Source organism: Camellia sinensis, chromosome 3 (assembly GCF_055761805.1).
Source record: "Camellia sinensis isolate YWXY chromosome 3, ASM5576180v1, whole genome shotgun sequence".
In the NCBI taxonomy this organism is placed as follows: Eukaryota; Viridiplantae; Streptophyta; class Magnoliopsida; order Ericales; family Theaceae; genus Camellia; species Camellia sinensis.
In genome coordinates this window covers 169524059-169596147 of record NC_138963.1, presented here as the reverse complement: position 1 = coordinate 169596147, position 72089 = coordinate 169524059, and the positions used below count along the sequence as shown (strand labels likewise).

General features: G+C 35.0%; 3 protein-coding genes, 1 long non-coding RNA gene and 1 other non-coding gene across 14 annotated transcripts in view; 1 reads left to right on the top strand and 4 right to left on the bottom strand.

Moving 5' to 3' along the window:
* Window positions 1–9599, bottom strand: part of LOC114301106 (uncharacterized) — an 11812-nt gene extending 2213 nt beyond the window's left edge. For 3 of the 6 annotated variants that reach the window (XR_014364740.1, XR_014364739.1, XM_082921364.1), the window contains exons 1-10: window positions 9253–9478; window positions 9073–9138; window positions 7871–7936; window positions 7667–7742; window positions 5592–5669; window positions 4999–5096; window positions 3018–3091; window positions 2048–2135; window positions 1786–1940; window positions 579–621 (exon numbers count right to left, since the gene is read on the bottom strand). Coding sequence is in view for 4 of the 6 variants with exons in the window: in XM_082921364.1 (XP_082777490.1) it covers window positions 579–621; window positions 1786–1940; window positions 2048–2135; window positions 3018–3091; window positions 4999–5096; window positions 5592–5669; window positions 7667–7742; window positions 7871–7936; window positions 9073–9138; window positions 9253–9351 (843 nt within the window). In the remaining 2 variants the exon portion in view is untranslated. Of the gene's footprint in view, window positions 1–578; window positions 622–1785; window positions 1941–2047; window positions 2136–3017; window positions 3092–4998; window positions 5097–5591; window positions 5670–7666; window positions 7743–7870; window positions 7937–9072; window positions 9139–9252 lie in introns of all 6 variants that reach the window. The other 3 variants (XM_082921362.1, XM_082921365.1, XM_082921363.1) reach the window with 2 other exon arrangements.
* A 31191-nt stretch (window positions 9600–40790) lies between these two features.
* On the bottom strand, window positions 40791–42269 carry LOC145822897 (uncharacterized). The gene is made up of 2 exons (XR_014364738.1): window positions 41241–42269; window positions 40791–41160 (listed from the first exon to the last, which is right to left on the bottom strand). It is a non-coding gene; the product is annotated as an uncharacterized LOC145822897 (long non-coding RNA).
* A 6567-nt stretch (window positions 42270–48836) lies between these two features.
* LOC145823160 (small nucleolar RNA snoR118) lies at window positions 48837–48923 on the bottom strand. The gene has a single exon (XR_014365394.1). It is a non-coding gene; the product is annotated as a small nucleolar RNA snoR118 (small nucleolar RNA).
* A 16550-nt stretch (window positions 48924–65473) lies between these two features.
* On the bottom strand, window positions 65474–71360 carry LOC114301089 (tubby-like F-box protein 8). 5 transcript variants are annotated; one of them, XM_028246001.2, is made up of 5 exons: window positions 71222–71360; window positions 69746–70188; window positions 69535–69622; window positions 67734–67866; window positions 65474–66419 (listed from the first exon to the last, which is right to left on the bottom strand). In XM_028246001.2, the coding sequence occupies exons 2-5, from the start codon at window positions 70091–70093 to the stop codon at window positions 65711–65713; spliced, it is 1278 nt and encodes a 425-aa protein (XP_028101802.2). In that variant the 5' UTR covers window positions 70094–70188; window positions 71222–71360; the 3' UTR covers window positions 65474–65710. The 5 variants fall into 5 exon arrangements, with proteins under 5 accessions (XP_028101802.2, XP_028101815.2, XP_028101810.2 ...); XM_028246014.2 differs by having other exon boundaries at window positions 69746–70108; XM_028246009.2 differs by having other exon boundaries at window positions 71129–71340.
* A 436-nt stretch (window positions 71361–71796) lies between these two features.
* LOC114287745 (uncharacterized) overlaps window positions 71797–72089 on the top strand; it is a 3670-nt gene continuing 3377 nt past the window's right edge. The window contains exon 1 of the mRNA XM_082921358.1: window positions 71797–71929. Coding sequence (XP_082777484.1) covers window positions 71920–71929 — 10 coding nt within the window. The 5' untranslated portion in view covers window positions 71797–71919. The remainder of the gene's footprint in view (window positions 71930–72089) is intronic.

Here is a 72089-nt window from a genome sequence, read left to right as displayed (position 1 = left end):
AAGGTCTTTGTAGAGTAGATGGAATCGTGTAATGAGATATTGTCAAACTTTCAACACCAAAGCCCAAAAAAACTACCTCTCTAAAGCACTATTGAATTGACAAGGAGGAAAAAATATGACAAGGAGAAATGAATCAAAGGAAATACTAATGGATTCTATCTATGCAGGGTAGACTTCTATTTCTTTCCTTTTTCTTCGATAGAAGTGCCAAATTTAAATATGTGAACAACAATGCATAGGCAGGAAACATACCTTTCGAAATATGGGTTGTTAACACTTCACATTTGTTATGCAGATACTAAGTTTTTTTTCTTTTGGATTGGTATTGATTATTAAAAACATTTATGAAGCATGTGGACTACTAACAATCCTAGACATCTATCCCTACAAACGTCAACAAGACTTAACGATCACAAGTATTTTATTCTTCACTGTTATATTATAAGAATCAAGACATTTGATTCATCATTGTTAATGCAGTAAAATCTGAACTCAACCATTGACAACTTTGTTCTCCTTATAAAATCTAGCCACTGCTGAAGAACATGGAGTAAAAGTTACTGAGAATTTTAAGCGACCTCATATTTTGAGCAGTGCACCCATCTCGATAGCGCTGACCACCTACAGTCAGGATGTAAAAATGAAAATCAACATATTAACCAATGCAAGATTAAGTGGAATTTAGTACTCCATTTTCTTTCAATCTGTCTGATTGCAAATGAAACTAAGCACAAGGGGAAATGATATAATATACTGAAAAGCATGAAATGTGACCAAGGTTCTGAAAAGCGGTTGCGGTCGCCGTAACGGTAGCGGTGGCGTGGTTGCGGTTGCGGGGTATAAAGGCCATAGTGTAACGGTTGCGGTAGCCGGAACAGTGAATTTTTTTATTTTTCGCACAATTTGAAAAAAACTTACCGATACGCATATTTTTTTTCCATGATCATATTTATTGGGTTAAAAATAAATATTGACCAATTTTTGTAAATTTTTACGTATGATCCAATATATTTCATATTTTTAAATCACTATAAACTTAGTTTTTTACATTTTATTTTAATAATTAATAACTTTATATTATACAAAAAAACAATCACTAACTATTATATATAAGATAAACAATGACAAAGTAAGAGAATAAATAAGAGCCTAAATATATATATATATATATATACACATATTTTAACCAAGCTAAATAGTTAATGACCACACTTATTATTATTATTATTTTCAAACAATATATAGATAGACACAAACAAACAAAATGGTTGAATGATAGCAGTTGAATAGAATAACATAGGTCTTACAGCTTCAACAAATCAATAACATGTTCTTCATCTTCCCTTTTCTTTCTCTATCTCTTGCTCCATTTTCTCTCTTTATCTTCCCTCTTCTCTCTATCCCTCTTTCCCCATTTTCAGCTTTTTTTTTTGTGTTTTTTCGAAAGAAACAGTTTGAAACTGTTACGTAACGGTGCGTAACAGGCCGTTACAGCTGTTACGGCACCGTCACGACCGCTACGGCAGCCGCTACGGCCGACACACCTGTGAATCTCAATCACTCTGCAAAAGCGGCCGTAACGGGTGGCGGTAACCGCCAAAACCGTTACGTAACGGCGTTACGTAACGGTTGCGGCCGCTTTTTAAAACCTTGAATGTGACATTTGGACATACCACATATCCTCATTCTTAATTGCTCAACCACAAACAGAAGAAGACCACTAATTCTGAAGGGATACAGAAATGGCCATTAATGGATGAAATTATGCCTGACACGGTAACCAACCTGCGAGGATCGTAGACGGTAACAGTACGATCAGCTCCTCCCACTGCAATACTAGTTGAAGAACTACAGACTGCATAGAAGATATCTCCAACAGAACCATATATCCTATGCACACAACCACCATTTTCTTTCATTCTCAAGTCCCATATGGAAAGCTGCAGTAATTCAAAAAGATGGAAAAATGCTAAAATGTGTAAACAAAGAAATAAGCTCAAATGTTAAATTTAAAAAAAAAAATGTATACAAAATGAAAAGGCAAAACCTGGCAGCCTTCTGTGACGGCTAATATAGAACTATCATTTCCACTACACAAGCTCTGCATAAAGCTTAATGAAGATGGATACCATAATCTGCAACACAGCTACATCAATGGCAATCAATATTCTGAAAAAACTTACATATTCAAGCAATTCATAGGCAATTCAATGACAAGGTTTTTAGAGAATCAGAAGCTTTGAGATTGCCTAGTGTCAAGAAATATGAATCACCTACAAAACATTATTGAAAAATGAAACCCGTAAACAGATTCCATGTCAAATACAGAAGAAACAAATATTTCCGTATTCTGAAATCTGTATGTAAATCTAAAAAACGAGAATAAAATATGGGTTCCCTCAAACTAATTACTTATCACTTCTAGTTATATCTTCATTAAAAAAAAGATGTAAACCAAAACATAGCAATCCCTTTTCATAAGGAAACAACCTACTAAACAAAATCCATGGAAATCATTTCAAAGATCAGTTTAAAGGAACAGAGTGTTTCCACTGAGTACACATCAAAATTTCCTGAACCACAATTTAGGAAAGACAGTCATTTCAGAACATTCAACTTTATAAACTGGAAACTTGGTTGCAGTAATTTATGGACAAACAATTATTAATTACATCCTTAAGGGGATAGAAAGCACATGGAAAAAAATATGGGAAGAATATCAATCATAAGGATTCTGTTTCTCAGCCAAATCAGTTCACTATAACCTATGGGTGTTAAACAAGTCCATCAATGTCAACCACAGGCATCCACAGCAGTACCCTACCCAAATTTCATCGTCATTAGATGATATACCCTCACATGAAAGTGACAAGGAACATATTTTAAATAGTACTTGTAGATATTGAAGTAGAACAAAGAAAACAATTTGTCTAACATTTTTAATAGCAACATTTTGCCAAGGTGCATATCTCTATAAATAGCAATTAGATGGCCAGTGAACCACACACAGTACTTACGTACGTAGAGTCTGGAGGTGAATATCTTGGTCATATACATCAATGCTTCTGCAGAAGCTGTGTGCAACAGCTGCCTAAAATAGAAGAGTCAGTGTAATGGGGAAATCTGATTAAGGACAGACAACAGTTGAAACACAAGCAGAAAACATGAAATGGTTTCCAGAATCAACTGTAACAACACAAACACACACACACACACCAAAAATAATAATGATAACAGGAAGAAGAACAATTTCAGGTGTTGAGAAACCAAAAACCGAAGAATCACTTTTTCTTGAATATGTTTAAACCAAGCACTCAGTTTATAAATCCAATGCCCCAACAATTATCATAAATGTGCCCCCCCAAAAAAAAAAATCAACAGTAGCCGTCATGATATGTGAAACCTTCTCCAGTTCAAGTTTATTACCAATGATATCTTTAAAGGTGGTCAACAGTTTCAATGCCACAACTTTGTTGAACTTCCTTATTACAATATACTTCTAGGAACAACATGCCCAAAATTACCTGTGCTTTACAGCAAAGGTGTTCTAACACCATGATGCAGCCATGGCATCAAAGAGGGAGGGGTAGGCTTGCAGGTTCAATTCTTAAAAGAAGAACCATGCAATACATACATACATACATAGGCATGTACACACACACACACACACAAAAGAGAAACACTTAGTTCTTTTTGAAGAGAAAAAAATCCAGTAAACATAGTTGCCCACATATAACAGATCTCGTCAGATAACCTCTATGTGTCAACTCTTGACACCAAACCCCCTATATCCATAGCACAACCACCTTAACCATTTTATCACAAAATGCAACAAACAAATAGGAATATCAATATCTGAGAGTTCTGCAATATGTGCCACAACCTGCAAAGAAAATGCCTCACACAAAACAACAACCGATAGATAAATTGCAATAACTTATCTAATAAGGACAAAAAAAGAAAAGAAAAAAAGAAGCCCCATTTAGTAGCACTTATAGGTCAACTTATTTAGCTTATTTGCTCAAAAAAAAGTTGACTAATGGTGTTTGGTTGCAATATTACATTATAACTTTTTCTTTTATAAAAAAAAAAAAAATTGAAAATTTCAGCTACAATCTGTAACTTTTTTTAATTACTTGAAACCCTTAGATTACGAAATGGTAATATGCTAATTTTTTTAGATTACCAGCAATTTGTAACTTTTATTTGGGCCCAATATGGTAATTTGATTATAAGATGACTTGAATTGAAAGTTTCCCAGCCACGAATTATGACATGCTAATTTTTTAAAAAATCTCTAAGGACATGTTAACAAAAAAAAGAGAACAAAAAAAAAAAAAAAAAAAAAAAAACTTTGAACCAACTCAATTGTTTTTCTCTAATTAACTCATTCCATTACAAAATTGCTGGCTTTATTAGTTCAGGCCTCCTTGAGATGATATTTGACAGATTACTCTAGCTCATTTTCAATCAAAGTTTGGGTTCAAAATAACAGATCAGTAAACACATCAAGAATTATTATGAATATCATGGGCAGCTTTTAGGGGTTTCTTTGGAGACATACTGATCCTTCTACTTTCAAAAATATGCCTAAATCAGATAAGTAATGGTGAAACCTCCTTCATGTTGACAAGACTCAGAATTTGGCTCATTGAATTGAAGAACAACAATGATACATCCCTCTAAAACTAGAGCTCTAATTGAGCTCTAGTGAGGTGGAAAGTAAAAAAAAAAAAAAAAAAAAAAGGCCAAAACATCACATCAGATGGGTCCCACATACGAGCGCACAAATTAGAGCTCCAAAACATTTTTGATTGAAGAAATAGAAGATAAACAAAAGAAGAATGGACAATGGAAACAACATAACTTAGCACACAGATATCAGCTACTTATGTTACTTCCAGCTTGTCAGTCATGGACAAACATCATGACTCTCTGACATTAACAAATTGTCATACCACATAAGTTGAAGTAATACATATGAAAGCGATAAGATACCATGGACCATTGACTTGGACTGAAGCAAAGCCCTGCCCAACCACCCTCTCCAACACCACAATCTCGAGGTGATATTGAAAATGTAAGCCTATCAACATCTGAAATAAGTAGGGAGAAGTGCAAATCAAACATAAACCCAAAAAAGAAATCTGAAGGAAGCTACTAAGGCACAAAACTTTGGCTATTGTGTTGTAATTCAATTTCTAACATGGTACAGATGTCCATGAATATACATTAGATATTGAAAGATGAAGGTAATACAGGACAAAGGTAGTCAGCTTATTAGCTGTGTCCCTAGTGGACTAATGGAGACATATATTGAATGAGCATTACATTTCTTTTGAAAATGCAAAATAGTATAGGTAGAAAATCAATGCATTTAAAAATGTGGAGCACGTGGCTGTTACATAAAAGTATCAATTACAAACCCAGGCCCCTCCTAGGGGGAAGCAGAAAGTGTGACCCACCTTCAGAGAGGTCTGCACTGTTAGATTTGTCTCCAGAATTCTATTGGAAATGAAACTAGGACTATTGGAAAGAAACATAATAAAATCAAAGCCCAAAGGAATATACACAACCAAAAAGGAGGGTACCTTTACCACTAGTATCCAGCTTAGAAACAATAAGGTGACCATAAGAGTCCACACTTCCCAAAATCAAGTAACCACTGCCTGCATACATTGCAATTGCATGAAAGCACTAAAAATGAAAGACTCACCAATGGAAGCTACAAAAGAAAGAAAAATTCATGGATTAAAAATTATTAACTAGTGTGAAAAAAATTATCATATCAATTCCTGCCACTTCTTCAAGATTCTTCAAGAAAAAGAGAAAAATACCATAAAGTTTAGAGCTTCACATATTTAAATGATTGTAGCCACCATCTTCCCAAATCATATGCTTTCATAACAAGTTTTGTGCTCTTTTTAATTGTTTTCAGCAACTAAATCTGTCCAATGCCCCTAACGGTTCTAACCACACACATCTACAATCATAACTACTGGGATGACAAATAACTTCATAGATCTCTAGTTTATGCTATGTCCACTGGTGAAGAAACTTAAAAATCAACACAGATATGTTACAAGCATGAGTAATGAAGTAAACAGAAAGAGGAAGGCCACTCAGCTATCCACCACCACTATTTAGGGTCATTTCAATTGTCAAGAACATCTTCCATTGAAAGAAGTTCAAAAGAACACAAAAATTTCACAAAAATCAGAAGCTTACAGTAGGGACTAGGGAGGATATTTATTTGTTTACTTGGTCTCATTCATATCCAATTACACTATGCCGCCGAAAAATCATTGGTACAAGGATTCAGTCCTGTGGTTTGACACATGTAGGCATCATTGACATCCCAGGCTTACAGGACACAACAAGCATTATAAAAAAGTTGATTACAAGGAAGCTAGAATTGATTAGTGTTGGGTTGGGCACTTGAGAAACTGAGCATATTTGAAGAAAATTATGAAACAATTCCTTTTTTTGTTTTGTTTTGTTTAAGAGCAGAAAGTAATGCTAAAAATTGTTCATCATTCTTGAAAACTACTTTCAGGAAACTGAGATAACAATAGCCAAGTTTTAGTGACCATCAACATACTGTTTCTTTTTTCTATGGTCCAATGAAAACATTGTATTGCCAAAATTTTCTCTACTCTAGGAAAAGATGTTGTAGAGGACTCATTTCCTAAAACTGTGGTAAATATAACTCAGCTTTCCCCTGTTTTCACTTGTATTTGTAAATACGAAAGCAATGTTTCTCATAATGTGATGAGAGAGAGAGAGAGAGAGAGAGAGAGAGAGAGAGGCTGGGGGGGGGGGGGGGAGAGAAGAAGAAGAAGAAACTTACTTCTAGAAACTCAATTTTTTTTGTCTTATCACCAGTATCAATTGAGTTAGTTTCATATCCATTGAAGCAAAACTTCCAAGGAAATAATCTGTCAACCTCTAAAGACAAAATTTTAGAACTCAACTCATCGCAAGAAGTCCTTAGTCTCAACTAAAACCTAAGTTCCACAATGTTTTAGTAATCACATCTGCAGTTTGAGCAGAAAAGAAAATTGTTACCTAATGAAAATGGTATAATAATCAATCAGTTATGGAAATCAACTGAATACTAAAGTTTGTCAAATTCAGTCAGTATAGCTTTGATTTGGAAACTAAGCCAGTAGTGACATCTCTACATCTTGTAAAATGAAATTTCTTGACGATCACTAAAGTTTGTGGCATTATGAGAACAAAACAAACAAACATTAAAAATGAAAACTTGCTTCATCATACCATGATTGATTCAGTAATTCCAAGAACCTAGATGTCAGACATATGTGAAGTAGCAAGATAAGTCCACTCTCATGAACCTTACACACCCTGATGGCCAGGGAATAAAGGTTACCTAGCCCTCATATAAATTCCTATTATTCCAAAGTATCACTTGAATTCCCATATTATGTGTTTATTATTTAACCCCAAGTCCCTGACTTATCCTTGAGATGCACGGAAGGAGATTAGATACTGTGGTATAAATACAACTATACATAAACAATGTAATATTATCAAAATTACTTTACACAAGTAGACATGAAAGCTAATAATATGCTCAAAAAGTACACTCTTCAATTAGTTCTTAAAAAGATATAAATGATTGATATGACAAATAGTCACTCACTCTCTGTTTCAGCAAGTGCTATGCTCTGAATTTCTGACCGATGAGGGCAGCGATTAACTATTGAAGAGCTCATAACCTTCATATACACGATAAAATTGAAAAATAACTATGAAGTACACTACAGAGGTACAATCACGAACATACACAAACAGAAGCTAGGTCAAAATGTTCATTTTGCAAGTGGAAAGCATTACAACCACACACCTGTGTTTGCTCAGGAATCAAGAGGCTTTCTTTTCCTTGATTGACCAAAGAATCTTGCATTGATATCTACAAATATATATATATATAATTAGTAAGATTCACTACTATGCTAGCTCCAACATGGGTTCAGCCAAATGCATACAAGCTACTAGTCTGTCAACACAATCAGCAAAATGATATTTCTTGATCTTATTAGCGACCAACTCCTTCATATCAGTCAACTAATTCAAAGGACATGTCTTCTCCTTTTTGAGATACAAATTGTTGTTAGTTTCGTCCCAAAAGAAGGAAAACCACTTCCACAACGCTAACATCAGACAATACCCTGGTAACCTACATTGTCCTATTCAGAAGTAAGTTTTGTTGCACTAAACAGCAGGAAAAGTATTTCACAAGATTGAGCTAACGATAAACTAAAGGTTGTTTTGGCAACTTAAAATAATAGCCAAAACGCCAAAAAAAAAAAAAAAAAAAAAAAAATCGTTAAAAAGGCCAAAAAGCCAAAAAAACTATAAGTCAAAGATTTCCTTTCCTCCATACTTTTTATACTTCTTTTCGTAAAAAGTTAAAAATTCATCACAAATAAACTAATTTTTTTCACTTCATATTTTAGCCAAAAAGTTACTAAAATAGTCTATTTCAAACCAACCCAAAAATAACCTATATATTTTTTGTCTTTAGTGATTTGTTTTTTCAAAATTATGTCAATTTTTTACTTTTCTAGTCTATCTTGTGTATGTGAATCTAATATATATATATATATATATATTTGAAAATTAAAAAAAAAAAAACTGAAAGCCAAAAAAATTCCACTATTTTTGGCTTATGTTTGTATCTTCTAGACTTTCTTTTGGAATTTTAAAAGTAATAATAATATTCTGATTCTTTTCGTCAAGTAAAGCTTTTAGAAAATTTGTTTTAACAAAAATTTCCCCAAAAAGAACAAAAAAACTACCAAAAAACAAACCCCCAAACAGTATCATGAATTGCCTCACCCGGTATGGCCAAAATACACCAAACATTCAAACAAAAATCAAACTTCAAATATCAATTCGCAGTAGTAGATATCCATATTTACAGATAGACACATCATTATCAATAATCAAGACCCTTCAAAACCATAAATATATATACATATATATATATATAGAGAGAGAGAGAGAGAGAGAGAGAGAGAGAGAGAGAGAGTGCAAAGACTAAACCTGGAGTTTGTAAATGCGGCAACCAGAAGCGATGTAGACCCAGCACGAAGAATGGTCGGCATTAACCTGAGAAAGCAAAAGCAAAAGCAAGGTGAAAAACAGAAAGACGATTAAGATTGGGATTTTGATAGAGACAATCATTATATATGAATAGTATAGTATAAATAATAAGAATAGGACATGGAGGGCGAGCCGAGTAGACTGAACGCTTCCGGGAGAGGGATGTTCGAGCAGTGAACAAGGGACCATCGCCTTCCTCAGACTCTTTGCTTCCAACATCTCTCTCTCTCTCTCTCTCTCTCTCTTCAGTGGTAGTGGCGGCAAAATGAACGAATACCCAACGCGACCAAGACATGACCCCGTTTAACGACCCTGCCTTTAGGGCTTGTTTGGTTTATATTATTTCGTTTTTATTATCACTGTGATGTGATTTTTCTTCGAACAATGAAATTCCAACGTGTCCAAAACAGTGAAATTTTTAGTTCAGATGTAATCTTTGGGACAATTTTAACCCAAACGGGTATTGTAATTTTTGCCTATCAAATTATTTTGCATTCTCTACGAAACAGCCGGAAAAAAAAATTGACAATAATTATGACATAATATTCCGTTTTTAATTTCATATCTGTCATTATATTATACACTAGTGAGAGTCAGTCAGGTATGGAATTGTTGTTGTATATTTAGTAATTGGTGTGCCTCAATTTGAAATCTATTATAGATTTATTTTTATGATTTGAATCGTTTATTTTGTAAGATTTATGCATATCAAAAATTATACATGATCAGATTGCATATATTTTTTATACTATTTTTTAAAAGAAAAATAAATTGTTTATTTTTGTTATGACAAATGTAATTCAATCACATAGTTACTATTATTCGATTAATATGATTTTTAACATTCTTGAAATATTCGACAAACTCTACAAAATAAACAGTCAGATCATAAAAAATATACCTATAATAATCTCAAATTAAAGTACAACAGTTACTGATGTACCAAGGGCACAACAACAATCCTATTTCCGAGTAAGTCTTTGTGAATAAAATGAAAGGTTAATTAATAAAGTATGTGTTTTATGATTCTATTTCCACAGCGAAAAAAAGGAGAAATTATAAATTAGCTAAACTTTTTAAAAATAATTAGATATACATAAATAAAAAAATTGACTTTAATAATTAAAATTTATAAATTTTACAATTAATTCAAAATTTATTTTTCAACCTTCAATTGATTTGTTATTTTTTTCAAAAACAAAATAAATGTTATGGGAATCCGATGGTCCTAAGACCACACATTTGTTTTTTATTAATTTGTGAACATGTTGCATTCAATGGCGAGTGCAATTTTGTTCACGTAAATATCAATAATACACACTACTTTCTACTGGTTATACCAATGAGTGAATCCACCAAAAACTGAAATAAACCAATCAAATGGTGTATATTTTTTACATTGTATGAACAAATTGTATATTTATTCAATGCCACGGCGGATATAGAATTCTGATTAAAAAATGCAGCGATGAATTTTGCAAGATTATTGGATATTCCACTACCAACAGTTTGTCTTGGCCTTGCAGACTCACCACTCTTTCAACCACGCACACTTTTGCCAAACTCAATTTCATCTAGGATGATGGAATACGTAATTTGATTGCGGATAAATTATCTATTTTGAAATTTATTACCCATTAAATTCTATTAATAAATTTTTTTGGTATAAATAAATTTATAATAATATATTTATCAATCAAAACATATAAATAAATAAATTTAATTCATAAGATTGATTAATAAATGCCTCAATTGCATAAGGTAGATGATGCCCCCAAAAAAATGTTTAGAAAGAGAAGTTGCGCATCACAAGTTGAGAGAACGTTTGGCATTGGTGGGCAAATTTTGAAAGATACCTCAATTATTTAAATCGTTTACTTTTTAATATTTGTTAAGTAAAATATTCATGTCAAAATAAATAACTACTAAAATTAAAATTATTGTCCATATTTTAAAACAAATGTTACTTTAAAAATTATAACTGTCGTCCATATTTTCAAAACAAATGTAATTAAAACATATTCGATCATTTTAATTTTTTTGTATGAATATTCACTACGATACATAAGACTTTTGGCGACCAATTATTTTGGTCCCTAAAACCATTATTTTGGTCTCTAAATGATTTTCGTGACAAAATTGAATTTGTCACTAAAAAAGTCACTAAAAGTGCGTCTAGAAAAGTCTTTAGCGACGAATTTTTGAAAGTGTCGCTGAAAATGGCAATTAGTGACCAATTTTATATTGTCACAAAATGTTTAATATAAGCAAATAATTCATGGTTCAACATGAGCAAAATGAAATATTAAATATTTAAAAAAATAAATACCAACAAACAATAATATTCTATTATAGACAAATAATTTAAGATTCACATAAACACAAACGTTTAAAAATAACGACAAAATCGAACAAGATAAACATAAAAAAGGAGATGAGGGATGAAGAAGAAAGACAACGATAACTATTAGTCGGCGCTTTTCCGTGACTATGCCATTCTCACAACTTTATTCCCACTCTAGGGTGGGTTTTTTTCTTTATTCTCATTATAGGGTAAAACGGCTTTACCAATGCCCTTTTTTGTGAATAAAAAAATAATAAAATTTTCCCACACAAAACCAACTTTTCAAAAGTCATTTTTACTTAACGTGTAATTAATTCTAAGTTAATTAAAAACGGTTTTGGTGAAACCGTTTTTTTAGTAAATGTTTTTTTCCAATTTATATTTTCAACATAAATATTGTTTGCCAAAAATATTTTTAATACATAAAACAGTTTTAGAAAAGCCGTTTTATAATACGGCTTTACAAATACTGTTTTCACCATTTTTTTTTTTTTTTTTTTTTGAGGTTAAAAGTGATATGTACCCACGTTTTTGTTTTGCTCCAACAGTTCAAAACACACACACGCTGCAATTCAACAAACAACGACGAAGAGAGAGACGCAAAGAGCACCGCGGAGGAGGCGAAGAAGACGAAGTTCACCGTGAGAGCTATAACAAGAACGAAGAAGATGAAGACCTGAAAACATCCTCACACATTTCCCTTCCATCATCCACATTGAGGTTTGTTTTGCATAAATTAGGGTTTTCATTTTTGATTGGGGATTTTGAAGTTCAAAATTAAGTTTGTTTGGGAATCCAGACATTGACAACAGATTCTTTATGTTGTCTTGTATGAGATTGTAGTTGTACTGTACCCGAGCCCTCATCTCCTGAACCCCAAGCAACGGTTGTTTTGGACTGAGATAGGTGTTATGCTTCTTGTGATCTAGTAGAGAGTTTATCTTGTGTCTGTACTGCATTGGCCCTCCTACCGAATGACCGACTTTTCTTTTTATTTCAGCCCCCAAATTTTGATTTTTGTGAAGCAACCATTCCTTCCCAAAACTATGGTGTCAGCGGATCACCCACTTGCCTTTGAGATTCTTTTTTCAGTTCCCAAATGTTATTTTTTGTGAACCCCCAATTTCTTGACTTCTCATCAGTGTGGTCCTCATTCTGATTGGACTTGCAGGAATTGAATGGTGACTCTTATTGCTTTCCTGATAGAGAGCCCCAGTGAAGGAAATTTTTTGACGGAGCTGCCCATTATGTTTCTTATGCCTTTATTGTGGGCACTTCATCTGTCTGAACGTTATTAGTTCCCCAACTGGACCAACCACTTACCTTTGAGCTTGTTTTTCCAGTCTCCAAGTTTAATTTTTTGTCAACCCTCCATTCTTTACCAGAGTCCTTATCTTCATTGGACTTCTTGGAATTGAATGGTGACTTTACCTTCTAGAGTTTTAGAGATTGAAATTCTTTACCTAGACCATCATTATTTGAAAAAGCCCAGTTAAGGGAAGCTTCTGACTAAACTACCTGTTCTGTTTTCTATGCCGTTGAAGAGGCCACGTCATCCGTCTGAACTGCATTACCCCCCCAACTGGACCAACCACTTGGCTTTGAGATTGTCTCACTAGCTCCCAAATTATGTTTTATGCCAACCACCCATTCCTTACCATCAGTGTGGTCATCATTCTTACTCAATTTCTTCTAGGAATCGCTTGGTGAATATTTCTGCCATCCTGTTTGTGACTATAATTCAATTTTACTCTAGTCCTTTTCAATCGAAGGACCACATCCCCCTTTATTGGACCCCCAACCATTTCCTTTGATGTTGTATTGTCCCTAAATTTTGTTTTTTGTGAACAGCCTACTCCTTGCTACCATTGGACTCACTTTTTTTTTATTAGAACTTCACATATTAGTGGGTGACTCATTCACATTCTCGGTTTGAGATTGTATTTTAACTCGACTCCCCTCAATATTGGAAGAACCCCAAGCAACATAAGTTTTGCACTGTTACATGTTCTATATATTTTGACAGGATTGTTTAAGCCCCCCAATTGGACCAACAAATTGGTTTGGACATCGTAGGCCCTGCCCTCCAATTATCTCTTTTATCCACATGCCAACTGGGTTACGAGCTTCCAGAATAGGTTCATCTGTCACTATGAACTGAAGTCACGGTTGTGAAGGACTAATATCTAAATGAAGTTGCATGAGTTTTTACAAAGTTTATGTATTAATGTATTTGTCAACATTTTTTGATTTGTTTAAACAATTGTGCCAGTCTTAATGAAGGTGCTTTTTGAATAGTGATCAATGTTTGACAATTGTAATGGTGTAGACTAGTAGATTGGATTGTGGAATTTCTTGTGGTGGGCTTGCTTTCATTCTCTATGCTATATTATTATAAGGTGTTTCTATTTCTATATTTATTTCTTGTCACCTACTTTTGAGGAAATTTAATTTTAACTTTGTTAGGTTTTTATTCTTGGCAATCTCGTTTGACAAAACTCATTTCAGTTGTAATTTTGTTCAACTTTTATTTCAGTGAGGCTATGAGTTTTTAGATGCGAATCCAACCCGAATTGTGCCTTGCAGAGATGTTTCAGAAGTTAATTCTTTCATGTTTGCCACTTCGCTGACTATGTCGGGGATCGAGCTGCCCAGTTAGCTCACGGGGGTCCAGGGCAGTGCTCAAGCGAGGTCGAGGGGTAGTGCTCCCGAAGCCAGAAGTAAAAATGCAGTTGAAGTTACTTGTCTGCTCGAGCGGCCATTTGTGCGCTTGAGCGGAGAATCTTTAGTTCTAGAAGTTTGAACTGTCTACAAAAGTACTGAAAGTTGTGTTTTTGCGCTCGAGTGGAACTTCCTGCACTCGAGCGTCAGTCCACTCAAGCAGCCATTCTTGCGCTCGAGCGGAGGTTGCAGATCAGTTTTCTATAAATATATGGTTTCATCCGTTTTTAGGATTACGGTTTCCAGATCTTCTTCTTGGGTATTAGGGTTTTCATCTGAAGCTTCTTTGCTAGTTTCTTTGATGTTTGTTTGAGTTTAACTCATGGTTTGAGAAGTATACATCAAAGAATTGTTTGTTTCATTTAATACAAAAGAGAGAGTTGTTCTTCAGTGGATTTCGTGGAATTTGAGCATGAAGTTTTGGTGGATTCTAGAGTGGTTCATCGTCGTTGATTCAACATCGGCGTTGTAGATTCAACATTGGGTAAGACAATTTTGAGGTGAAGACCGTGGTGGAAGAGGCATATAGGGGTCGGTTTAGTTCGGATGTGGATTTACTAGGCGCTCCAATTGTTGTTTTTCCACGTTAAAACCGTTGTGTCAATTTTTCTTGATTGTTTGATTGAGAATGTTATTTACTAGTTAAAATTGATACATAATCACAAATTAATATCTAGGGGATTTCTAGATTTTTTAATTGGTATCAGAGCAGGTCGCTCTTTTTTTTTGAAAAAAAATCTTTTAGAGCGAGATCTTGTTTGATTTGTGATAAGGGATTCAATTCGTGAGGGAAATTCTATGGTACGACCACCCTTCTTGACAGATCTAATTATTCATTTTGGAAAGCTCGGATGAGATTGTTTTTAAAATTTATTGATGAAAAGGTTTGGCAGTCTGTCATGTATGGGTGGACCGAATCGATGATTACCATTGATGGAATATCTTTTCCCAAACCTATTGATAAGTGGGACACAATTGATTACCAAAATAGTAGCTGGAATAGTGAAGCTATCAATTCTCTCTTTTGCGCCGTCACACCTGAAGAGTTTAGTCGTATTTGTAATTATGAAGTCACAAAAGAGGCTTGGGATATCTTACAAACTATTCATGAGGGCACTCCTTCAGTTAAACACTCAAAACTTCAAAGGCTCACGTTTAGTTTCGAAAACCTTTCAATGAAAAATAGTGAAACCTTTGATGAATTTTATGCGAAGTTGAGTAACATTGTAAATTCCAGCTTTAATTTTGGTGAAAAAATACCGGAATCCAAGATTGTTCGAAAAATTTTGAGGTCCTTGCCAGATTGCTTCCAACCAAAAGTTACGGCTATTGAGGAGGCTCAAGATGTTGACAACCTCAAGCTGGATCATTTGGTTAGAAATCTCCAAACTTATGAGGCACAAAGGAATTTCAAAAAGAAACAAAAAGATGATATTGCTTTGAGTAGTGCTCATAGAGTTGGAAAGGAATCTGATAAGGATTGTGAGATTGATTCCAAGATTACGGAGGCTTTTGTACAACAATTTAAAAAGTATTTTTTGAAAAAGAATCCTAATCTTTCGGAATCAACTCATAAATCCAAAGGCAAAGATAAACTCAAAATTAATTCTATAACCAAGAATGAGAAAAGAAAAATACAAGGTAACTGTGAAAGAGTCCAATGCTATGAATGCCAAGGATTTGGTCACTTTGCTTCAGAATGCTCTAATCGGTTGAGGAAGAAGAAATCATTTGCTATTACTTTGGATGATGAATCCGAGTTTGATAAAGATAAAAGTGACAACGAAGCACATGGTGAAGAGAGGCATGAACAATTCCTTGCTTTCATAGCGGCTTCCAAAACTGAAGGACAAATAGAGTATCCGAAGAGGCCGGTTGAGAGTGTCACAGATGATGAATCCTTGGGGAGTGATGATGAAGAGCTTCAGCAAGCTTATGAAAAGTGGTACAAGGAATCGCTTAACTTATCTAAATTGAATGACAAACTCACTATCAAACTCAAAGTCTATGAAAATGAGAATGTCAAATTAAAGAAAGAGATTTCCGAGGCTAAGAATGATGCCATTAAGATTTCTAGTGATCGACAAGCTCTTTGTGTGAAACTCTTGACTTGTGAGATAGAGAGGAATGAGCTACAGCAAATCTATGCAACGTATGAAGAAAAGATTGAAACTCTCGAGATGTCTCAAGTTGCCTTGGAAGAACTAATGATCAAGAAAGAAGAAGAGCTCAAGTGTGCTATGGCTACCACTGGTCTTTGGAACAAAGGATCAAAGACTTTGGACAATATCATTGGGTCTCAACAAATTTGTTCTGAGAAGAGCGGCATTGGCTTTGGTGGTAAGAAAGAGCAAAAATAGAGTGCATCCACATCTCACGATATTAGAACTCAAGGGCAGGGGGAGCAAAAGATTCAACGAGAGGAAGGACTTCTCAAACTTTCTAGAGTTGGTAAGGCCAAAGAAAAGAAGGTACACCCTGTTTTTATTTGTTATCATTGTGATATGTATGGTCATATTCGCCCTTATTGTTATGAGTTGCATGGAAGAGTATTTCATAGAGATGGAAGAAATTTCAACATCTCGTGGGATAGGAGACACTTCATTGGTCGTAATGATGTTAAGGGTCATAATAGACCTTGCTATTTTGATTTGCTTGAGACCAAACATGAAGCGAGTTTGCATTTGCCTAGACCTTGGAGTAAGAGGTTGGAAACCAAGTCGAGACGTGTTCCCATTGAAGCGGAAGGGAACCACAACGTCAAGACACCACGCAAGAACTGCAATTCTCACAACTTTGTTCATACTAAAGCAGTTTGGGTGAAAAAACTCGACTTGTGTTAAGTTGTTTATTCGTTTTTTTTTGTTTTTGTTTTTGGGTTTCTGTGTGTTTTCTTTCTTTTTAGGTCATGTAATGTGTGGTATCATTTAGCGCGTGCTTGGTCATTTTATGTCTTGCTTTATTTTAGAAAAGAAAAAAAAAATCCAAATAGATTTTCTTAGTATGGTTTTGCAAGCTTGAAATTTTTGAGAAGTTTTTGTCACATATTGGAATTGATGAGAATATCCATGTTAATATGTGTGTGCTTCATGTGGTCATTACTCATTTCGGAGTGTGTGTTTTTTGATTAGTATGTCTCATTCTGTACACACTCTTAGATTAGCAAATATCGGAGTCTTCCCCCTTAGTGATCATTTTTCTCTATGGACTTCTGGCACTATATCTTTTTCTTTTCTAGAGGAATTGGCCTATACTAGTACATCATGGGTGATGTTGAGTCTCTTAACCACCTTCCATCTTTTTGTATCTCCACGGATTTCCCCTCAATTCTTTTCAATAAAGGCATGAGAAAAGGGCTACCTCAGAGTCACCAACCAGGTTATCCTTATTGTATTCATGCTTCTCTGGTTTGGTTTCCATACTCTTGAGCATGTTGGCCGCCAATGAGTGTGCAAAAGAAAGGGGAAAAAAATGTGCAAAAGAAAGAAAAGAAAAAATGTGCAAAAGAAAGAAAGAAAAAAAAGATTTATTGATTGGGGGGGAGCCTCCGCTTTTACTCAACAAATACCCGTTGATTTCTAGTGGTATGACTTTCCTTAGTTGTGCTAAGATTCTCTTGCCGGAGGTCCAGTTATCAGATCACTACTAGGATTTGAATCTAATGTTTGTCAAACTCCAAGAGTCACACACACACTTTTATCATGGGATCTATGCTTTTCACAGAATGCATCACTTTCTTTTATGAGGAATCTTCTAGAGGCTGTGCACATTGTGTTTTCAAGTAATTGTGTTTCTTGGATAATCTTGTGTGTTTTAAGGTGCAAATTTGAAATTCCTTGCTTGCTCCACCATGTTATTTTTGTTATTTTCTTCTTGTTCACTGTTTTCAGTGTTTGTGGTTGCTTTTAGTGAGTGGGAGTTTGGTTCATCTTGGATTGGTTTGGTAAGGGAGTTTGGCATTAGTTGGTTTGTGTGTTGCTATCCACTGCTTGTTTATTGCTTACTTCTCGCAAGTTATTAATTTTTCCATCATCTTGTCCCTGCTTGTGTGGTTTTTGATCTTACTTTTTTTGTTTGAGCTTCCTTTGTCAATTCGTGACAAAAGAGGGGAGAAATGTTTTCGGGTGCATGTGTTTTAGGATTTCATGTATTCATGCCATGTGTCAAGTGCATGTGTCTTAGTTTTCATGTTTTCATGCTACATGTTCTTAAAAACTCTAATTTATATCTATTCATATTTCCATCTCATGCTTCAAGATAATCTTGTAATATGTCTATTGCTTTTTTATATACTCTTGTGGCACTAATAGTTGTTTTGGAGATTGTGACACTAATAGCTGTTTTGCAGATCATGACCTTGAGAAAAAAGTTTGTTTTTGTTGGCTGTAATGGGTTGGGGTGATTAGGATTTTATTTGTTAGGTGTGTTTTGTCACGGTATTGCCAAATGGGGAGATTGTTAGGTTTTCATTCTTGTCAATCCCGTTTGACAAAACTCTTTTCAGTTGTAATTTTGTTCAACTTTTATTTCAGTGAGGCTATGAGTTTTTAGATGCGAATCCAACTCGAATTGTGTATTGCAGAGATGTTTCAAAAGTTAATTCTTTCATGTTTGCCACTTCGCTGACTATGTCTGAAGTTGCTTGTCCGCTCAAGCGGCCATTTGTGCGCTCTAGCGGAGAATCTTTGGTTCTAGAAGTTTGAATTGTCTGCAAAAGTACTGGAAGTTGTGTTTTTGCGCTCGAGCGGAACTTTCTGCACTTGAGCGTTAGTCCACTTGAGTGGCCATTCTTGTGATCGAGTGGAGATTGCAGATCAGTTTTTTATGAATATGTGGTTTTATCCGTTTTTAGGGTTACGGCTTCCAGATCTCCTTTTTGGGTATTAGGGTCTTCATCTGAAGCTTCTTTGCTAGTTTCTTTGATGTTTGTTTGAGTTTAACTTATGGTTTGAGAAATATACATCAAAGGATTGCTTGTTTCATTCAATACAAAAGAGAGAGTTGTTCTTCGATAGATTCCGTGGAATTTGGGCTTAAAGTTTTGGTGGATTTTAGAGTGACTCATCGTCGTGGATTCGACATCGGTGTTGTGGATTCAACGTTGGGCAAGACAATTTTGAGGTGAAGACCGTGGTGGAAGAGGCATATAGGGGTTGGTTCAGTTCGGATGTGGATTCGCTAGGTAATTGAGAGTACACTTGTGTAATTCCTTTTATTTTCTTAGTTGATTGTTTTGTGGCTTTTGCTCGAGATTTTTTTTATCACAATTGGAGGCGCTCTAATTGTGGTTTTTTCATGTTAAAATCGTTGTGTCAATTTGTCTTGATTGTTCGATTGGAAATGTTATTTATTGGTTAAAATTGATATATAATTACAAATCAACATCTAAGGGATTTCTAGATTTTTCAAACTTCACGACATAGCTATTGGCTGAATAGTGTTCGTTTTGGTTGAAGCTTATATCACTTAATATTTTTTGCTATATTTTGGCCGACAAGTAGTAAAATGTCACTATAATTTCTAGTATTGCTCTAAAATCATGAATAATAATAATTTCTTCTTATTTGAACCCTTTATTTTTTTGTTGCCAATGTATAGCAGTTAGCTTTTTCAAGGATAGGCTAATTATTGTCGGTTTGGACTAATGTGATTTTAGGTTGTTCATGTTAGTAGGAAAGTACACAAGTGAGGGAGGTGCATGCAATTCTTAACTCCTTTTAAAAGTATAAATGACACTGAAATCCTTTCAGATTTAGAAATAAAACACACTCAATTATCAATTGTATCGTAAGTACAGTGCATTCTTTTAAGGGTTACAACACTTGCCTTCTTTTTATCAATAATTTGTTAGTCATGAGTAAAAGAAAATGATTACATTGAAATACATAGCTTGTGTTTGGTTTAGCGGTGGAATTATGATTTGAGTATGGAGTTGTGATTTAATTGTCAAATTGTGAGTTTAGTTTTGAGTAAGGGAAAATTTATTTGCTTAAGAGTTTTCAAAAGAGTTTTGAAAAGAGGTTTCAGTTTCGAAAAGAGTTTTGAATTGTATTTTGAGTTTTGAGTTGTGCAATTTGGAGTTGTAATTTGAAGTTTTTTGATCTATTTTTTTGAAATAGTACAAGATGTTTGAAATAAAAAATTGTATTTTTGCAAAATTTTAATATTTAAGAAAATATAGCAAAGTGCACATTAACATAAATAATGAAATAAGAAAATTAAGAAAATTTGTAAATATTGTAAAAAAAAATAAATCCAAAATATTTTAAAAGACAACCCAAAAGTTAAAATACAAGTCAAAACTGTTTTGAGAATTGATAACCAAACAAATTTGGAAGGTTCATCTTTATTTGAAAGTTTCATCTTTAAGTTAAACTTGTTGTATTGGAAGGTGATCATAAATAGATACATACATAGATGTGTATATATATATATATATATACCTGAACTTTAGCAAAAAAAACATAATCAGAATGAAAGAAGCCAAAAACCTAACTGTGGGCCGTATTACTTGGGATTGAGTTTGCTTTTGTAGAAAGTGCACTAACCTCAAAGTAACCAATATATGTTTACTTACAGCAGTATATTTGTTGTGTTCTTCGTTGATCTCATTCAGTCGTTCCCACAGACGGCGCCAATTGTGAGACCATGAAATATCCTCTCACATGGATTGTTGGTGAGATTCAACGAAGACAGCTCCATGAACCTGCAAGAGATAAATCTGGTTGATGCCACCCAATCGGGGTTACCTCCTAGGGACACTCCAATGATGAAGTTAGAATCCATGAATCAAGAATAGTAAAGTGTATTTGTATGCTGTGTGGAGCAGAAAAGAGATCATACTTGTATGTTATGAGGTCCCCTCCTTTTATAGACCGGGATGGGCCGAATAAGCCCAATAGTTGGGCCCTTGGCAGGCCTTGTTTGGGTTAGCCCAGTAAGTTGATATATATATTTTTCTGGCTCCTACACACACACATATATATATTCCTAAGTTGGACGGTAATATTGGACTCGTGGGGGCCCACCACGAGTCCCGTTTTGATAATCCGAACCGTTTGATGTGTAGAACTCGTCCATTACTATATGCTTATAAAAAATCATGTTGATCGGATATCACTAACTATATGATTAAATTAGTTTTGTATAAAAAATGCATGGTGTTATAGTTAACGATTGACAAAAAAAACTAATCTGATAAGATAGTTATAGATATTCGATCAATGTGATTTTTTATAAACATATAATACTTAATGAGTTGTATACATTAACGGTTCCGATTAGCAAAACGGGACTCGTGGTGGGCCCTCACTGGCCAAAGAGCACTGTCTAAATGGTTGCCCGAAAAGGAGGCAACCATTTCCTAAAAGCTTGCTGCCAGTGCCACCGTACAGCCAACCCCCTCCACTATAGTATTAGCTTGATCAAAATTGAGCTGTTGCATTGCATCTCCTACTTAAACGCAACTCAAACGGATATATATAAATATACAAACGGTCATAATTCAAACGGTTATAATTCAAACTACTATAAATATATTTTATTTTTCAAAATAAATTTCACAATAAATAATTCTCTCTCTTTCTCTTAAACTCCCTTTCTCTTAAACTCTCAATCTCTCTCAACTCTCAATTAATTTTGAAGTGCCATCCCTAAGTGGCTATTGCAATTGTTTAACAAGAAACTTTTATCAGAAGAAGAAAATTTCTATATCGCATTCGCTAGTCGGTAACATTAATTAGCTTAATTAAATTTATTAACTACTCATTTTTTTATTAATTACTTATGCACATATATTAATTATTATTTTTTACTGATTGAATTTACACATTATTTAAATTAATTGTTAATTCTTATATATTTTTTTACTTGCATTACTATGGATCCTCATATGCCTAATTTTTATGTTGATATTGATACACATACTACACAATATGAATCTGTTGATTCTCCTTCTAATATCCCTCTTCCAACAGTTGGATCATCATCTAGGAGCAGAAGTAGTAGTGTTTGGGAACATTTTGAAAAAATATCTATAAATAAACCTAATGGTACAATTACATTTAAAGCAAAATATAAATATTGTGCACGTTTTACTTAGTGTTGTATCTGCAGGAGGTACTAGTCATTTAAAAAGGCATTCTGACAAACATTTACAAAGTAAACAACCTGATATTCGAAGTTAGATGCAATTACGGACTTCATCAACTGGTAATTTGCAAACATTTTCATATGATCCTATACGTGTACAAAATTCTGTAATTGATTATATTATTAAAAAAGAACAACCTTTTACTACTAGTGAATGTCATGATTTTACCGAAATGATTTACGAAAGTTTTGCACCGCAATATCAAAGTTTTTCATGAAATACTACTAGAAACAGGATTTTAAAGAAATATGAGGATATTAAAAGTGAATTATTTGACATCTTTAAAAATTTGAATAAAAGAGTTTATTTAACATCTGATTTGTGGTCAAATAATAGTTTTGAATATCAATGTATCATTGCACATTTTATTGATAATGATTGGAAATTAAATAAAAAAATTATTTTATTTAAATTAGTTGAATTTCCATACACTAGTCATTCGCTTGGTGTAGAAATAAGAAATGTATTATATGAGTGGGCTTTACAAAATAAAATATTTACGATTAGTTTTTATAACACATCATATTATAATCAAACTGTAACACATTTAAAATCAACTTTGCAATTACTTGTTAATAGTAATTTATTTCATGTTCGTTGTTGTACCCATATTTTAAATTTGATTGTTAAAGAAGTTATGCATGTATACGAAACTTCTGTACTTGTAATAAAAAATGCAGTTGTGACTATTATGTCTTATGGTAATTGAATTTTAGAATATAGAAAAATTTGTCAACGAGAAAATATGTCATTTAGAAAATTAATTTTAAATGTAGATAGTAGGTGGAATTCAACATATAATATGCTAAACATAGCTTGTAAACAAAGAAGAGTAATAGATTTATTTTTTGCAACAACATCAATAGGAGAAGTACTGACACCCACAGAACTAAATTGGCGCCCAGTAGCCTTATATAAAGATTTTTTAAAAATTTTCGATACTTCAACAAAATTATTTTCTTATATATATTCCTATTTCACCATTTGTTTTACATATACTAGCAGAAATAATTAAAGTTTTTATAAAATATATCGGTAATGAATATTATGTAACCATTATTACTTCATTGAAAGATAAATTTGATAAATATTTTCATCATTTGCCTCATCTATTAGGTTTAGCCATAATAATTCATCCTAGGTGTAAAGAAATTAGTTTATAAGAATTTTTAGAGCGTATTTTCGCTGATCAAATACAGTTGGCCTCTATTATGCAAACATGCAACAGATTATTTCAAGAATACAGGGTAGCTGCATCTGTAAATACACCTACACACACTACACTAGCAGTCTAATCTTGAGGCGGGAGATTAAGTATTTTCACAACAATAAAAAGTAGAAGAATATCTCAACATACAAGTGTACGTAGTTCTGAACTATGACGTTATTTGGAAAGCCCGTCAGTGGATGATTCCGATAATTTTAACATTTTGGAATGGTAGAAACAAAATGAATCTATGTGGCTTGTGGTTTCACAGATGGCCCGTGATATACTAATCATTCCTATTTCTACAGTTACTTCGGAAACAGCTTTTAGTGCAGGTGGACAGGTGCTGAGTGACTACAGGAGCAGGCTTTCACCCGAAATGGTTGAGGCACTGATGATATCCAGAGATCATATGTATGCGCTTACAAAAACACAAAATTATAGTGAAAATGAGCGAATTTAATATGATTTGGATGACATATTCTCAGGCAATGCGACTGAAATGTTTGTCTCCTCCGATGATTGATCAACAAGTTTGTCCACAAGCAAGATATTATTTTAAAACTATATGCTGAAATAAAAAAAGATATCCATGTTTTTAATTATAAGTAAATAAAATTGGCTTCAAATTTAAAGCCCCAATCAATTGCAAGTGTATGAAAAGTAGGCATTAAAGGAACACAAACATTAGGTTCATGAAAACCAAGTCACAGGCTAGACAACAGTTGCTACTAGAAAAACATCAAATTCAAGAAGATGAAGCCACTGTATTTCAATACATTGAAGGAGTAAGAAAATTACCAACCAAACATCGAGTACTCATGCCAATATTAAAGATTAAAAATGTTGTAGTACAAGGTTCAAGGTCGATAACATGCTAAGATTCCATTTTGTACCATTTCTATATAGGGAGAAACCCAGTACTGAGTATGAAGAAAACAAGTTTTTTTTTTTTGTTTGGGTAGGAAGGAGTTTTATTAGTACTTAATTGGTTATGGATATGGAATATTTTTGTGTCATTAAGACATTAGGGTGGGTTTTACTTCTAGTAAGGTATATTATGGCTTTTGGTTGTTAATGATTGATGGACAAATTAAGGATGTTTTTGGTTAATTGTTTTGTTTTTGGTTGGGGTTTGATAAATTAACTGATTATGAATATTTGATACTTATGTTTTGTATATAATAATATGCTCATTTTATTTTTGAGTAGGTATGTGATTTTCTGTCTCACATCTTCTTGTCCCCATGTTCCAAAACATTCATGGTTTGATTATATCTTGAGATTTCTATATTTCAAAATTCTCACATCATCTAATAATTGTATGCTTTTTGAGATAAGCCTCATAGTAACAACTTAGCTTGTTTTGCTATAGCCATTAATGCATGTTAATCAAAATGACAAATCACATTAATACTCCTTGCTTTGTATCTGATGTCAATTTTGGTCTATAGTTTTAAGTGTAACAAATTTGTTGTTTAATTTTGCATATTTGTATTTAATTACTTCAATCGATAATGGCCACTAGACATTCTAATATAAAATTTACTTGTTTGGCCATTTCACACAAGGCGTAGGGGGAAATAATTTTTTTCACCATCACCAAAAAATCCTTTCTACAACCATTATCCGTAGCACAAGAGTGTTTTTTTCATAAGGTATAGGGGCATAATTGCATAAAGTGGATGTTGACAGAAATATTTAGAGTGTATTTGGAAGGTTTTTCAACCTCAGCATTATTCTCTCTTCTTTGCTCTGTTTATCTTCTTGTTCTTCTCTTTGCATCTTTCTCTAACAAACTCAGGACCTCCATGGCCATTGCCACTTTAACTCACCACCACCATCACCCCAATATGCATCCACCATATTTCCATCTCTTCTTAATGTAGTTCAAATTGTAGTTGAATTAGTTAGTGTACAACTATGCTTGTTTATTATGTTTATCCCCATGCCTATATATAGGTGTTTAGACTTATAATAGTTTTTTTGCAAGATCAATGATAATGCTTACCAAGTCTAGTTGCCTTCCCATTGACTATCTCTAATATTTTCAATGTGCAAAAACTTGTGCCTTAATTTGTGAGTGACTCTTGAGGACAAGTTCTCTTAAGAGAGGAAGTGCTGATGTAGTTCAAATGGAGTTGAACTATTGTACAAATGTGCTTGTTTAGTGTGGCATATCTCATGCAAATAAATAGACATTTACACTTCTAATAATAAATTTTATTTTTTTCCCCCAAGATTTGGGATTTTATCTAATACATTGAAATTCTAGATTTGATAGATCACTTTCTCTTTCTCTTGTCCATTTCATTCCCTCACTAACCAATCCCAAATTTCTCTATGTTCTTGCAATGAAGAACACTAGAACAGAGGGGCCTTTGTCACCATGCATTCCTAATTTTTCACACAATGCCGCTCTTTTCCGTAGCCATGACCGCTTGGAATGAGGACAGGGTACTAGTTATTTCTTTTTTGAAGCTTCAAGAGCATGTATTTACTTTTCAGCATAAAATGTTATATTTAGATCTGATTTGATGTTTATTTTGGGCTGATTTTTGTGCAGTCCAAAAATAGGTGAGTTAAATTTGTTGATTTTCCATAAGGATTTTAGTCTTGGGTTTGTTGTAGGAGAAATGCTATATATGTCACCGTTTTTTTTAATCTTGTTTGGAAATATATGCTATATGACTGTTTTTGAAATTATTTTACCATAGAAGTTATCAGGAGAACTTTGGACAGACATTGGGCCTCAGATCCATATTTTTCCACAACATAGAAAATTGCTCATAACAGACAATATAATTTATTAGTTAATATGAGCCAAATTGCACATAACAGACAATATAAATATTAAACTTTGGTCCAAAGAAAATATACCATCATGAGTCCGGTGGTAGTAGAGAAGGCTACTACATCTGAAGCATGAACAGAATCTCAGGAAGCTGGAGAGAAGACTGGTCCAGGGCATGCTCAATGCGTTCAGAGGAGCCTCTAATGCAATAAGCCGAGCATTAATAGACGTCTCTAAGTTAGTGAGACGTGTATCGTATACATCCATCCGAGCGTCTAGGCGATCAAACCATGCAAACATGGCTTGCTCAAATTGGTCAAGCTGTCCTCGAACAGTATGAGTAACAACAGGCAGTGCCCTCTCACCAGTAACAGCAACATCCAACGCAGCCTCTTCATCCATCATATCCTCACCTGCACCATAACCACCCACCCTTGACGAAGTCTCCTTCACATGCACCTCACTTTGGGATATAATATTTTTGGTAATGGGTTTGATAAGAGACACAAACTCATCATCTAGAGAGGAAGGACTACGATAAACGAGAGTATCTTATTCACAAGACACTCAAATGGAATACCTAAGGATTTTTTTCCTTTAAAAATCGAAATCATCTTTTCCACGATCATTTCCGGAAGATCAATAGGGAGACCACAATCTATATAGTAGAGCACATATCCTTGGTCTTATGAGATGTTAGAACTGTGGGTAGTGACATGAACATTGGCATAGACAATGATGTTTGAAAGACGAAAGTGAGGAATAAGTTCATGGTGCTTAATAAGAGTCTCGTCAATCCAACTTCGGGGTGTGCCACAAAGTTCAGAAGCCACCATGTCAAAGTCGACAATTTGTTTGGCAAGGAAGGGAATGTGACAGTTATGAACTTCAAGAATACCAAGAGACGACCGAATATATTTTGCATTGACAAAAATTGGCTTCAAACAGACCCATGTCTTGAAAGAAGTAGAGACGTTATGAATTGAGTGGATGTTATAATATAATTCCTACACCCAACTCAGATTTTGAGGGCTAGAGAAGAGTAGGACACGGTCACCACCTAAGGTATCAAAAATAGAACGAATGGGGATTGAGTCGAAGGTATTGGGTTCGACATTACGCTCTAGATGGACAGTCCTAGACTCGTACAAATCCCGATACAAATTGGCTTTCTCCTTAGACTAGAATTTCTTATTGTTATAAGAAGTACGGGGCACAGTGGCCTTTCTCCTTAGACTAGAATTTCTTATTCAGCCATGACCAAAACCCTAACAACACACATAAATCCACCAACGACGAAACCATAAACAACCCCCCCAATTGAGAACCCACCAACATTCATCACAACCCCAAATCCCCAATCACAACCATAAACCATAACAGAGAAAAGAAATTGAACAAAAAAAAAAATTTAAATACCTAAATATAGAAACAAACGAGAGAGAAGTGAAAAAATAACAACATAAATACCTAAATATAGAAACACTTACCATGTACCGATGAAAAACACGTAATAAGGAGGTAATCGAAGAGAGAAGGTTGAATAATTGGCCGAGCACAGCAGTGACAACGATTTGCCGTAGCAAAGAGAGAAGAAATTGCACAAATTTGGGGAAAAAATGGGAGTATAAATAATGGGTTGCGGTTTATGAACTCGTATACCGCTCGAGCCATATCTTTTGTGCTCAAGCGAAGCCACGTATCCAGAAGCTATCCACTCGAGCCAATAACTAGTCGCTCGAGCCCACAAGTGGAGTTCTCAGCAGTTGGTTGACCTGCAAATATATTGGATTGCAGCATTATGCACTCGAGCCATCACAATGTTCGATCGAGCCATCATCACGTTCGCTTAAGCCCTCATTATGTTCACTTGAACGTACAATGAAAGGCCTCAGAACTTTTGTAGTTAGGGTGCAACTTTTGGGACCATGGAATGTTGGCTCGAGCGGCCAACAATGAAACATAGCAGATTTAAAAATCAAAACCAAACAATCCGTAGTATAATGAGTTTTATGGGTGCTAACAACTAATCTAGCACATCAGATAATAAAATAAAATGATACAAATAGATAATTATTATAACATTATTTCATAAATAATCTACAATTGTGACTCATAAGATAAATGATGCTAATTAACAAAATGAATATAATTGTGGGACTTAAGATCCCAACTCTCTAAGGGACGAAGACAAGCTATGTTCAATATTTTCAATAGACCTACTTAAGTTTTAAAATTTTATTATTATATGACAGATTAGCTTGTAAAAGGGGACTCAAATTATAAGTCCAATTTTAAAAATGGCCTTAACACAATAATCCCAAACTCTATTCTTTTAATGCCAAAAGGACAACATAATTTAAAAAATTATATTATCTCTATCTATCTATTTATTTGTCCACGTTACTTATCTGTCCACCTTATCATCATAAAACATCAATTATTGGACATAATACCATATCTCTCGTAGTAATAGACTTATCACCAATAAACCCTTTGTAAAATAATTTATAAGAAAAGTTTATGTCATACCCCAAACCCGTCCCTAGAAGTTTGGGCATGACCACTTCAGAAACGGACACTTAACCTATTATATATATATATATATATATATGGGGCCTGAATGGAAGTACTAAATATCAAAATTTGACAATGGAAACAAACTCCATCGAGCTACTACTATCATGCCAGGATCACAAACTTTTAACAGACAAATAAAATCTAAAACATACACCTGAACATCGGATATATACATACATATATACAGACCCAGCCTTATCATTGGGCATATACAAAAACATAAAAGCTATATACATCAATCTTAGATAGACATTCAAAAAGCAAGCCAACATCTTATCAGTTTAACAAAATCAATGGCTGTGTATAGTGCCTGGACACACGAAGGTTGACAAAAGAAAGCGGCATCATGGCTAGGACTGACCACCTGATTGGTGACCTACAGAAACAGACATAACAGAGAGTGAGCCAGGCTCAGTGAATAGTAATACATAAATAAAACGATGCTTAACTTGAAACATAACACATAGCAATGCATATAAAGATGTAAAGTTCACATAGTTAGTCTGATTCTGTGCTAAGTACATAACGGCCTTAGGTTCAATCTTGCAACATAAACATGGTGGGTATAAGCCCTTGAAACATGGTGGCACAAGGCCCTTGAAGCATGTGGCATAAAAGCCCTTGAAACATGTGGCATAAAAGCCCTTCAAGCATATGGCATGAAAGCCCTTGAAACATATGGCATAAAAGACCTTGAAGCATATGGCATGAAAGCCCTTGAAACATATGGCATAAAAGCCCTTGAAACATGCATGTATGAACCCAAGAGGTGTCTCACACGGATTCTAGAGGTGACTCACATTGTAGCACTTAGTTCCGTGTAGCACTTTGTTTCATTTCATAACAACTTATATAGATGGCCATAAGCCTCATAACTTTCATGGAATGGCTTTCAGCCTCATAATTTTCACATATGTATGGACTCAAGAGGTGGCTCATACAGATTCTAGAGGTAACTCGCACTGCAGCACTTAGTTCCGTATAGCACTTTGCTCTATACCATAAATTAATAGGTTTTCCAGACCAAACCGTACATATCATGTCATATCATAAACGGAATCAAATCATACATATTTTTTTTTATACTTAAATCATAAGCATAAATCAAAAGTCATATTCGTAACATACTTGAATTTGTAACATACATGAACTTGTACCATGTGTAAACTTATAACATACTTGAACTTGTGCCATACTTAAACTTAGAACATACGTAAACTTGTAACATACCTATACTTGTAACATGCTTAAATCTGTAACATACTTAAACTTGTAACGTACATAAACTTGTAACTTAATTACTTAAACCACGGTATTATTAACCCCGGGTAAGGGCCGTGTGTTACGGATGTCATGAATACTTTACATTTATGGTCAACTGGTCATTAAGTCAAAACGTAACATATCAGAACATAGAGCATGCTTAGCAATGACAGAACAGTTTACATTCTAACGTGGGTTACATAATGATGTTAAACCTTTGTTTTCATATCATAGATTCTAAACGACCTCGAATCCATACGTAACACAACAAAATAATCTTGGACTCATACAGGTATCATTATTCATGGATGAACATAAGCTCCATTTATTTTTAAGAAGTACATAATACACTGATAAATAACAGAGGTTTAATACTTGTTATTGGCAGAACAAAAGGGTTCCAAAGTCATACCGACGTACGCAAATCTTTCCATATTCATAGAAATTCATATTGATTTCCACTTGTCATAAACGTTGATAACACTTACAAAGAACAGAGTGTTAGTGACAATAATTATCAACGATAAATAAGATGTACATTTCTGTACTACTACTCACAGTGTTCAGGTACTTGATCCGCCCCTGTAGCTGACCCTACACAATTCACGTAATTCAAACATAATTCATCATAGTACAACACCATTCAATTCACTATGAGTCAACACAACATAATCCAACAAAGTCAATATCACTTAGTTCATCAACACCATTTGTAATTTAACATAATTCAAAATAAATCCTTGAATTCCATTTCAACATTCTAAAATCGAGTTCATATCATCCATATTATTAATAGATTATTTCCCCAATTTTCCCTTCACATTACAGCATGAATTACAATGTTCATAACATAGTTCATTCGCAAATTTTAAACATAATTTTCAAACATTTCCAAATTCCAATTAAACTTGAACACATATAACTCAATACCTCAATTTCATTACTCTACTTTCAATTTGGGCCAATTCATTGGTTATCATCATTAATCAACCTAGGGTTTCAAGAAAATATTGAAATTTCAAGAAAAATTCAAACTTATTAACCCATTACTTTTTATTCCAATTTTCCCAATAATTATACATCTAGGATTCACCATCCATCATTTTAACCCACCAATTTAACTTCCAACATCTCCAATTCTAAACCCCCAATTCTCATAATAAACACTACACTAGATGTTCAAAAAAAAATATGGGTTTTACATTTATATACTCCAAAGTATCACAAATCTATCTATCAATGAAAGCATGAAGGAGAACTAGGACCCTACCTCAAGAAACAAGCAAAGAGACGAAGCTTTAATGAGAATCCTTCGCAAATCCAAGTTCCAATCAGTTAAAAATGTTGATCCTTTCTTGTTCTCCATCCTTGATGCAAGAACCATGGTGGATTGTTGATCAAAGTAGAGGAAATCAAGGTTTGGGGAGCTAGGGTTTCGGACATGGAGGAGGGGAGAAGAAGAGAGGAAAAGAAAATGTAAGAAATGGTCCAAAAATCACGTTTTTGAGCTGCTGTCCCGCACAGTCCCGCACGTGCGCCGCTATTCCCCGCATGTGCGGATCTGCTTGCAGCACAGATGTGAAAACTTCAAATGGGTATAACTCTCTCATCCGGACTCCGTTTTTGGTCATTCTTGTGGTCAAATTGAAGCCCCGGAGATAAGCTTTCCAATGGTTCTAACCTCATATCCAAATTCAAAGTGTGGAAAAAGAAAAGGGCAAATGAATGACGGCTGATCGTAGATTAACTATCCGAATTATATTCGTTGGTCCAATCTTACTTTACCATCATACCACCACCTCCAACAATACCCCAAAAGAAGGTAAAAACATTCCAAATACACTATTAAGAATGTCAAAAATGAGCCCACGCTCGAGCGGAGGGAAAAAAAATTTCTAGCCGATACAATAAAGGTCGCCATAACTCAGCAGATAATTCTTTAATTCCAATAGATATAGTTGAATTAAAACACATTAACCCCTAATTAAATAAGGATGACTTTTGGAGTCATTACATTCTCCCCACCTTAAGAAGTTTGGTCCTCCAAACTTGATTCATCTTGTCACAAGTCTAATTTTGTCCTGGATATATAACATTTCTCAATCATTTGGCCATTCACAATCCTATACAGTCAATTCCGATGGAATTTGCTCCCAAAATCACAAGTAATTCATCTCTACTAACTACTTGGTAACCCAATTAATAATAATACTTATTAACATCAAAGCATCGTCTCATTATTCATAACCTTGTACATTTTAATTTATTACTCCACAAATCATATCTTTCACATAATATAACAACTTAAGGGCATTCAGAAATGAATTCATTTCAAGTATTCGTTTGCATACGACTCATAAGTTATCAAACATAATTCAAACTTTTAAGGTCACAAATAACCTCCATTTCGTACTTCCTCAAAGGTTAGGAAACATTCACGACCTAATCATGTTTCAAGGTATATGCTTTTTACAACAATTAGACCCATAATAGCAATCAAGTTCTAAATCAACGACTTCATGGCTCTTTGCTCATTATCTGAATTAGACTTATCAGTTCAAATCAAATTTCTAACAAACTCCAAATACCAACTTAAATCTCATATCAAGGAATTGCATGTTCATAAAATCAAACACAGATCAAGCCTTAATGATCATACTTCCCAAATTGCTATAAGGTAATAAGAATTTAAAATCCATACTGGTTTAGAAGATCTCAAAATCAACATCATGACATTAAGCACATGATACATTTATCATAAAGGTATTATATTCTTGTTCCATATTTAGTAAAATGTTCCTATCATGGACAAAAACATTTTCCAAACATACGTAATACATAAAGTTCTTTAAACCCTCCATAATTATATACAATATGTTGTTTAGAGATATTACTTAGAAACTTATCAGACCTTGCAAAGATATTAGATGATGGAATAATTCCCAATAGCATTAAACTTATTTAAACTTTGACAGAACAATCTCCGATCCAACTTATAACGGATAAGACAGAATAACTTGAAGCTCAACATAGAGCCTTCATCAAGCATGGCACAATCAATTATTAAATGAAGAACTCATTCATGCATAGGAAAATATCTCTTTCATAAAACTTGTCATATCTTGAACATTCGGAGTTTCGTAGCGTATTTAGTCATTTTGGGGAAATTATTCGGAAAGCTTATCATATCATAAACATGTCGGATGTTCATAGTATATTTTATCCTTTCAGAAAATACTCATCATATAGAACATTTCGTAACCAAAATATAGATTTCATTGCACACCGTCTGACATAGCCATTTTCAAAATCATTTACACAAAAGTATCTTTTACAAAGGTATTACTCACTTAGGTCCATAGTCAATTCACACGAGAACACACATTATTCATCTATGTCGGAAGTACTGAATTGAATTGAGGGTATGACCTCTTTGAATAACACAGATCACATAAGTTTTTTTTTTTTTTCTCTAATAAACATTCTTTTCCGTATCATAATAAAGGAACAAGCCTTAAATTAAGTCTCATACAAATATTTCATCCTTAATCAATAAAGGTGGGTTTATGATAACAATACGTTAGGTTCAGAATAAAAACACATTAGAACAAAATTATGTCCTTCAGTCAAATGGCAGTCCACAAAAGAAACACAATTTCCCTATATCATTAAATTTCCATAAAATTCTACCGAACATTATGTGATCACAAATCATGATACTTGTATTTATTAATATTCCAGGTAACAATTTCAACATTCTAACTCTTGATCACCAATTCCATGCTCGTTATCAATCATTAAATATGTTAATCATAATAATTTCATGAATTGTCAGCTACCATAATTCTAATGTCTCTCATCATTTCATGTTTCCAGAACTCAACATGTTTGTACTTCCCATTATTTAAGTCAAAACACTACAATTTCATAAACCTTAGCCTTTTGTTTCCTTATACATATCACGTAGAGAAATATTGAATACACATTACAATTTACACATAACAAAACAGATTACAAATGGTAGAGTGAGATTTCAGATTTCAAAGTTCAAAGTTTAGCTTACAGGTTTCCATAAACAAATTACACTCACTAAGAGAGGTCATTATATGCATAACTTCTCCTTACAGCCAATTGTACACAATACAATTTCAATTCGTACGCAAACACATTTTATCATACTACCCAAATGCAGTACTCTCTCAAAATCACAGATCTAAACATGATCATGGTGAGGAAAAAATAACTCCAGCTTAAAGTTAGAGTATCACACGTAGCATTTCCTTTGTTCTTAGAAATATCCCATGCTTAGAGTTTAATCAATTCACCAATTCACGTAAAGAAATACTAAAAAGCCTGATTATATCGTCGCCATTTCTCACAAATGACTAACAACCGACAATATACATTTTATTTAATCTTTACATAAGAATCGTCTTACCAACCAGTGAGGGTTCGTACCCTCACCACGCTTCCTCTGCGTGACTTTATTGATTTAATCCCATCTACAGGTCTTACCATGTTCGGCATAGCAATCAATCACAATATATACAAGAAATGTATAACAGACATGAATAATAACCATTGCGGTTAGCGTCATTACATATACCATTATCGTTGCTATTAATTCCTTTCATATGTACTAAGGATGTCATGCATGATGCCTAAGTCTTTTCTAGACATCTTAAAGCTCAATGGAGTCGTGTGTGAGATAGCAACTCGTGCTCTGATACCACTTGTCATACCCCAAACCCGCCCCTAGAAGTTTGGGCATGACCACTTCAGAAACGAACACTTAACCTGTTTTATATATATATATATATATATAAACTCCATCGAGCTACTACTATCATGCCAGGATCACAAACTTTTAACAGACATATAAAATCTAAAACATACACATGAACATCGGTTATATACATACATATATACAAACCCAGCCCTATCATTAGGCATATACAAAAACATGAAAGCTATATACATCAATCTTAGATAGACATTCAAAAAGCAAGCCAACATCTTATCAGTTTAACAAAATCAATGGCTGTGTATAGTGCCTGGACACACGAAGGTTGACAAAAGAAAGCGGCGTCATGGCTAGGACTGACCACCTGATTGGTGACCTACAGAAACAGACATAATAGAGAGTGAGCCGGGCTCAGTGAATAGTAATACATAAATAAAACGATGCTTAACTTGAAACATAACACATAGCAATGCATATAAAGATGTAAAGTTCACATAGTTAGTCTGATTCTGTGCTAAGTACATAACGGCCTTAGGTTCAATCTTGCAACATAAACATGGTGGGTATAAGCCCTTGAAACATGGTGGCACAAGGCCCTTGAAGCATGTGGCATTAAAGCCCTTGAAACATGTGGCATAAAAGCCCTTGAAGCATATGGCATGAAAGCCCTTGAAACATATGGCATAAAAGCCCTTGAAGCATATGGCATGAAAGCCCTTGAAACATATGGCATAAAAGCCCTTGAAACATGCATGTATGAACCCAAGAGGTGTCTCACACGGATTCTAGAGGTAACTCACATTGTAGCACTTAGTTCCGTGTAGCACTTTGTTTCATTTCATAACAACTTATATAGATGGCCATAAGCCTCATAACTTTCATGGAATGACTTTCAGCCTCATAATTTTCACATATGTATGGACTCAAGAGGTGGCTCATACAGATTCTAGAGGTAACTCGCACTGCAGCACTTAGTTCCGTATAGCACTTTGCTCCATACCATAAATTAATAGGTTTTCCAGACCAAACCGTACATATCATGTCATATCATAAACGGAATCAAATCATACATATTTTTTTTATACTTAAATCATAAGCAGAAATCAAAAGTCATATTCGTAACATATTTGAATTTGTAACATACATGAACTTGTACCATGTGTAAACTTATAACATACTTGAACTTGTACCATACTTAAACTTAGAACATACGTAAACTTGTAACATACCTATACTTGTAACATGCTTAAATCTGTAACATACTTAAACTTGTAACGTACATAAACTTGTAACTTAATTACTTAAACCACGGTATTATTACCCCCGGGTAAGGGCCGTGTGTTACGGATGTCATGAATACTTTACATTTATGGTCAACTGTTCATTAAGTCAAAACGTAACATATCAGAACATAGAGCATGCTTAGCAATGACAGAACAGTTTACATTCTAACGTGGGTTACATAATGATGTTAAACCTTTGTTTTCATATCATAGATTCTAAACGACCTCGAGTCCATACGTAACACAACAAAATAATCTTGGACTCATACAGGTATCATTATTCATGGATGAACATAAGCTCCATTTATTTTTAAGAAGTACATAATACACTGATAAACAACAGAGGTTTAATACTTGTTATTGGCAGAACAAAAGGGTTCCAAAGTCATACCGACGTACGCAAATCTTTCTATATTCATAGAAATTCATATTGATTTCCACTTGTCATAAACGTTGATAACACTTACAAAGAACAGAGTGTTAGTGACAATAATTATCAACGATAAATAAGATGTACATTTCTGTACTACTACTCACAGTGTTCAGGTACTTGATCTGCCCCTATAGCTGACCCTACACAATTCACGTAATTCAAACATAATTCATCATAGTACAACACCATTCAATTCACTATGAGTCAACACAATATAATCCAACAAAGTCAATATCACTTAGTTCATCAACACCATTTGTAATTTAACATAATTCAAAATAAATTCTTGAATTCCATTTCAACATTCCAAAATCAAGTTCATATCATCCATATCATTAATCGATTATTTCCCCAATTTTCCCTTCACATTACAGCATGAATTACAATGTTCATAACATAATTCATTCGCAAATTTTAAACATAATTTTCAAACATTTCCAAATTCCAATTAAACTTGAACACATATAATTCAATACCTCAATTTCATTACTCTACTTTCAATTTGGGCCAATTCATTGGTTATCATCATTAATCAACCTAGGGTTTCAAGAAAATATTGAAATTTCAAGAAAAGTTCAAACTTATTAACCCATTACTTTTTATTCCAATTTTTCCAATAATTATACATCTAGGGTTCACCATCCATCATTTTAACCCACCAATTTAACTTCCAACATCTCCAATTCTAAACCCCCAATTCTCATAATAAACACTACACTAGATGTTCAAAAAAAAATATGGGTTTTACATTTATATATTCCAAAGTATCACAAATCTATCTATCAATGAAAGCATGAAGGAGAACTAGGACCCTACCTCAAGAAACAAGCAAAGGGACGAAGCTTTAATGAGAATCCTTCACAAATCCAAGTTCAAATCGGTTAAATTTGTTGATCCTTTCTTGTTCTCCATCCTTGATGCAAGAACCATGGTGGATTGTTGATCAAAGTAGAGGAAATCATGGTTTGGGGAGCTAGGGTTTCGGACATGGAGGAGGGGAGAAGAAGAGAGGAAAAGAAAATGTAAGAAATTATAACAACCCTCATTTTTACTTAGTCATACTTGCATACATTTATGTATGATCTTGTTTTGATATGTGCATTTGCAAATCTTGTCTTGTTTTGCTCGAATGTTGCTTGCATGCTTTGTTCTTGCCTGGTGTGTTGCCGAGGTTTTCTTGAGCCTAGACACCTTGGAACCTTTCCACACTTAGAACTATCTTGGAACCCCATCGGTTGACCTCCATCTCCACCCTGACATATTGGCCGAGATGTCACCATCTAGGCCGAGGTGCGCGTCGCCTAGGCCGAGGTGCGCGTCGCCTAGGCCGAGATGTTAATATCTAGGCGTTCTAGATCCTTGATCCTTGCATTAGTTATTTTTTTCCTGGAATGGAGTGACCTAGACCGAGGTGTGGCACATCTAGGCCAAGGTGTGGCACAGCTTAGTCAAGTGTTGTCCTTCCAAGCCGATGTCCTTGCCATTTGCTTGCCGGAGTCTTGTTGTTAGCCGATGTCGTTACTTGCCGGAGTGCTCTTGCCGTCTAGCTTGTTGAATACACTTTGTCATGGTCTTGTCTTATCAGTCAGTCACCTTTTGAGTAGAGCCAATCAGCCGATGCCACGTGTCCCAGGAGAGGGATTAAGTCAGTGGCTGTCGGGAGAAACATATCATTTTGTATCAAATCTTACCTTTTAGAGAGAGAAACTCTAGGAAGAAGAAGGAGAAGTTTGAGCAAGAGAGAGTGAACTTCCAAGCTTGATCATTGGAGCTTGAACCGTTAGATTCGAGTTTTGAGGTTAGAATCTTAACCTACTCTTGTTGTCCTTATTGATCATCTAGCTGCATTGCACGATCAAACCTGTTCGGCACGTCATACATTGATTTAAAGTAGGTTTTAGAAAGAGAAAATGGTTTTCATGTGTTCTTGAAGAAAAGCCTCTTTGATCCGAAAGTTCGCATTAAGACTCATGTTTTTGTGTTTGTTTTGATAAGATCCTTGAGTATGGGTACCCAGGTCCATGTTTTTGAATTCGTAGCATGAAATCTCAGCTTTCGTGATAGCAAGTTTTGATCTTTGCATTCATATTCCTCATGTTCATGTTCTTCATGTTCTTCATGCTCATGTTCTTCACGTTTATTAAGAGGGAAACCCAAATTTTCCCGACTTTGCTTTTGAATGTGGCCATCGGGGCCACACCTCGGCAATGAGATGTGGGACGTCGGCCTAGACCTGGTAGTTGCCCAGCATGTTTTTTCCAAAGATAAGAAATTGTGTTTTGATTTGATTTGACTTAATTTTGAAGAATGCCGAGGTCATTTACATGTATGCTAGACTTGTTTTGAGTAGTACATTCAATAGACTTTGCCATGTGTTTGTAGGACTTAGACTTGCCTTGACCTCGACATTTGCAGAACTATGTGAGTGGTATTTTTAATAAAGCTATGTTATATGTTTTGATAAAGATTTTGCTTTGCTTTGTTTGGAAGGTATTTGTTAAGCATGAATGATTGTCCTTAGTCTTGTATCTTGTATTATACTTGCTTTGATGACCTCCTCGGAAAGTCTCTTGTGCTGGAGGACTATAAACTTTCGCAGCACATCTTGTTTGAAAGTCCCTTGTGCTGGAGGACTCTAAACTTTCGCAGCACATGTTGTTCTGGAAAGTCCCTTGTGCTGGAGGACTCTAAACTTTCGCAGTACTCTCGTATTAAAGGGCTACGGGCCTTTGTAACATAGGTCCTTTGTGCTAGAGGACTCTAAACTTTTGCAGCACTCTTGTTTGAGATATCTCCCTTGTTTTGTCTTGTTTTGCCACTGACGGTTTACCGCGTGGATATGTTTGCCGGAATGTTATCTTTGTAATATGTTGATGCTAGCAAGCATCCCTTGTAGCTTTGAAGATTTGTCAGATGGACGAGGTCCATCCCTTGTTATATGAAGTTTTGACTTGTTTTGTTTTGAAAAGACTTCGGCTATTATTCATGCAAACCCCTTTATTATTTATACCATTCACTGAGTATCCAAGCTCACCATCTTTATATATATGTAGGTGATGAGCAGGAAGGCGATGACGCCTAGATGTTATTTTGGAGCTTGTTTTGGGTTTTTGATTATGTCGGCTTGACTTGTAAATATGTTGGCAGTCTTGAAAATCATGCTTCTCAACTTGTAATATTTGTATTTCGTACATGTCGGCTTGAAAAGCCTTTTGATCAAGATGTATGTTTTGTATGTATGTTATGTCGGCAACGAGGACATCGGCAATCTGGCAGACTATGTTCCTTGACCTGTAGTTCGAGCATTTTGTTTATGTCGGCTTGTGAAGCCCTTGTTAAAATGTAATATGTATTTTGGACCTTATTTAAATTGTATTCAAGTTGTAAAGCTGTATAAAGATGTATGCCATTCCGTTTGACTTATGCACTGCTCTTATAGACCCCTTGTATTTTAAATTATTGCTTCCGCACATGTTAGCCCCATATATTTGTACTCTGCTTGTGTGTGAATTTAGAAAGTTGGCCTTCAGTAATCTCGGATTACTGGCCATCACGGCACCAAACTACTAGGGGCAGTTTGGGGTCGTGACAGAATGGTATCAGAGCACAAGTTCTTTGGTATACGTTATTTACACACTTTGAGTCCTAAAGAGCATAGGATTTCCCCTTAAAAGGATGTTAAGATTGCATCATATTGCTTGCTATGTGGACAAGGTGTGCATCATCTCGGCATGCTTAATTGTTACTTGCCTGCGTGTTTATTAGTTCATTTTGTTTTAAATTCACACTTTGCATACTCATAGCATCATGAGGAGAGGTAGACCTCCAGTTGGCCAAGATCAGTCCGAGGACAGATTAGACAGACCTCCAGTTAACTTCACAACCAACTGTGCTGGAATTCAGAGGTCCTCACAAGAGAAATGAATTGAGAAACAAACAATGAACACTAATCGTTTATTATACAGTGGTCTTTCTTAATCGAGAAATATAAATGAAGAGGCAACAATAGAATAACATCCTCATTCTTTAACCCACTAATAAATTATTCATTTTTAATTGAAATTCTAACATCTTGCACAGTGCATGCCAAATTTACGCAAAAATCCATGTCAACCATATGTGACTTCCACTAACATGTGCAAAGATACTAAATTAAATCGTTGCTCTTAAATGTAGTGCATTTTCAAATGCACTTTATAGTCCACACTCATTCAGAGATCTAATATTTTACATTGATAGAGACTTCACAAAAATGTTAGAAATCCACTGAAGTACATATCAATAGGAAGCTTAGAAAAGTGCTTAACATATACAATATACTTTACAAGTGAATTTTCAATTTTACAAAATGTATGTCATATAATGTCTTTAAACTTGCTCTTTTATGAAAAGTACTTGGACGCCTCTCAATTGCTTCGACGCCTTCAAACTTGTTCTCCATCACATTTTGAAATGTCCATGTATCAACTTCTGTGTATTTTTTCTATTGACAAGCATGCATAACAGTCTAATATTTCAAAAACAATAACATTAGCATATTGAAACAATACAAAAAATAGATTGTGAAACATAATGGATTAAAGATACCTCATTACAATTCCATCGGACCAATGTAGTCATATTTATCTTCTTCAGCTCCATAGCTTTTTGAACCCAATCTTACAAAAGTTCGCTTTGACCATAATTACAACACAATTTTACTTGAAATACACTAGGTCAGAAACGAGTCATGTGACATTTTATTCCACAAGATTAAAACTTAGGGACAAGGAAAATAGGGAAAGAAGCTCAATCAAGCTGCCAAATAAATACTATGGAAATGAACAACCTTTTCCTTCCTCTAATCAATCATTAATGTGAAAACATTGCAAGTATAAAAGAATCAAAAGTACTTACACCACTCACACTTGGGGCCCGGGTGTGACTGGTGTGACTTCCTTTTAACTTCATCCATACACGTGTCCTAACGTACAACAATGGATGGCCCATATCAGCGGAAGGGGGGGCGTTGGTAATATTAATACAACGCCCCCCCAGTCACACCACTCACACCATTCATACCGGGTTTTTTAACTAATAGAGAGGCCTTGTATGGCTGGTGTGAATTCACTGTTTACCACTACAAAATGCCTCGCCAAGCCTCTTTCCGTTTATACGCCAAGAATATTTTTCTCACCTATATATTTTGAACTAATTTAAAGGCCCAAAATACAAGAAAAACAAAAAAACCTTTCCAGCATATATTCAGAAACTTCAATCTCATCCCCTACCTAACTATAACTCTATAGTTTTTGAAAATCTATATAAATATAACAAATGGTTGGTGTAGATTACATATACAAGTAGAACATTTCCCAAAAAACTTAAAATACTTTTAAGCAGGACATAGTCGTACTTCTTTGGACAATACACAAAAAAGGCCCATTATTGACCCAAAAAAAAAATAATTACAAAATAACATAAATGAAGATTCTAAACTAATCCAAGAGAAAACACCACTGAAGATAATGTGTAAAGCTACTTACCAATGTTGGTTGTCCCTAATATGCTAATTTTCTCCCAATTCCACAACCCTTTCCATGGGTCTTTTACTATATACTCTCTACATATCTTGCGCTGCTGCACGTATGACTCCCTCGCCGGTTTGTGGAGAAGGTGGTTGCCCATCACCAATGGGTGCAATAGAAATATTTGACACCACATCCGGTAAAGCTTGAGATACCGCACTGAGCTGTAAAGCGCCCTCATCCGGTGTACTGCTATCATGGTCTATAGCTCAACCTCAACCTCGGCCTCTGCTTACACCGCGACCTCAGCCTCGACAGTCGCCGCGATCTCTACCCTTACCTATCCTTCTGGTAGGGGCATGGTCCTGGTCCTCCCCTCCCCCTCAATGTGGAAGTCTTAGGTAATGAGTGGATCAACATCGTAGCTCAAGGTCATATGTGGGATAGGAGATGATGCTGCCATTGTCTCGACAAAAATGGTCTCCAGTGGTGTGAAAGATGAAGGTACTGTCAAATGGTCAGGTGCGGTCAATGTCGAAGCAGAGGGAATCATATTAAATAGACATACAGTGGACCACTAAGGGAGTCAATGGGCTACCAACTTCTATCATATATGGAGACGGTGACTAGGAGGGGTTCAATATATGGCCATGGCCTGTGGAAATATATTGGAACATGAAAGGATATAGCTCAGGGGAAGACTAGGATGTATAATGGGTACGTTGAGGTGGCGAAGTCTGCAGTGTAGGCATTGTTGTAGATGGAACATGAGGTGATAGACCCATGGAAGGCACTTCCAAAGTGTTCCGCATCGAAATGGTCGGATTGATGTGCATGACATGGGAGAGGACGCGGTGGAGGCATTGATGTCGATGGCTCGATGGATGGAATATTCGTGGGTAGCACTAATGTGGCTGTAATATCTACTCCTGTAGAAGGATCCTTGCTAAAGTGGCCAAAATCTAGTCGGTTACGTCGATGTGCCTGTTACAAACCATCATACAGTAACTCCCATATCTCACCAATGGCATCCAATGCCTCTCTACTATCACATGTAATATGGGCAACATCTACCAAGTGATATGTCCTCGCAACTCTACAAACTTATAATGAAATGTACTTGTATTACGTAACCATCGACCCCAACTTAAACATACAAAAACTTAAGGAAATGTAGTTTTGTTGCTTTATAAAGAACTTACCAATCCCTTTAAACTACCCCCTGACACCTTGGTATCCAAATGCAACAATGTCACTCGGATTACTCAGTACTAGGTGTGTATGACAGCGAAATCATAACATGTATGGGTCGAAAGATGTAAGCACTTCATCGCCCATCTTAGCGTGGACAATGGTGTTACGTTTATTATTCCAATCATCCGTAAACTTCTGGTATTCCTTTGCTCAATCAATGGCCATTTTGCCACATTTATCTCTAAAATACATCGCCAAGTTCGAGTCAAAGTGATCAGGCACAATTTGAACTCGTCCAAACTGTCTAAGCACCAGATTAGGGGTAGGAATGACAACAGGGCAGGGCGGGGCCGGGGATCACCCTCCCCGTCCCCAATCCCCAATGGTGGAAATCCCCCGTCCCCGGTCCTGATCCCCGGCAGGGAACCTATATCCGCCCTCGCCCCCTAACGGGGATCGAGTTTCCCCGACCCCGAAAAATCCCCGGCCAAAAAAAAAAAAAATAGATACAACAGATTTGTTCATCATCAACAACAACAACAACGTAGAGAGAGATATGTTCATCATTATCATACAGATTTGTTCACCATTAATAGATCTGATGAGCTCAAATGTAAATAAATAAAAAAAATTTCAAATCTAACAGACCTGTTCATCACTATTAACAGATCTAATGAGCTCAAATGTAAAAAAAAAAATTCAGATCTAACAGATCTGTTCATCATCATCATCATCAACAACAACATAGAGAGAGAGAGAGATCTGATGCTCAAATCTAATATATATATATATATATATATATAACAAATCGAGAGAGAGAGAGGGGGATAATGCTCAAATCTAATATATATATACACCGCCGAATAGTGTCATTGCCAGACTGCCGCAAACAGTGGTGATGGTGGTGGTGGTTCGGCAAGCTTGGCCTCACCGCTGTTGGAGAAGAAAAAGAGACGGTGGAGTTGTGATGGCTCAATCGACGGTCAGAGATAGTGACAGAGGTCGGGGAAAGTGAACTCAGATCTCGGCGGTGATGGGAGGATGGAGATCGGCGGAGGGTTTGAGAGAGAGAGAGAGAGATGAGAGGCAGTGATGAGTGTGTGAGGTGCACAATGTTGTGTGAGTGAAAGGGTTGGTTTATATATATATACATATATATAAAGAGGGATAAAATGGTAATTTTACTTCGAGAAAATTCAGGATCGGAGCCGAGGACGAGGACGGGGACGGACCGGGGCTTGAACACTGATAACCGTCCTCGACCCGAAACTGATCGGGGATTTAATTTCGAATACCATCCCCGTCCCCACGGGGATATTTTTCGGGAAAAAACCATTCTAATCGGGGTCAGGGGATTGGGTCCCCGTCGGGCCGGGTTCAAATTGCCATCCCTAATTGGGGGATGCCAGTCAATGATATTGAAGCATATAAGTGGCACTCTCATCCATATGTCTCGACCAACGGTACAATACGATGGGAAATTGGCCATAATGTCATCCTCTCTCTCGTGAGGTTCCCATATGAACTGAAATAATGATGCAATAATTTAGAGAGCAATCCGTAAACCGAAGGTTTACAAACATGAGCCTATCAATTGACATAAATAAATTACAAACCTCTCCCTCTATCATGCGATCGAATTGGTCCCTGAAAATGACACTGACATTAGTCGATATCACCTCGTAGCTGAACGGAACCCTTCACCTACAAGCTCTCGGGCCAGGTGATAACTGCTGGTCTCCCTCCCCTATGGCACGCTCGCCATCAACAATGTTAGACTTCTTACTGGGGGCGATCCTGTTCAATCTCTCCCATGCCTAAACCTAATGAATGATGACATTAATAATTTATTAAACTAGGCATTTTACAAAACATGACAATTGAGAATATAAGATAAAATTAGAAGTCATTGCAACTCACTTGTAACAACACAAGTGGCCAATCCATCTCTTTTGTATTAGGCTTAGTTACCTGACACAACATCCTATGCAAACATATCAATGTGGCATCACCCCAGCTGTACTCGTGGATACAGTCGAAGTCTCTAAGTAGTGGCAAAAATATCATCTTGACTATATTTTGGGACTTATCGGGGACTAGAACCCCTTCCAATAAGCCACATAATATAGGCTCGAGCGTATTGATGAACCGTCTCATCTGTCGCATCATATGGAAGCCAACGGAAATGATCTGATATCCATTTTAACTTAAGCAAGGATCGTATGAAGTCTTGTTGTGTAGGTATTGCTCCTAACAACTCTACACATAAAGCTATCAAATTATCGACCTTATTTCTTGACTCTGTGCCAATAACCTTGCCTCCATAAATCGGTAGCCCAAATAGAAGAGCCACATCCTGTAATGTAACCATGGACTCTCTAATAGGGAAATGAAATGTGTGCATCTTTATGTGCCATCTCTCTACAAGAGTTATAATGAGATAGTGATCCAATCGAATAAGACTGATCCAGTACACCTCATAGAACCCCGCACGCAGTAGGCAACGTTTGTCATGATCTGCTCCGTACCCAAAGGTTAAGCATCTTGATGGCCGGTAACTAAAGTTACTTATGGCTAATTCTTGAACAAATAAATAAACGTGAGTGGAAATAATATTTAAATGATGGTACCAAAATAATCATTGGAGCTTCTATTTAATTAAATTGTCAAAGCTGAACAATGTCTACAAAGTGTTTTATGCCTTCCCCACGAGCTAACACTGGCATGTCACCTAAAAGTGGTAAACAACTATAAGCACATGACAGAATGAAAAATATTATACTAAGAGCATAAATGCATAAAATTCACCATGGATAATTATGAGGCTAAACAAAGTTTAATATTAAAATATAAAATATATAATACGAAAATTATTTGACATATAATACAGAAATCATATAAACAGAATAATGATAACTACGGTACAGAACATAACGAATATATAGACTCAAGAGGTGACTCATACAAACTCTAAAGGTAACTGCCACAATAGTGGAACACTTAACTCCGTACAACACTTTGCTCCACACTAGAATAAGATTCAAGAGGTGGCTCCAACAATAGTGTAGCATTTAACTTTGTATAATACTTTGCTCCATACTAGAAATTAGAGTGTCAATGGATTCATCACAGACAGAAGACCACAAGGTGACCAGCTAGAAATCAATAGTTTATTTAAGTCCCCAAGGCATGAGACTCCCGTGGTGGTTACTTATAAAATCATTATCAAACACTTTTTAAAATCAAACAACATATCCATGGGTTTTAATTTAAATAAATAACGTTCAAAAAATAATCTACGTAATTGAAAATATAAATATAAGTTATAAAACACAACTTACGTAAAATAAATTATAATAACTCAAAACATACGTAAAAGATATTATAGTGAGTCAAAGTATAATATAACTCACCTAAATATTAATCATTTACCCAAACATCCGCCTTTACTGACTCACTACTCTTTCCTTGCTCCTCTTTTCTTACTCGAGACACCCTTATATATGGAATTTGGATCATCGGCGGCCCTACCTAGCAGCCCCCAAAACGACGTCGTTTTGGGGTTTTTTTTTTTTTTTCTTTCTTCTTCTTCCTTCTTGTTTTCTCTCTCTCTCTCTCTTCGATGATCCAAAACCAGAGGGGAGAAGAGGGGGGAGGGAAGGGGAGGTCCGATCGTCGCCGTCGCAGCTCGTCGTCTCGCCGCCGGTCATCGCAGCAACGCCGCACCGCCGTCTCCTCCGCCTCCGCCTCCGCCTCCGCCTCCGCCTCCGCCTCCGCCTCCTCCTCCCCCACTGGTTATGGCCCCCTCTAGTCCGGCCCACCGGCGGCTCTTCTTTCCCTCCCCTCCCCCTCTCTCTCATTCCCCTCCCCTCCCCTCCCGTGCTGTCGAGCTTGACGAGGAAGAAGAAAAGAAAAAAAATCAAAAAACCCCCAAAACGACGTCGTTTTGGGGGCTGATGGAACGGCAGCCGAAAACGGCGGCCGAGGATCCTTGCTCTTATATATGTACCTTTCTTTTCTCGAAGTCATTTACCTCGCTTTCTCGAAGTCATTTACCTCGCTTTCCAAGAAACCACGTGTATCCACCACATGGCCCTTGCGTCGATAAGCATCTTAATCTATATCTTCTTCTTTTTTTTTAGCTTAATTAATTATATATAAAATTATATTTTTCTCATTTACAATTAAATAATAATAATATAAAATCTAAAAGATTAAAAAAAATTTCTTTAAGAAAGACTTTTGACTTTTTAATTTATTTGTAAAAGAAATAATGTAATAATTATAAATTGAATGTAATATTTTATCTTGTTGGGACTAAAAAAAATCTATTTTATTTTTTATGACTAAAATAATAAATAAAAAAAATCCCAAACTTTGCCTCACAAACGAGGCCTTAAGAAGATTTAAAAATGGTTTAAAATGTTCTAAATAAATATATTTTTTGACTTTTTATAAAAAAAATATATAAAAAAATAAAAAAATAATCTTAATTGATATAATCTAAAAAAAATAAAAAAATAGACTAAAATAATATATGCCAAACAAACCCTCAGTCTCGGACTCTTGATCTAATCAAAGAGAAATCTCAAGATAATAATGAACGCAGCAGCAACCATGATTTTTAATTGAGGATTTGTTCATAAAAAAATAAAATAAATTTTATAATTATAAAAAATAAAATATCACATATAACTTATAATTATTATAATCTTTTTTTTACAAAACAAATCAAAAAAATCAAAAAAAAAAAAAAATCCTCTTAAACGGAAATTTTTTAATCAAATTAAAATAATTAAAAAAATCAACCCACTTCTCACACCACCTTTAAAAAATCTATCCAACTTTAAAAAATCTTGTTAAAAAGATAGGACATCTAAAGCTGACAGCCTGACAAGTAACCAACATTGGCACCATCAAAGATTTCAAAAACAATTCATCCATACTTCAGAAAACATACATACATTACAAAGAAAAAAAACTAGTTAATGAGTGGTGTAGCAGCAGTGGTGCATGAAGTCCAATGATGAATAGAAACCAAAACCCCACCCAATGCAGCATGAGGTGTTTTGAATAGTGAGTAAAAAATCGACTTCATGATTTTTTTGAACAAAAAAATTGACTTTTATAGTAATTTTTTTTTGTGACTTTTTAAGAAAAATTTGATAAAAAGTTAAAAAATTAACTTTTTACTTTCAAATTGCTCCAGAATATGATTCTATTTGGTATGATTTATTTTTAATTTATTTTAATTTTTAACTTAATTTAAACTATTTTAATATATTTAATTTAACTTAACAATATAAATTATAACTTTTTATAAGTTAAAAATCAACTTCTTCTTTGAGTGAAAGAAGAGAAACTTAATTTATAAATTAAAAATTAACTTATATTCACAATTATAAAGTATAACATGTTAAAGTGTAAATTATAATCGCTTTTTCACGATTCTATCAAACGGGACCTATGAGTAACTTTAGAAGGGTCAGACATAGCTTTCTAGGCAGCATTTCCTTCAGTAATGCAGTATATAAACTGCTCAGAGCCCAGTGCATATATCATCATTCACTTCAAAGAAAACCTATCCATGCAAAAAACAAGATTATATGCATCCACCTTCAAAATCTGCAAACTCACAAAAAAAATTAAAAGGCTAACGAGTCCTCAATAGAATGATAATACATGCATTAAACAACTTGGTTTTGGGGATCTTGACCGACAAACTACTAGATGCCTCAAATTCTAGCTCCAATGTAAGCAAGACCATCTACACTACATTATATCATTTGAGGCTAACCAATGTGTCCACTGTATGTGATCTAGGACTAGATGCAAAGTACATATTATAGACAAAATAGAAGATTTGAGGCCGTCAGATCTCATAGAAATCATAACTAAGAAAGTATTCTACATACGTTAAATCATGCGAGTACACAAAGATTTTCATAAATAAAAACTGGGACAAAATGTTCATTTTAGGAAGTGGACAACAATACAACCACACCCCTGCGTACCATAAGGCACAAAAAAAAATTAAAAGAATAGATAAGCCACTAATAATAAATGAAAAAAAATTAAAAGATAGCAAAGTATTTAGCAATCATTTGTATACAAATAATAATTGAAAAAAATAACAAAACATTCATATGAATTCCAATTGAACACCAAACAGTGGCAGAACAAGAAAATTAAAAGTGGAAGGCCACAGATTGCATGGGAGCCCCTAAACGCACCCACAAAAATTGTTGGGCACACCATTTCTAAAGGGGGGCTGCTTGAGGGCCCGAATTTCGGGGCTCGAATGCCCCGAAAATTCCACTTTAAGTAAAAAAAAAAAAAAAAAAAAAAAGGAAAAAAGAAAGAAAAAAAGAAAACAGTTTCTAAAAATGGAAATTAGGGGCATTAGGGGCAAATTTTTTAAGGCCACCAATCATTTTCCTTTCTAAAGCCACGACAAACTTAACTTATAGAATTTGTTGAAGACCCCAAATAATCCCAACCCTACCCTCATCTACTCCAGCTAGCCACCCAAGCACTGCCACCACCTCTCCCACTGCCTCCCTCATGCCCCACCCCCTTCCCTCCTCCTCCACCTCCTACCACCAAACCCCAGCCCCCCACACCAGCAATCCCCCTGCCCCCACTGCAACCCTCCTCCATATCCCCCTTCCCCTTCCATGAAAACCCCTCCCGACCACGATGCCCCGTCCCTCCCTCTAGAGAGAGATGTGATGGGATGAGGTGTAGCAGTTAGAGGCAAGGAAGGATTGGGGTGTGGCGGTTGGAGGTGCGGAGGGGAATGGGTGGCGGGAAGGCTAGGCAGTGTAGGCCGGAGACGGGGAGGGGCAAGGTAAGGTTGGGCTTGGGTTGGTGGCCAGATGTGGTTGCAGCGGCCGATAAGTGAAATTGGTGGCTAATAATGGGTGTAGAGAGAAATTGGGTTTGAATAAAATTAGGGTTTTGTAGTCCTTGTTAATTTGATTTGGGGAAAAATGGTATTTAGAAATTTTATAAAATGAGGGTGTAAAACAATTTTCTGGGTGCATTTTGGGCTCCCAGATTGTAAGCATCCACCAATCTGTATTCCAAACAGAACCCAATAGATTTCACATCTAGCGATTAAGATTATGTCACAGCTTCCATCATCATATTATCACAAGACATAAATATACATGTATATTCAATATAAAGAACCAATACAAATATCCCTATTCACTAAAATTAATATTGAACATCAAATAAAAAAACCATAGCATGGAAACACAGAAACACAAACAAATAGAACTAGAAGTGCCCTCAGATCTCATAGCTTTAAACAAATCATCAACGGTTTATATCCAGTGAAAGTCATCAAATGCCTCTACACGTGTATGTATGTGTGTATATATATATATTCAGAGAGAGAGAGAGAGAGAGAGAGAGATGGAGAGGATAAGGATGAGGAAGAGGAAGAGGAGGAGAAGAAGGTGGAAGTAGAGGCAAGTGATGACTAAGACAATGGAACCGCTCAATAGATAATAGATTTCCATCATCGGGCAAATATATATACATACATATGCTTAATCCATGGATGAAATACATCTAATGTGTGAGTATATATGCTTCTGTGTGTGTGTGTGTGTGTGTGTGAAGACGAGTCTAAGATACATAGAACAAGCGTAGAAGAGCGAGGGTATGGCTGAGTCGACTCATCGCCATCGCCAGACCCAGAGATGGCTATTATCATTGCGTAGGGAAGACACAGGGCAAAATATGGGTTGCGATAAATATATAGTGCTATGGGCATGGGCTTTAAAACCCTAGGCCCAGGTCATAAAACTTCTCATATTAGGCCCAAAGGCTATCTCCAGATATTAGGCCTACTTTTCTCAAGTGCAATCAGAGACCCGCTTCAATCAAATCATTACCGTTCCACCGAAAGTTTGCCCCAAAAGATAATAAAGGCAAAATTATTGGCGGTATGGCCTATTTGCACCAAATTAATAATTCAATACACTCAATTAAAATTTTAGAAATGTAGGTTTTATTATATTTTAATATAAATTTATTAATAAAGATAATATACATTAAATTTTAAAATGATTTTTTTTCTCATAATTCATCCTAATTTAAGCATTTTCATCTTTTTTTTAAAATTTTAATTATTTTCTGTTTATTTTCTTCATCACTCCAAGATTTCAATTCACTCCATTAAAACTCACCCTTATCATCATTATTTATTCTCCTCTCTTTCTCTCTACAAACCCACAAACTTTCTCTCTCTTCAAACTGCAATTGAAATAGATACTCTTAATTAGAAATTTCTACTAAAATTGATAAATATATCAATGAATCAAACCCAAAATTAGATTAAAAATAATAACAATTAACATAGTTTCACAAGATGGGTAAGCAAACAAACATTAAGTAGAAGAAAAGTCAAAGAGAGGGTTTTTCTTAGAGGTTCAAACGAGAATCTATCGAGAAACTTAACAACATAACCTCCTTCAAAGTCCAAATTAATTTTAGGACAATTGTTGACGAATATGATGGCAATGAACATATCCATGTTAGCCACCCCAATCATATCTATTGAATCTAGGTAGTACGAAAGTGAGTAATAGCTTGGTGAATTTGCATTCTTTCTGTTCTTTGTATCTATTTATGGTTATTCGTCTTTTCTTTCTTCAAAATTTGTCAGTGAAAGAGTATTGTGGCTAAGAAAATAAGAAGAGAGGGAGAGAGAGTCTTTTTTGAATTGATTTGTTTAATATTTGATTGTACCATAAATTATGATTTTATTTTAAATGATAATTTGTGAAAAAACATAAAGTGTATTGAGAGTAAATTATAACCCTAAATAATTTAAGAGAGAATATTAAGAAATTTGGCGTACTAATTAATTTTTTAGTTGGAAATAGTATGGAGAGAATATTAAGAAATTTGGGGTACTGGTTAACTTTAAATAATTTTTGAGAGTTATTACCCAATAAGAGTATGGAGTGAGGTTTTCATGGATATATTAGCCTTAAAAATTGTACTTTTTGCTATTGAGAATTGTTGGAGAAGCGATGATTTTACTGTGAGAATCGGTATGAATTGATAATTGTGGGTTAGCAGATTGGATTGTAAGTGTAAAATAAAAAAAAAATGGACTTATTAATTTGGAGTAAAATATATTTGGTATTCAGTCTGTCCATAAAATCACTTATAACATAGAACAAACATGACCTACTACAATGGAAAAAAATGTCAGATGGTCCTCAATAGCAAAGCTATAAGACTTGCCGAATTCATTACACGTCATAAAAATCATTTTTCAATGGCAAAGCAGAATGGCAAAAAAATGACAACAAAATCTTATGCCAAATTTGACTTCAAATTTGACAAAAGTTATTTTTGATACGAAAACAAAATAAATCTTGATAAGCTTTTGAAGAACAAATCTAATGACTAAAATTGAGTATGAGAGTTAACATGTGAATCATTGGAGTTGTATATAGCCAAAAAAATTTATTTATTTTGCACTATAATGAGTCACAAAATATCATTAGCGAAGCCATTTTAACTTTTACTATTAGAATTGTTCTAAGATGTCTCTAGCCAACAAATAATTTGGCTTTGCCATTGAAGTTGCTTATAGAATGATCCTAAACTAGGGATATTTGTTATTTGCCTCTCCTCTGTCATCTGTGCCTTTATCAAGAGCATTTCAGCATTCATGGCAACTTCAGTGTGTGGTATGCTTAAATCTGTTGGAACAATCTTCTGTGTAAATAAAATAAATAGAAATAAATCCAAACAAATAAATAAATAATGTACCGAATTTATTTATTAAACTGAATAAATAATTTAAGACCAAGTCGAGTGTGTGACACTCTGTCCTTAAGACAGATTCGCCCCGCTACGGTGCTTACGGTTGAGTGGCGTCTATCTCCCAGGATACAATGATCTTTACAAATTTGTTATTGTTGGAACAATCTTCTGTGTAAATAAAATAAATAGAAATAAATCCAAACAAATAAATAAATAACGTACCGAATTTATTTATTAAACTGAATAAATAATTTAAGACCAAGTCGAGTGTGTGACACTCTGTCCTTAAGACAGATTCACCCGGCTACGGTGCTTACGGTTGAGTGGCGTCTATCTCCCAGGATACAATGATCTTCACAAAATTGTTGTAGCACACCAAACAAATTTGTACGTCGAACCAAACCTGTGTTCTAATACTCTCTTTAATTTATTCTAAAACTAAAATGAAGAATAATGCAAATAGAAAAATTTAGACAGCAAAATAAAAGAATTTCAGACTCTTTTTTCTGACCCCTTGATTGCTGGAACATGGCAGTATATATATAGGCAAAAAATCCTAAGCCTCGGAGAGGTGCAAATGCCAAGTGAACAGATGCACCCATTCATTCAAATAATTTTGTCAAACCGTTGGCACAAGAAAACCAAATGGTCAAACAAATTTGAAATGTTGACCGTTGCTTTCAAACAATTTGAAAGGTAATGAGGTGCAACAGTTACGAAAACTGTTTGAAATAATAATAAATAAACTATTAGAATAGTTTAGAAAAGTTAATTCAAAAACAATCTATCACTTGAAAGAAATAACTTTATGAAACTATTTAAATAGTTTAATCAAATTTTTAGGAAACCAATTAGGAAATAAAAATTTGAATTTAAGAATTAAATTAAACTCCCAAAATTACAAACCTTAGGAAACCACTCAGGAACCCAAAATTTGAATTTAGAATTAAATTAAATTCCCACAATAATTTTTATTGAAAAATTCAAATGAATTTTATCAAAGAAATTAATGTTAAACCCGAAAACGACGTCATCTTCCCATTCACTCATAAATGGTTTTGACGTTCCGTTTTTCACCACTTTACCTTTTCGGACCCACCCCAAAACACGTTTGGGGTCCACCCAAAATGGGTTAAAAATATGCCTATATAAAAACCATTTTTTCCAACAATCCCCCACATGAATGGAATTTGACGGAGAGAAAATGCAACAACATGATCTAATCAGAGAGAGTACAGAAATTGGAAATATTCTGCAAAGGATAGGTAGCTTTTGGCTTTGAACCTTCCCTTGTGAGACACTATCGGATTTACTAGCTAACCAGTGAACAAGATGTCTTGAACTGTTCAGCCGTTTGTGTAAACCAAGACAATAGAACTCACACAGTATATTCCCAGACACAGTTTAGTTCTCACCATTGTGTTCATTTTGGCCCTGAACAACCTGGTCTTCATGAGTGCTCTAAAGACTTGTAGCCCTTCACAGAGCTTATAGAACCGGCCCAGTTCACACTCACATAGGTGATTCTTATGAAAAGTATCCTGCCATACTCCACTAGTTTTACCTAGATATAAGAATCATTAAAAGTATTACTTAACCTAAATCGCTGCAGACATCACTTATTTCATCATAGAAATGGGTAGGAGTTGGACTCCACAGTGATCCTTCTGAGTCAATCACAACTCGGTTGTCCCTTTGAACCTAGATCTTAGGATCTCCAGTCAACTAGGTTGGGTTGCCGTTGTGGTAACTCTTATTTAATAGGCTTAAGTCCCATTCCCCTCGATGAATTTTCAACTAACTCTCTTGCTAACCCTTTGGTTAGTGGATCCGCTATGTTGTCTTTAGACTTAACATATTCTATGGAAATAATTCCATTAGAGAGTAGTTGTCTTACGGTATTATGTCGACGACGAATGTGTCGAGACTTACCGTTATACATATGACTCTGTGCTCTACCTATTGCTGATTGACTATCACAATGTATGCATATAGCAGGCACCGGTTTTGGCCAAATTGGAATATCTTCAAGGAAGTGGCGAAGCCATTCTGCCTCTTCCCTTACTTTGTCTAAAGCTATGAATTCAGATTCCATAGTAGACCTAGCAATACAAGTCTGTTTGGAAGATTTTCAAGATACAGCCGCCCCACCAAGAGTAAAGACATACCCACTGGTGGACTTCGAGTCTCTAGTATCCGATATCCAATTTGCATCACAGTATCCTTCAAGTACTGCTGGATATCTAGTATAATTCAGCCCAATGTTACGAGTAAATCGGAGATGTCTTAGAACCCTTATAATTGCTTTCCAGTGTTCTACTCCCGGATTACTCGTATATCTACTTAATTTACTTACTGCATAAGCTATATCTGGGCGGGTGCAGTTCATCAAGTACATTAAGCTTCCAATAATTTGGGCATACTCTAATTGAGAAATACTTTCCTGTACATTTTTAGAAAGATACAAATTAACATCTACAGGAGTTCTAGCAAGATGATCATCATCTTTGCTGAATTTGTCAAGTATTTTCTCAACGTAATGAGATTGTGACAAAGCATATCCTTCTGATGTTTTGGTAATTTTCATACCAAGTATTACATCAGCAATGCCCATGTCCTTCATGTCAAAATGTTTATTCAACATTTTCTTGGTAGTTTTAATCATGTCATTATTACTACCAATGATGAGCATATCATCTACATAAAGACATACAATGACATAACCTTTATCTGTGTTTTTAATATAAACACATTTGTCACACTCATTAATTTTAAATCCATTTGACATCATTGCCTTGTCAAATTTCTCATGCCATTGCTTTGGCGCTTGTTTTAAACCATATAATGATTTAACCAATTTACACACTTTCTTTTCTTTCCCTGGAACAGAAAACCCTTCTGGTTGTTCCATGTAAATTTCTTCATTTAACTCACCATTTAAGAAAGCGGTTTTAACATCCATTTGATGAATTTCTAGATTGTATAGAGATGCAATGGCAATTAGCATTCTAATGGATGTGATTCTAGTAACCGGTGAGTATGTGTCAAAGTAATCTAGACCTTCTTTCTGTCTAAAACCTTCGACTACAAGTCTTGCCTTGTATTTATCTATTGATCCATCCGCTTTCAATTTTCTTTTGAAAATCCACTTGTACCCAAGAGGTTTACAACCTGGTGGCAAGTCCACTAATTCCCAAGTGTGATTTTGCAAGATGGATTCAACTTCACTGTTGACAGCTTCTTTCCATAAAGGAGCTTCAGGACTGGACATAGCCTCTTTAAAAGTTAAAGGCTCATTTTCTACCATATATGTTAGAAAATCTGGACCAAAAGATTTTGAGGTTCTAGCACGTTTACTACGCCTAGGTTCCTCTTCTTCATTTTGATCTAACTCTTGTTCTTGATCATGTTCTTGATCATTACTAGTAATAGCATCAAAAGATTTTTTATTACTAGTCTCTTGTCCAATCTTATTCGGAAATACATGTTCAAAGAACGATGCATTCCGAGATTCAATAATAGTATTTACATGCATTTCGGAATGTTCTGATTTATGAATCAAAAACCGATATGCACTACTATTCTTGGCATAACCAATGAAAATGCAATCAATGGTCTTAGGACCTATCTTAGTCTTTTTAGGACTAGGAATAGCCACTTTAGCCAAACACCCCCACACTTTTAAGTATTTGTAGGATGGTACTCTTCCATGCCACAATTCGTAAGGTGTTTGATTCACTTTCTTTCGGGGTACTTTATTAAGTATATAATTAGCAGAAAATATTGCTTCCCCCCACAAGTTCTGAGGTAATCCAGAACTTATTAACATGGCATTCATCATTTCTTTTAAAGTCCTATTTTTCCTTTCAGCAATTCCATTTTGCTGAGGTGAGTAAGGAGCGGTGATTTGATGAATTATTCCATGTTCTTTACAAAACTCACTAAAAGGTGATTCATATTCACCACCTCTATCACTTCTAAGTTTCTTGATTTTCTTACCAAGTTGATTTTCAACTTCATTCTTATATTGAATGAAAGTTTCCAAAGCTTCATCCTTAGTTCGAATTAAATAAATATAACTATATCTAGTATAGTCATCTATAAAAGTGATTACATACTTTTTTCCACCTCTGATTTGAATTGATTTAAAATCACAAATGTCACTATGAATTAATTCAAGTGGTTCCGTACTTCTTTCAATTGAATGAAAAGGAGTTTTAGATAATTTTGCCTCAACACAAATTTCACATTTATGATTTGAATCAATGTCAAATTTAGGTAAACATTCCATATTAATTAATCTACGCAAAGATCCATAATTAACATGTCCTAGTCTACCATGCCATAAATTTGAAGATTCAAGCAAGTAAGAAGAAGATGTAGTATTATTAATAACTGATGGTACAACGGTCATTACATTTAACTTGAAAAGGCCATCAGACATGTAACCTTTTCCTACATACATCCCATTCTTAGTAAGTACAAATTTATCACTCTCAAATACTAGCCTAAACCCATTCTTACTCAACAAAGATCCGGAAACAAGATTCTTGCGAATGTCCGGTACATGCAGCACATTGTTGAGAGTGAGTTCCTTTCCTGATGTCATCTTGAGTACAATCTTTCCTTGTCCTTCAACTTTGGAAGTTGAGGAGTTGCCCATAAAAAGTTGTTCACCATTATCCACTGTAGAATAAGATGTGAACATCTTTTTGTCGGTACAGATATGGCGAGTAGCACCAGTGTCCACCCACCATTCTTTAGGATTTCCGACAAGATTTGCCTCGGAAACAACTGCAGAAAGATTGATGTCATCGACACCATTGGAAATATTATCCACTTCGGTCATGTGGGCTTGAGCAGGCTTCTTGCTTGTTCTTTTCTTACTTTTGCCTTTGCTACGGCAATCTTTGGCCCGATGTCCCTCTTTGTCACAGATGTAACATTTGCCATTAAACTTGTACTTTTTATTATCCCCCCCTTTAGAGCCTTGTGATGAACTTTCTCCAGAAGACTTTCGTTTCTTGGTTTTTGAAGTATGTTCCACCACATTTGCCTTAGACTCCATAGGATACTTACCAGCCCGCTTTTCAGAATTGCGGTTGTCCTCCTCAATCCTCAAACGCACAATTAACTCGTCCATAGAAATTTCTTTGCGCTTATGTTTGAGGTAGTTCTTGAATTCCTTCCAGCCTTTTGGTAATTTTTCAATTAAGGCTGCAACTTGAAAGGATTCACTGAGAAACATACCTTCTGCGTGAATGTCATGCAGAATGAGTTGGAAATCTTAAGCTTGGCTGATCACAGTTTTGGAATCAACCATTACAAAATCTAAGAATCTGCCAACCACAAATTTCTTTGAGCCGGCATCTTCCGTTTTGTACTTTTTCTCCAACGATTCCCAAAGTTCCTTTGCAGTCTTGATTGGACTGTAGACGTTGTATAATGTGTTGTCAAGTCCGTTCAAGACGTAATTCCGGCAAAGGAAATCGGCATGTTTCCAGGCATCAACAGCAGCAATCACTTGCCGGTCGATTTCATCCTCTTTCAGGATAGGAGCATCTTCACGAAGGAAACGAGCCAGGTTTAGAGTTGTAAGATAGAACAACATTTTCTGTTGCCATCTTTTAAAGTCAGTTCCTAAGAACTTCTCTGGCTTTTCACCGTGATTTACTGGTACTGTTACAACAGGAGAGGGGGTTGGCGTCATTGCAGCCACCACAGTAGTACTTGTTTGGGCATTTGTTTCAGTAGCCATCAATTCTAATATATAAAACAAAATTATAATTAGAATTTACACTACACAGAAAATTAAACCAAATTCTCAGAATTAAATTCCGTAAAAATAAAAGAAACAAGAATGTAACTTTTATTTTCCAATTAATTTGAAAATAAAATAAAATTTTATTTAAACAAATTAATTCCACACAGAAAATTAAATTCTGTAAAAATAAAAGAAATAAAAACTATAACTTTATTTTTCAATTAATTTGGTAATAAAATAAAATTTTATTTAACCAAATTAATTCCACACAAGAATTTAAATCTCTTGTAACACTCCAATAATTAAAATACTGAAAACAGAATTTTAATTAATGAAAAACTCAGAAATAATTTCTAAAACCCAAAATTAATTTCTGAAAAAATTTCACAAAAATATATTCTGAATTGTTAATGACACCAGTATCGTACTACTAGTTGTTGTCAAAGAAAAGAGACAGTATATTACTACTATCTGTCAAATAGCATATAATCACTATTTGTTTTTCCAACCAGAATATTATTTTGTAAATTCACAGAAAATAATTTTCTTCCGAAATTATTTACGAAGAATGGAAAAGGAAAACAAACGAAAAATTCTGTAAACAGAATAATTCGATTCTGTCTTAAGATTGTTGGAACAATCTTCTGTGTAAATAAAATAAATAGAAATAAATCCAAACAAATAAATAAATAACGTACCGAATTTATTTATTAAACTGAATAAATAATTTAAGACCAAGTCGAGTGTGTGACACTCTGTCCTTAAGACAGATTCGCCCCGCTACGGTGCTTACGGTTGAGTGGCGTCTATCTCCCAGGATACAATGATCTTCACAAAATTGTTGTAGCACACCAAACAAATTTGTACGTCGAACCAAACCTGTGTTCTAATACTCTCTTTAATTTATTCTAAAACTAAAATGAAGAATAATGCAAATAGAAAAATTTGGACAGCAAAATAAAAGAATTTCAGACTCTTTTTTCTGACCCTTTGATTGCTGGAACATGGCAGTATATATATAGGCAAAAAATCCTAAGCCTCGGAGAGGTGCAAATGCCAAGTGAACAGATGCACTCATTCATTCAAATAATTTTCTCAAACCGTTGGCACAAGAAAACCAAATGGTCAAACAAATTTGAAATGTTGACCGTTGCTTTCAAACAATTTGAAAGGTAATGAGGTGCAACAGTTACGAAAACTGTTTGAAATAATAATAAATAAACTATTAGAATAGTTTAGAAAAGTTAATTCAAAAACAATCTATCACTGGAAAGAAATAACTTTATTAAACTATTTAAATAGTTTAATCAAATTTTTAGGAAACCAATTAGGAAATAAAAATTTGAATTTAAGAATTAAATTAAACTCCCAAAATTACAAACCTTAGGAAACCACTCAGGAACCCAAAATTTGAATTTAGAATTAAATTAAATTCCCACAATAATTTTTATTGAAAAATTCAAATGAATTTTATCAAAGAAATTAATGTTAAACCCGAAAACGACGTCATCTTCCCATTCACTCATAAATGGTTTTGACGTTCCGTTTTTCACCACTTTACCTTTTCGGACCCACCCCAAAACACGTTTGGGGTCCACCCAAAATGGGTTAAAAATATGCCTATATAAAAACCATTTTTTCCAACAAAATCAAACATGGAAAATGACAACTAAACAATCTATAAAGTTTTTAAATTAAATAAAACTGATCAAACATGGAAATTTGGTTATGGACACTATGCATAAATATATATATATATATATATAATCTCTTACACTAATTATACACACACAACAATAAGAAGTCCTATGCCATTTGAATCCATCTCATAAATCCATTTCTACAAAAATAAAAATTAAAAATAAGTCAATGCAGATCCCACACCCATATAAGTATTCTCTATACATAAAAATGCTAATCTCGAAATCCTTATACTATGTTTGGATTATTTGGAAAGAAAAGAAAATAAATGATTTGTTAAGTTAAAAGAGAAAACACTATGATTTCTCTCCCTCTTGTTTACTTAAGCTTAGAGAAAAGAAAAGAAAAGAAAAAGATTGTAATTTCTCTCCAATTTTGTTTGGATAGACTACATACAAGAAAAGAAAAGAAACTCTTATAGGGTATATTACCAAAATAACCTTGTATGCTTTTATTTTTGAATTTTTATTGATAAATTTCATTTAGAAGTGTTCTAATCTAAGAAGTCTATGAAGGAATTTTTTAATCCACTTAGTCCTATGTATGTATACTTTTATTCCATAAAGTTATTTTTCTTGATATACACTATTTTCTTAGACTCTTATGTCTTTATATTTAATGTTGATATTTAATGTCTCTAAACCCTAAACCAAAAAAGCTCACTTTTTATAAAAACTTTAATGTTGATGTTTAATGTCCCTAAATCCTAAATCAAAAAAGCTCCATCATCAAACTTACTAAAAATTTTGATAATCTTATAAAATGGACACATTTTCGGAAAGTTCTTTAATGGTTTCAACGCCCTAAGAATTCTCTCTCATCTGATGTGAACATTTACAACACCTTTATCACATGTCATGTGTATATTCAAATGACAGTTGAGGATTGTTTACAACACCTTTATCACATGTCATGCGTATATTCAAATGACAGTTGAAGATTGTGGTTGTGTAATTTGATGCAATGCTGATGTGAACCTTAACATCATCTTTATCACAATGTCATATGATGTAAACATTCACATTATCTAATGTGAATATTCACAATCACGTCATTTAATGTGAACATTCACATTATTACATACAGTCATGTTTATATTCAAATGAAAATTGAGACTTGCGATTGTGTAATTTGATGCAATGCTGATGTGAACCTTAACATCACCTTTATCACAATATCATCTGATGTGAACATTCACATTTACTTCATCTGATGTGAACATTCACATTTATGTCATCTAATGTAAACATTCATGACATCACGTACAGTTAACATGTGGATGCATGAGAACTACCAAAATATAATGACAATTAACAAAGAACCATGTTTAATTTTTTGTATGTAATATATATCAATATTAAATTGTGGTGTGTAGTTAATGCATTTTTTTTTTGAGTGAAGAAATGGAGAATAGGAATGGTCATGGGAACCTATGAAGCACGGGTACTCCAAAAATGGTGCCGTACTCGTACTGGGTACTTACCGGGTGCTGGTACGCGTACCGGTACGGCTGCACGCGTACTGGATACGGCAAACAGTGTCTCGGTACGTTTGGGAGAACTGGTACGGCTTGGGTACACCGTGGGTACGCTGGGGTACGGCAGAACTCAGCTATTCCGAACACGGAAGAGAAGAAACAGAGAAGAGAGGAGAGAAGAGAGGAGTACCTGGTTTGAAGCTCTGACGGCTCCGACGACCTGCGATCGACCTCGACAACCTTCGATCAGCTGTTCCGAACACGGAAGAGAAGAAACAGAGAAGAGAGGAGAGGAGAGCAGTACCTGGTTTGAAGCTCTGACGGCTCCGACGACCTGCGATCGACCTCCGACGACCTTCGCCTTCTCTTTCTCTCTCTCACTCTCTCTCTTTCACTTCGCCTATTTCTCTCCTCTCTCTTCGACTCTGTTTCTCTTAGCTATAACCTAGATATAGATATTATATATAGATATATATATATATATATAGTATAAATTATAATTTATATTATATTATTATAGCTTTTTATTTTTTTATTATATATTTTTATTTATGTTTTTATAAATTATACTTTTATATGTGTATGATATGTTTTTATTTATATATTATATATATATATAGCCTTTATAATTATCTAAAAAAATAGATCAAAAAAATTAATAAATTAGAACACAAAAATTAATAATCAATCATACTTATATAATGTTAATAATCAAAAAAATTAATTAGAACAAAATTATAAAAATTAATTAGAACAAAATTAATAATCAATCATACTTTTTAGTTTTGATATTTAATTTCAATTTGTAGATTGGATCTTTTAACCATAATTATAAAAAATAAAAAAAAATAAAAAAATATCGGCGTACCGCAGCCGTACCCGTATCCTACTTTTTTGAGATTTTGCCGTATCGGCGTACCCGCACTCGTACCCGTACCGTACTCGTACCCGCACCCGTGCTTCTTATATCAAAATATAATAACAATCAACATTAAATATCAACATTAATGGGGGCAGGAGAGATTGAGGATGTTTTGGTCTTCTTTCCTCAAATAGGACCTAATGGAATAGTAAAAAAGAATGTGTTGGATGGAATAAAATTAAAATTTATCAAAAAAGCTCCCTATTTCTGTATTACTTAGACGGACAGTTTTAACATTTCATAATATTAATAATAATCTCATTTATTTTCTTTCCCAATCTTTTCAATTTTGGAGTGATTCAAAATAAATCAATTTCTCTCCATTTCATTTTATTTCCCTTTATTTCTCTCATCTTTAGTATCCAAACAAGGATTAGCACCAAGAGAAATTCATTTCTTTTATTTTCTCTCCAAATCAATAAATCCAAACAGACTGTCAGTGTAATATCTTTTATCTTGGCCAAAGTTGTTTTAGTGGCCACTACGTGAGTCCAACTGCAACCCATTCTTCTCCAAATTATTAATTCACTTTCCATCATTAACCTCTCAATCTTAGTGCTCCACCTCTTGAATCATAACCTAATCGCATATGATTAGGTGGTTTAACGCATATGATTAGGTGGTTTAACATATGCCTCAATCTCTAAGCAATCATCTCTGTTGATTCTCTTGGAGGCTTTCTTCTGGGTATTGGAGCCCAGGTAGATTCTTATAGATCCCCTTAATATATATATATGCTGTATTATAATGAATAGATATACACACTACTACCAAGTTGGCATAAAATATATATTTTTTTATTTTCTATTTGATGGTAAAAGAAAAAAAACTAAAAACAGAGGTCATAACAGTATGGAGACTTGAAAAGTAAAAGTGAAAATTTACAATAAAGTAATTGATTTACAAGTGTGTAGTCCACCAAAGAGCAGATGAGCAATGATGTGAACAGCTAAAAGAAAACTTAATTAATCACATACATGTATAATAATTTTTCCTCCTATATATCCCTCTCACCTGTCAAGTGAAATGGACACAACTAAACAATATGGAAAGGCTGACATATAATTAATTTTTTCTTTCAATATGTTGAACATCAAACAAACTTCCATGGAGAAATCCAATTTTCCCATCTGGTCAACCATATCAACCTCTCAATTATTTATTGATGAATGATAAATTTCTTCTTCCCAAAAGAGATGAGTTGTTCCAAAATCTACTCCAGGCTTGGATTTTGTTTAAGTTTGATCTTAAAGCGGAAACATGATCGATGAAACCCCTGGCTCGGTTAACATGCCTTGCAGTGCTCACTTCTCTAAGTCTGTCATTGCCGTGGTGCTCCATGGCTCAACAACTGGTAGCATTTTTTAAAGCTGCAACCTTTGCACCTTGTGGAGATGATCAAGACACGTTCACCGGTGTTGCTGTATGGCTGAGCCAGTGGCTTGCTAGCAAACATCTAGGTGAGTGCTCAATTATTCTCTGTATATCATTGCTACTTTGTTAGTACAGATTTTAGATCTGTTAGGGGAGACTTCTATGTAGAGTTTTTTTGAATATGTTGACTTCTTGGTGATGAACACCAACAGCTATCCACCAAGATGTTGTACAAAGTCCTTCGTCATCTAAAGCTGGACATAGATGGCTGAGGTTTTACCCTTTTCAATGTTCTGCTATGTTCCCTTTTCATATCGTAGCCTGCTTGTCATATTAAGCGGAATGCAAGGGTATTGTCGGTAATTTGCTCTTCTGATACTTGTGTGCTAACATTTAGAACAGCTCAAGGAGTGCTTAAGCATATGTCATACGGCTCTGAATCCATGGCAGCCTGACTTGACTATCCTTGAGCATATGTCGTACTTGACTATCCTTGAGCATATGTCTGAATCCACAGCAGACTGACTTGACTAAGAAAACGTTTTCGTTGTTAAAAGAGATATCCTGTCAAGCTTTAAGCCATGAAATGCATAAGAGCTGACTTTCAAGCCCAAAGTTGGTTTCAACCAAACTGAAATGGCTTGCACTGATTGGTGAGCGACTGTTTCAAGCCGACTTTTGGCTCAAATATTGTTTTTCAATGACTAATCCTTGATGACTAAACCATGTAGATCTCTATTCATGCTATTGAGTAACAAGGATGGCTAAGAGTGCTAACAAAACCAAATATTCTGATAGAGACTACAAATTAATTCGTTCCACTTAAGCTCGTAGGTAGCAATTCAGTATGTATGATCACTACTCCAGTTACATCTGTAGCAATGCAACAACTAGTATCAAAATGCACCATCACCATTCAAATTACAGTTTGTAGTGAAGCAACAATGATAAAGTACCATCAGAAAACCGCCACTGCTCAAATCAAAGGTGCAGATGACACTAACAAACAGACAATTGCACTTTTTTGAAGTTTCAATATTCAATTAAACACATGAAGAACATTTAAAGATACAATACAGGACATTACAACTGAACCCTTCAAGCAAACTAACTCAAGGAACAAAAGAGAAAAAACAACATACATAGAAAAAAAGAAAAAGAAAAAGAAAAAAAACACCCTCCCTTTCCAACGTGCAAAGATTTTTTTTCCAGCACATCCCAGTCTGAACACTGAGTTATACACTGATTGCATACAAACTCCCCACCCTATGTAAAACTAGAAAAAGGAAAACCATGATCAACTAAATGTCCTATTTCTTTCTTCTATTCACATGCCAGTTTGGTGTCAAAGCTGCTCAAACAGATGGCAAAAGCCTGAAATGCAGATAGTGGGTAGCGATAATCCATGGTAAACATATCTTTGCCAACCTTACCAAACTGCAAGATAATCTTGTCATGATCAGATTGGACACGCTGAGATGGCGTTGGTGCACCGGCGGCGGGTTGTGTTGCAGCGATCAGTTGGAAATTCTTGACAGATGCAACGGTTACCCTCCCTCGGAAGTTGAGGCACCAACACTGTAACTGCTCATGCCATCTTGGTGCCTTATTTCGAAGAACCAATGGTCTAGCCTTTCCCTCGTCCCCCTCCTCGTGTGGGCCAATGATGTCCGAAAACCGGGAGCTGCTGAACTCGGTTGAGTTGTCAATTGATTTTGAGAATGAGATCCTCCTAAATGAGTCTTCAAGGGAGCGAGGAAGGAGCTCAGGTTGACCTGGGACGGTGCCACCTGGGTCAAGGGCTGAAGTAGGGATTGAATGTATGACACAATGCATCCTGCGTGGGCCCCTTGTGCCTAGCACATTTAATTCATACTTGACTTGGGCAATGTTGTAGCTACGTGTAGGGACTTTAGGAGAAACTTTTTTTGAGTAGAACCGTCGGCTTGTACGACCAGGCGGGGAAATATGAGGACTCTTGTATGGTGGTTGCGTGTCATAAATAATGAACTTTGTGCCAAGGAAATTTGACCTGTTGCAAGGGAAAGATATCAATCTGAAAGCCATATATGAACCAAAAATGTGCAACTTTAAATAAAAAATATCTAATTTAAGATTTATATGTAGAACTTTGGGAATAAGTCTCAGTCGAACTAGGTTGTCTTGTCATCCACTGGCATATCTCTTATATATTGCTCTAAACAAAAAATAGAATTGTAACAACTAAAAGGATACAAATACTAATAAATTGTCTACACATATTTATATTGAAGAACACAATAAAGCAGCTATTTAATTTACACATTTGAAAATCTAGCACTCTGCAATAAAGGAATATACCAAATCTCATCTTCAAAACCTTAAACATAAAATAGAAAATTGCTATATGGCATATATAATAATATCAAGATTCATACTTCCAATGCCTCGTGAAAGTACCATCTCTTCAACTTAAAAGAACTGTTTTTTTAAGCTAAAAAATCTGAAGCTAACTCTTCAGGAAAATAAAATGAGGATGATCAAGTTTAGCTTTTGAGTAACTTTGTATGAATATCTTCACATAGGATTAACCCCCACACCTGCGCTATATGGATGCCAACACAGTTTAATTATCTCCCATCTACATATTTCTTAAGAACTACGAGCTCAGCAGTAGTAACAGAATTTGAGTACTGACTAAAACAAGTATTGGCTTAAATTTTAGGAACACAATCCACTAGTAAGTACAACTGTGTTTTTGTGTGTTCAATTGCGTTCCCATATATTATATTACATATTAAAAAAATATGAAAACATTATTAACTAGATAATGAGACTGTTTGTTACAGCTTTTGAGGGGTGATTATAGCTTATTTTGACTTGAGTGTTTGTGTCAGACTATTTGGTGCAACTTCTGCTTATAGCTTATTAGGCAGAAATATCTTAAATAAGTTGAAAAAAACTTGGGATAGGGGTGCTTTTAGCTTTTGTTTTCTGATTATCAGTTTTTAACTTAAAAAATCTCCACCAAATAGGGCCAATATTATTTAAGCATAACAGAATTAAGTAGGTTGCTAGAAAAGGGAGTTAGGAATCAAATGTTGAATTTCAATCCAAGATAGGACATCAAGAAAAGCAAGGGGGATGGAAGAGGCAGACATGTATAACTGAGGCCACATCAAATGAGTTCACAATATTTTCCGGCAGGAATCAATTTCAGCATGTTCTCTCATTCCATTGCCTAAAATGTATTGGAGCTGAAAAACATATTCAACTTCTTAAGTTGTCATCCATAAAGGGATGCTCCAAAATTAAGACTTTAGCACCTCAAGAATGAACAGTGTAAGTTCAAAAATCGTACTCTTACCTCAGTTTTCCTATGTAAGTGCTGCTTGATCTTGATATGTTATCTGCATCCATGGAGATCACATACTCCGTGCAAGTAGTTCGCCGATTCCGTTTTGCAGAAAGAAGAAATTTTCCATTTTCAACAAGCAACGCTGCAAAAGCAAAAGCAAAATATTGAATCACAGCTGAACAACTAGATTAACCTTAAATGGACTTGTGCTAATGACAGCTCAACGTTACTAAATCATCACCTAACTACAATGTAGTACATTAAGGTAATTCAAAACTTGTTTTTTGTTTGGCATACTCAAGGCACTTTCAATCCATCTGTAGATAATATGCAAAATTGAATAAATAAAATTGGTAGTGGCAACAGTTAAGGACACTTCATACCCAAACAGAGAAAATTGATCAACTAGGTACACAAGCTAATGCTTGGGAAACCATCCACTAGACCAACAAAACACTCACTCAAGCCCAACTGGCAGTTTAGGAGGAACAAACTTAATGGTGCTTCGCACAAACTCTGCAGAGTTTCCAAATATGAATCTAGGTTTCATATAAATTCAGATGCAATGTGATTTCATCAAACCATGGAGAGGTGGAGTAGGAAAAGAAAGGGTTTCACCAATACTCTGACAGCAGCAAACTAATTTAAATGAGGCCAGACGCCAAAGATATGAACATTGTTTCATCCTGGTGTCATTTAACACCCTGATTAAGCCTTCAACCTAGTATTATGATGATGAGTTTTGTCCGTCCCCAGTTTTGTGGTGTGGGATCAAGTCACGGGAATCAACCTCTTCACAGAGAAGTGGGGGTCTGGTTGCCTTCCTACTATCTTTCACAGACCCTGGTTACAATCAGAAGCCTTGTGCACTGGGTTTGACCGATGACCTTTTAATCTCTTTTTCCCACTTTTTCTCTTTTATGTAGACAAGTTTTATTTATGAAACAAACATGATCTCCTTCAGTAACTTAATAATCTAAAAACTGAAAGATAAATATAAAGACAGTAAGAGTGCATCAAAAGTTCTAGCCTTCTAGGTGCAAACAGAGATTCCAGGATTTCCAGAAACCAAAGACAGATTCAGAACAACAATGCCAAGCTTCTCGTCCCACTGGACTGGAAAACAAGTTTTCTCACATATCAGATAAGGCAACTAGTTTAATAAACATGATCTCCTTCAGTAAATTAGTAATCTAAAAACTGGAAGATAAATATAAAGACAGTAAGAATGCATTCAAAAGTTCTAGGTGTAAACATAGATTCCAGAATTTCCAGAAGCTGAAGGCAGATTCAGAACAACAATGCCAAGATTCTCGTCCCACTGGACTGGAAAACAAGTTTTGTCCCACATATCAGATAAGTCAACTAGTTTTAGGCTAATGGGGGAGGGTATGTTTCAGAATTAATGCTCAAGACCAAAAAGATCTGTGAAATGCATATACCACATTGACACAGCAGTAGTAAACTCAGTTCACCAATCCTAACTAAAGCAAGCATTATGAAATTACGAACCAAATGGTTATGCTTTTGCCCCAATTCAATATTCATCATTAAGACCTTGTTTGGGAACTCATGTTTTTAGTCAAAAAACCACTACAAAAAGTCAACCCATCTTCTCCACTTTTTAGCACGTCTTTTTGCAAGAAGTCAAAAAAGCCAACTCCCAAACAACCCCTAAATAAAGAAAAATCCCAGGGAAGCATATTACATGCAATTTAAGATGACTATTTATCTCCACAGGACAGGTCACAAGAGACAAATGAAAGGTCACAAGCTAGTAGCACGTAAATGGTTAAAAACCTGATCTTACCAGGGCTAAGGCAAAGGAAAAGGTGGTAAATTAGATTAGCTTTGTCTCTCTTAATGAAGCACTGAATGGTTCCATCTCGATGTCCTGGCTGTAAAAAGAAATGAATCGGAAATGTAAATGACCATGCAGCTATGAGAGAAACTTTATTCATTTTTAAGAAAAATTTATTAATACAATTATGAAAAGCAAGACAATAAAACAGAAAACCCACCTGCTTCAGGGAGACTGGAAAGGTAATCTTCCCTGAAAATTCAAGGCTTTGGACAATTTCTTTGCACATTTCTCTCCATGACCTGCACACAGCAGCACATGCAACAACGTGCTTGCGAGCAGGCCATGTATTCTCACTTGCCTCCAGCCTCTTAATCACATCACGAAGAAGTTCTGGTGGGAGGCTAGCCCAACAGCTATTCTGGATGACAAAAGGCTGGTCATGCAACCCATGGACGGCACCATGAGATTTCCCCCTGATATGCCCAGGCAGCCTCACCTCAAAACTCCGTCTTGATAAGCTCCCAAAGCCATCCCTTACATCACGGACTACGCTGCGGAATGACATTTACTCTGTTGACACCTACCAGAATGTTTATAGATAGCTTTATCCAATATGTTTGCATAAATTATATATTCAACAACATTTGTCAGCATATATACCTGCATAACAATAAATGATTTAGTTCAAAAAAAAATCTACAAAACTTAATAACCATATAAAAAATATAAAAAATAAAGAAAAAATAAAAGAAAAAAAGGAGAGACACAGATTGATGAGGGAAAAAGCACAAAGCAAGAAAAGAAGATTCCTGTAAAAGTAAACCTCACATCACATGGACCAAAAAGTAGCCTAAAATATTAGACAAAGTATCCACATCTCTTAAACCTTGTTTGGAAACTGCAATGCTGTTAATCCAACACATAATTCTTATTTGTCCAAAAAAAATTGAAAAAATAAATAAAGGAAGACAATTTAAGGAACATTAGGTTACAATTACAAGTAGTCATTTCCCACAAAGCTAAGAGAGTAAAATTTTCCTGAGCCAATAGTTATTCACGCATACCCAAAAACAAAAAAGTAAAGAGAGGTGAAATAAATAAAAAGAAAGGGAAGCAAGATTGGGGGTTCTGATTTGGAAAAAAAAACAAAATTGGTAATACCCCATTTGAAATTTGATACAAGCAGTGAAGCATAATTCAAGTGGGAAGGAGGAACCTACTTATCTGAAGACGACATAAATAAATTTAACATATATATATATATATATGTATATATAAGCAAGTGAAGTGGTCAGAAATTCATTTTTACTCGCTAGCCACCTTCAGAGTCAACTGGAAGAGACCCAGATATAGAATCAAAAACCCTAAATAACAAAGAACAAGCTAACCCATGTACAACCCAAAATCCATGAATTTGACAATCAGAACACACAACGTACATTTATACTGAAATATACCCAGAAAGTTAACCAAAAAATTCCCTGAATTTCACAATCACAAAATAAAGCATACACATAGAATCACCAGAGCTCAAAAGACTCAAATTTGGAACCATTTTCGGATATAATCACGAGAAAATTAATAAAGTAAAGAACCAAACCAGATTATTCTTCAGCACACAGAAATTTTTACACAATTACATAGATGAAGCTAACAATTCGAGAAGAGAGAGAAGAGATCAGTAAGAACATGCCTCAATTTCTCTCAGACCTTCCAAATTTATCTCTCCCCACAAAAAGCCCCAAGTCCTCTCTCTCTCCTCTCCGTATACCAAATCCGCTCCATGGACTAACATTTAAAAAAGGATTCTTTAAAGAAGAAATTGATCAATTGTAAAATTTTAAATAAATTTTGTATAACAAAATTAGATAATGGTATTTTTAAAAATATTATTAATGGAATTTTTTTTAGGGCGACGCACCAATAAATCCCAAATATGTATCTTATGTTCCATTTAGTCCTATCTTTTATCTTATGTTCCAATTAGTCCTAACATAATGTTATTGACAACTAAACCCGCCTCAATGTAATGTTTACACGTTTTAGTAAGGGTAATTAAGTAAACCCCCAACGGCGTAATGACTGGAATGCCCCAAACCTGTCTTCTGTAGAAATTGGTTTCCCTCCAAACAAACCCGTAATCGAAGAGTCGTGTATGGAAGGTTGAACAGTTCTCCGATGTTAATGGCGGCATGTCAGGCATTGCAGTTGCAGAATGTTGCTTGACGATGTGAATTCCAGGTCAACAGAATAGCATTTTGTGTTTTACCGTAATCCCCATCAAATACGAAAACCCCTTCGCTGTTGATACATCAAACCCTGCGATGTAGTTGCTTGTGACACTTCTGTGCTTCGAAATAGCGAGCGGAAAGTCCTCGTAGGCGCCCGACAATGGTTCCAGGTACGTTAAGCGCCTCTGTACGTAAACCCTTGATTTCATTTACATTACGAAGTTGTGGTGTTATGGGTGACATATTATGGGAAGTGGTTAATGTTGTGGGATTTGTGAAATACATGAAATTGTTAAAAATGTACGCTGAACTAGTGTTGTTTTTTGGGTG

Excerpts from the sequence above, each read along its gene's own strand:
- LOC114301089 (XM_028246001.2), bottom strand. The coding sequence starts at position 70,093 with ATGTCATTCCGCAGCGTAGTCCGTGATGTAAGGGATGGCTTTGGGAGC. Across the intron at positions 69,623-69,745 it reads TTCCAGTCTCCCTGAAGCAG|CCAGGACATCGAGATGGAAC; the intron begins GTGGGTTTTCTG and ends TTCTTTTTACAG. Across the intron at positions 66,420-67,733 it reads ACTTACATAGGAAAACTGAG|GTCAAATTTCCTTGGCACAA; the intron begins GTAAGAGTACGA and ends CCCTTGCAACAG.